Raw genomic sequence first — 60,948 nt, 5'->3', positions numbered from 1 at the left:
CTGCCTGCACTGCCCTTTCGTCCACCCTTTCCTCCCTCACCGTGTGCTACACTCGGCTCTCCCATCATCTCCCTCATCACCTCTACGGTCATCTCTAAACTGTGAGACTTATCATTGACACCTGGAGAACCTGGAGACATATTTAGAGAGAAAATAGATATTCACTACCCTGTGGGTATTCACATAGCACCTGAACCAATTACCTATTGCACTAAGGGAAGGTGAAGCTGAGGAAAGGCTAGCGTTTTACGCACACGTATTCCAAATGCCTTTGCCGTCCACGTCTCCCATATCCTTCTGTGGTGTCTTATCACAAGACGAGGTTGCTCTGTTCAAGTCCAGGTATCAACTTGCTTTTATCTTTGTCAGAAAATACAAAAGGTTTGATGTGCAGATTTATGTGTATGGGCACTGGACTCTTGCTGACAATAGATTTATGTGGGTTCTCAGATGGGGGAAGAACAAAACAAAGAGGCTGAAATATGTGTTTATAGGCAAACAAAACAGAACAACAAAACAAAACAAAAAAAGCCTAAGAAGTAAGAGGAAGAAAATTATGGACAAAAAATTGTGACCTCTGAGCTCTGAGGAAGGCTTGGCTATTTCAGAAGATATACTGTACATTGCAACTAAAAGGAGGGAAAAAATTAACCAGCAGCAGTTTTACGGTATCCTGATAATTAGTAAAAGGTTACAAGCTTATTGTACAAGCCTGGTTCATGTCTGTGCATGCAGGTTTCATCCTTGTTGGATGTCAGATCAAAAACTTCTTTGTGGAACCAGGAAATGCATATGATGGACTGGGTGACAACCTGGTAGCTAAAGAGACAGGCTGGACTTTGCCAGTATAAATATATTTACATTAGTATCTAATCAGCATACCGAGGTCATTTAATGGTGAGTTTTTCCATATCTTTTTACTAACATAAGATCTAGGCACACATTTCCTGGGGCAGTGGAAGATTGGCTTCCTCAGTACTACAGGTTAATATAGTGCGTGCTCCCAGATGATGTGATGTGGCAATACACAATTTTGGATTAAGGCTGCATCTACCTTTGGCAAGGCCCTAGAAGTGCTCGGAAATAGATGAAGGTCAACCATCAAATGAGTATTTCTCCTGATTCCCCAGACCAGTATCAGGTATATACATAAGGCACAGGCCCTCTGAGTAGGTTTTATTAATGCAGCTTTTCCAGTTTCATTATACTAGCAAAATCTAGTATTATTATTATTATACTAGGCAAAATCCTCCAGGGTATATCTATACTACAGTTTAAAGGTGCGCAGGCAGCCAGCATAGGCAATGCCTGCCCCAGTGTTAAGATAGCTGTTCATGTTCAGCATGTCCAATTAGCATGCCTATCCTATGCAAAGCATGGGAGCACAGGACAGAGCTGTCTGAAATGACATCAGCCATCACCAGGACAGCCAGAGGGTGTCATGAAGAACCATCCAGAGATACTAGCTTAGCTCACAAATCAGTGCGGTTTCTTCAGAGTTGTGCTAAACCTGAATTAGTAGATCCTACCTCCTAGCAGAGCTGATAAGTTTGTGTGGAGGTGTTCAAGATACAACTAAACAAATTCCTGAGCAACTTGATCTAATTCAACCTGCTTTGAGCAGGATGTTTGACTAGATGACCTTCACAGGTCTCTTCCAACCTAAATTATTCTGTGAGCTGATGCAGATGCAGCTATACTGCATCCAGTTCCACTATTAGTGCCATCTCCATATTAAGCTCCACTGAAAAATGCTAGGCCTGCCCTTAGGTACAAGAAAAAAAAGGTTGCGTGGCATCCTGTGGCTAGCTAACTAAATACCTAATCTAAGGGAGTGGTACATTTTGCTTTGTGGTCCATGCTGTTTGATTGCAGTTGATTCCTGAGACAGCTACAGTAAAGCTAACTTCATTATGCACATCAGCTGCAATCTCACCTCCAGATACGTAGTGTGTGTGGTCTGAGTAATTCTCTGATACCCAGAGCAAATGGGAAAACTTCAGGCTCTTGGTGTCAAAAAGAAACCATGAGTATTTCATCCTGGTCTGTGAAGAGAACACCTTATTTGCCAGAGCTATGAAAGCGACATTATATTTGCAGATTTGGAACTTACTAGATTCTTTTCATAAAGCTTCATAACTAAGATGATTGCAGTAAAAGGACTATTAATGACTGTCTTCTCAAGTGTGGCTCAGGTCTGTGGATGGAGTCAGCAAGGAACAGTGCTCTGACAAGCAAACAAGCTGACGGTGTTTAGAAACTCCCTTAGAGACACAGGTCCTTTGTTTGGTTTCTCACTCAACAACATGATAAAGAGGAAGAATTTAGGTGGAGCTGATGTAAACTAGGGGAAACATATCGTGATCTTCCTTCAGTTTGCATCCGGGCGACATGAAGGACAGGATCATAAGGACAATGAAGAACATGCCCCTTCTCTTCATTTTGCTGCGAGTAATATCTGGTAAGAACATGATTTCATTACACTGCTAAAATTAGAGCACTGTTGGCTGTTGTAATTTCTCTTGGGAGCTTATAATACATATTTAGGGATCAGACACGGATGGAAAAAATCAAGTAACAATTATTTTCTTACTGAAATAGATTTGAGTTCGGTGGTTACAGCAGTATAATGAAGAAGAGAATTTGCTCCCTCCTTAAGATGCTTTGCTTGATGAGGCACTTCAGTGTGCAATAGTCACTGCTCAGTATGGCAGTGTTGGGAAAGGAGGTCAGTTCTCCAAGAAACCAGATCTAGTATTAATACTCTACCATTCTCCTTTCAAATATTGATAACATTAGTATTTGATGAAGTAAAACAAACAACCACACAGAAAAACATTTGTGGAGAATATTAGTAAGGAAGTACCATTATCTTTGCTCAGTGTAAAAACCTGGAAGGTTAGCCATAAGAAGATGTATATGTTAGTAACTTAAAGTAGATCTTCAAACTGCAGTTTGTGTGTGGCACTTGGAGCACTTCATATTGCTTATAAGGTAACATTGCTTTCAAGGCACTGAAAGAATTCTGCCAACTCTCAGGAACCTCTCAGTATTTGGTGTTATTCCCTGATATCCCCAAACTGTGATCAGGAGACTGCATGTGAATCTCAACTTTCCTGAGAAAATAGTGTGCTTCTAATCTGCACGATTGCAGAGAGAGAAAAGCTTGAAGACATGACTCAAGCATGCTGTAAAGACTAACAAATCACAGCCAAATAAGACTTAAGTATCTACACTTTTCAGAGTCAATCTCATGATTTCTTTATCTTGGGTTCATGGTTTGTTAATGTTTGGGGTTGATAATTCTAATAAAGAGTGTATTAAGTTGCTTTGGGGATGTTTTGTTCTCTGAAGTAGGGAAGTAACCAAGAACTTGTGAATATGGAGAGTGGGCTTTTGTAAAGTCATTTGGAAGAAGAAGTCGTGTAGATGAAGCACCAAAAATTTCAGTTAAAAAATAATGAGCAAGGAGTAAGAATTTATGATTTAGAAAGAAAATCCTGAATAAACAGCCAAAGAAAACTCTAGAGATTTTATGAAAATAGGAACTCTTTTCTTTCTGCAGCCATTTGAAAAATGTTTTAAATTATTTCATTGATTTTTAAATGATTTTTATTAATAAGTTGTGGCTTGCTGAGAGAACTGTATTCATCAGGTACTGTCAATAGGAGATTACATTAAAAGTTCAGATCCTCTTATGGAAATATATCCTCAGCAGCTCCTCTCAGCTCAGTCTGGTCTGCATGGGTGATTTTTGTTGATTATGTTTTCCAAAATCTTTAAGAACATTGATAAAAGCATAGTCCTTCACTAGGTCCTGCTTATACTGGCATAAATCAGTCACGACTCTGCTGAAATCAATCTTACGGAGGTGTCAGTGGGACCCGTTCAGATTTACCTCCCTGTAAAGGAGGTTCCCATCTCACAGTCTCCCACATCCCAGCCTGTACCTCACCCATTGGCTGGCCACCTCCAAAGACTTTTTTTCACACATGCCAGAGTCAATCCATCCAGCTGTGCCTGGAGCATGGTGTCATGGGGGCCCCATGCAGCAGTGGAGGAGCTCCTGGGCAAGGCTGCAGGTCTGCCTGTTACTGAAGATACCAAGAGTTTCCCCGGAGACAAAACCTCCCTCTGCAGCCTAGTATGGCTGGTTACACAACCAGGGCCCCCATGCTCCCCCCTTCTCCTCCCCATATTTGGTGTGTGAAGTCTTACTGGCTGTGAGAGAAGGATCTTGAGGTGTGTGATGGAGTTGCACTGTCATAAGAAGTGCTCCAGGAAACCTTGCAAAGACCAGTGCTTCCTGGGATGGGATGGAGGAAGAAGTGGACCATGGGACTCCATGCTTTGTCTCATTGACTCATCTACTGTTAATTAGTTTTGCTGTCTGATGAAGCAAAGGCACTGGGATCCAAGCTCTTCTGTGATCCTATGGGGAACAATTATTTTGGAATCCACTAATAGGAAGTGTCTGTTATACAAAGACCGTATGTGATCTCTCCCTAAAATGCTCCAAAATTTTGCTAAAGATGCACTACCGGCCATTATTAAAAAAACAACCCCCTCAAAATAAACATCAGAGCAAGCAGAGATTTATTCTCACGGAGTCCAGAGGGCTGACTGAGTAGCAAGGAGCTCATGCAAGGCCACTGGCTGCCCTAGGGCCATGTGCTGCTTCCAGGCACTTTTGAGCCACGCATGGCCTTTGCTGGCCTGCATCTACTCCAAGGAAGGGATTGCTCTTCTTCCAGGCTCACAGCAGAAGACGCAACAGCTCAAACCCAAAAGCTGCTACTAACTCACGCTACTCATGAACCAGGCATGCACATAGCTATGCTGGGAGGATTAAGAGGGAAAATGGAGGAAATAGGCTCTGCGGATGGCATAATTCACAAAAATGATCACTTCTTTAGCCACCCTGACCCATGGGATTCAAGGTGCCTTTTGATGTGACTAGGACATGGAAGCAGTAATTAGCACTGTGGGTGAAACAGAATAATAGAAAAATACTGTGTTTCTTTGTGACTATATGAAGGCATATCCAAAGGCACACAATGCAGTAACAATACTACTTTGGCATCAACCACTGTGGATGACAGTAGTATAGTACAGAATTGGAGAAAAGGTTGATTCCTTTGCCATTGGCACTGGACTTACTAGAGCGTGATGCCACCATTCATAAGCAAAGGGAGAAGCAGGTCAGTTTGTGCTCATTGATGGCAGCTCTTGGCATGAGCTGTGGGCTCCTGCTAGCCTAAGATTCCCAGAGGTAATTTTACATTCATTTTCATCTTGCAGGAAGAAGAATCCAGCTGCTTAGGGGCTTACCTGCAACAACCACCGTGGAAGAAAATACACCAGCTGGTGTTTCAGTTTATGCCTTTAATGTAACTGTTTCTCCATTGTCTTCTGAAGGTGTTACAATATATCCTACCATAATAAATTCAAATCCACTCACAAAAGCTTTTGATATTACACCTGCAGGAGGTCTTGCATACAGGGTGAGTTTTATGTTTACTTTGAGCAATGTTCCGTCATGTACACTGATGTTTCCTGGTTTATTGAGAACTGATGGCACACAGTGACTCATCTTTTAATCAGAAAAGAGTTGCAAAAGCAGACTGTGGTAGTATTTGCACATGCCGTAATAGATATGACAAATGAGTAGCACTAGTGCTTACAATTTTTAATTGCATCTGGGCAAAACCCACTGATCATAATAATTCCATTTGTTCTGTGATAGAAAATGTGATTTTCTAGAAAATCTGAGGAGAAGAAGGACATACGGGACCTGATTCTTCTTTGAAGGCTTGTCCATGCTTTTTTGACTTAATTTATATGAAGTAACTGTGAATTTGAAGTGCATTAGTAAAGCCACACACAGCTCCTGTTTGGCCACTCTCATCTGGAATTGAAGTAGATTTGATTCACTTCCAAAATAGAGTGAGCTGAGTCATATCAAAGCCACCTTTAATTCGGAATCAGGGTTGTGATACACGAGAAAGTGATCATGACATAACAAGTTACCACACCTCCACACACTGCGATCTGTTTCTATCCACTTGTGTGCTCTTCTCCTACAGCAAATGCAAAGCCATTTCTATTAGCTCAGGCTTTTTTCATTGCTTTGAGTGTTCATGTGTGGTAACTTGTCATCCCATTGTAACTCACTCGTATGTCTGAGCCTGAACAGAGACACTGAAGAGAGTCATTAGAAGATACTGCTAGACACTGAGTACTGGCTTAAAAAATTAATTTGAATTAATTTCCCTGGGTGTTCCCAAGGAACTTCTGGTTTTTACAGACCTGCTGCTGGACCCTTCTCGCTCTCTCTTTGCTGATGTTTCAGGAAGAACATTTGAGGGGAGGCAGGACTGTGACACCAGGGGGTTTGTGGCTCATCGGTACAACCTGCCCTGTGGGAGGCAGATGCCCATGCTTCCATGCTCCTGCCTCACAGCAGATTACCAAAGCTCCGCTGTGCCTGTTCAGCTGTTTCTTTAGCTGCTTTCTGAAGCAGATCAATGAAATGACCTTGGTCAGAAAAGTCTCCAAAAAAATGTTTTTCATTTGTCAAGCATAGAAACATGACTGGACAAACACTTGACCTGGCTCAGCTGAGAGGATATAATAGGCAGACTGGGGTGGAGAAGTTGAACCAACTTTGCTGCTAGAAAATTCATAATGTGGAACTCCCTAGGCTGTATTTTGACATTTTGAATTAAAGCTATTCCTTCTGCTGCAAAACACAGCCCTCTACACCACCTTTTCTCTAGCTGCTTGTTCCTCTCCTGTGTTCCTCTCTGGGCTGTGCAACACAAGCGTTCATGTTGCTGCTTGGTGAATGGGACTGAGAAATTAATCTGGAGGAGGAAGAACATGAAAATAGATAGAAAGTGGCTCCTTGATTCTTTTTCAGAAAATGATGCAAGGATGAAAATGAATAGCCAAGAAAGCTGTAGGCTGGAGACAGCTTTTTCCAAAATGCCTGCTTATCTTCATTTCAGACCACAGCCCCATTATCAGAACAGCCTGTGGGGACTTTGCGTGTCTTGCTTGAACTGTGGCTACTCTCAGCATTTCCTAACTCACTCAGAGGACTGGAAGCAAAAGGTCAGCCCAGTGCAGATCTGTCTTGAGAAACTCATAATGAAAGCTACATACAAATTCCGTGAATTAGCAGCTGAGGGAATATATTCAATTCATAAGGCAAGGATAAATCCTCATGAGTGTGCTTAGTTCATTTATTTGATGAGCATTGTTACTTTTAATTATTTATGCTATTTTGTAGCTGATCAGAACTACATTTTGTCAAAGTAATGTGATCCAGTAATGAGATGCCTCAGTTTTATCTATAGCCATTAAATCTTGCTGCAATATAGAAAAAGACAGTTTTTCACATTTGAAATTATGGGATTTGCAGATCAGCAAAGTACCTGTTAGCACAGGTTCTTCTGTGTTTGCTATTTTTTTCCCGTGGCAACAAGCCTAGGAAATATCAGATTTCTTGATGTGTTCTGGGATTTCCGAGAAAGCCACAGTCAGTGAGATCTGAGCCCTGCCCATTCCTCCTCGCCTTACTCTCATTTCAAGAGTCCCATTCAGAGAAGATAGGTTGAATGTGTGACCACTTCCTACTGCCTGAAGCTGCCTTGATGCTGCTACTAATGCAGCCCTCCCTCTGCTGCCTGGGGGCAAAGGCAGGAGCAGGGACTAGCGCGCCTCCAACCTCCAGTGCAGCAGAGCAGACACAGGACCATGGTGACCTGCATATCGGGTGGGATAGATAGTTACGGGGTGACTCTAGACTCCCTTTTACTAAGTCTACAGCTCCTTCAAGTGCATGCAGTGCTGCCTTTATAAGTAAGCGTTGCTCCTGCCTGGAGGTAAGGTAAGCTATGGCCCATTCCCACAGTCTAGAAAAGAGAAAATCTGGAGTCACTTCTTCACTTGCAAGGTCTCTACAAAGGAGGGTGGAAGATGTGATTTAGGCAATCTGGCTGTAGTTACAACACGAGTGAAAATACTTGGCTGTGAATTGGAGGGGTAGTCTCCAGAGTACGTCATTTCTGCTAAGAATCAGACATTCTCATTCTGAATTCATTGCATCTGTTTTCTACATTTACATTTTCTCCAGTAAACATTCATTTTGGAGAGTAACCTCCATCAGTGTTGCAAGCTTTTGCAGGAGGTTTTTCTGAGTTAGAGTCACTTTTATGGGCAACTTCTATTTGCACAGTGTAGGACAGGGAAGTAATAGATTCAGGTAGTAGTGGTTGTCTCAGGGTATTGTAACAGAGAGATCCACAGGGTCCCAGAGATCAGCTATTTCATGCACCAGAAGCCAAAAAAAGTGTGTGACCTGGCTCACTCTCCTCCCGCTGTCTCCATTAACTGGCTCTGTTTTGTCTTCTGTGTTCTAATTCTGCTGACACCACTTTTGCATTTGTCCTCTGGCCATGACATCGCAGCTAAAAATCAAAGATTTATTTCCTCGTTCCCCTTCTATATCCTCTGCAGACTCCTCCATTCTGCACTGTTGTGAATACGCTCACATGCTCCCTGGCACACAGGCTGTTGCGAGCCCCAGTGCTTCCTCTACTCCAGTCCCACAACACCCTGCTACTGGTGTTCAAGCTTCAGAAATTTTTTGCTCACAGCAGTTTTAACAGCCGTTTTTTCCTTTCTTGCCCAAGAATGGGAAGGGCTGATTTCTTTATTAGTTGCAGCAGTGAGGTTCATGGCATGCAACTTCCAGCATCCTGCCATTGCTCTGGACTCATCCTAAATCCCAAATGCCCCTACACTCCTTAGGACAAGTAAAAGGCCTTGTCTCCATGCTCCTAACTCTCCCTGAAGCAGTGAAGCTGTCCTTGCGCCTAGCAGGTCTTTCTCCTGGTTTGCAGTGTCGTGACAGCTCTGCTGGAGCTTGGTGGGGAAAGGTCAGGACTTGGAGCAGGGGAGCACGAGATGTGCCTCTGGCCTTGTGAGCAGAGCCTTGTCTGTGAGGGAGCACAGCTCTTTTTAGGCTTTTTCCTTCCCAAACTATTCCTTACACAAAAGGTCCCTGAGTCAGTCCACAGAGCCACAGTATTTTGGTCTTTCGATTCTCTTTTTCTGCCATTTCTGCCCTTGACAGAACTGTGCCAGCAAATAGAGGATGATCTTCAGTACTGCTCACTGAAGGAAGTTGTCCATTTACATGTACTCACTCATAGAGACTATAACTTATATCTGTTGCACAGTGTGCTAATAATAATTTATTACATTTCAGGTTGTTACCACTGGAAACCCTGTCCTAGATTACGAAACTATGCCAAAGAGCTTTGATTTACAGATTTTTGTTGAAGATACAAGTGGGAGAACTGACCTTAACACACTGACTGTCCAAGTACAAGATAAAAATGAACCTCCTGTATTTCAAGGAAATATGGCAATTCAGAGTAAGATAATGGTATTTGAAAAGAACAACACTTGAAAAGATGATATCAGAGATAAAACGTGACTGTGTACAGTGCCTGTAGTTAAGTGGCCCAAACATTTTCCCTTAGGAAAAAGAGGGAGGGACAGGACATTGTTTTTATCAGAGCATTATTTTCAGCTAAAATTTTGAATACTTGATCTCTGTGAATGCCCTTTTAGTTTTGCTGAAGCTTTGACCAAAAATTATTTAGCCATTTTCAAGCATTTGAAGAGTAAAAAGGAACTGTTATTTATACTAATAAATATTTATGTTCTCTTTTTGATGAGATGAAGTGCCCTAGAGGTATGTATTAGAAACATGAAGATTGGTAGAGATATAACCATCTAAGCATGGGTACATGTTTCAGTAATTTGTTGAAAACTGGACTAATTTGGAGAAGCAAGATAGATTTAAAGTGTATGTTATGCATGTGCAATTATTTTGGGGGGGAAAACAGTAAAAATAATGCTCTGCCAATGTTTTACATCTGTATATTGCATTTGCCCCTGCATATGAGGCATTAAGTGGAAAATCAATTCGAAAAATGAGATCTCATAGGCTGTGATTTATGATGGTGAAAATGGAAAGAATTCAGGGAAGGTGCAGCAGCGACAAGGCTCCAGCAGCGTTAGGAGCGAGGCTGAAGTATCAAACCCTGGCTGGCATCAGTGCCAGGTTTGCAGGCTGTGCGGTAGATAATACAGGGGACTACACTGTCAAGAGAAAGGATAGCAAATAATTGTCTTGCTCTCTGGGCAATCTCATCTTGTTCATTTACTACTGAGAGGGACCTGAAAAAATTGTAGCACAAGGTAACAGAGTATAATGACTTATTTATTGCCTGTTCACATACAGTTCAGGTAGTGAGTAAAAATATACTCTTATTACTTATGAGGTACTGAGACCCTGTTTGAAGTCTTTGCTAATATTCTAACAGCATTGTACAGAATAGCATTCAATAATTCAATGTTCAGAACAAAATCTGTTTTCTATCTGAAAATATTGAACTGTGATGGGTTCATGGTATGTCCTCAGAACTGGCTGCTGACGGCCCCAAATCTGGACTAGCCCCGTATTATTTAGGGCTCTGGCTCATTGCCCTTGGGTAGCGCAGTGCAGCTGCAGGTTTGATCTGGACCCCTGGAGCCCTTTGCGGCTGCTCTGGTTCAGCGCAGCCCCCCTGAAATGCAGCCCGTGTAACCAACGCCTCTTAAGCACATTGATGTTCCTGCTTCCATACTATGGTTCGTTTGTAAAGCAAATTAGCTTCCCCGAGGGAAGAGGCTGTGTCATCTTCTCGGTGTAGCTGGTGTCTTGCGTATCATGGGTGCTGCTGGAATCTAATAATAATTAAATGTGACACTTCAGGGGATTGGCACAGCATGAAACACCCTCTACGTGGGAGCTTGTTACAAATAAATGCATCAGCTTAACTCTCAGCTAGAGCTGCCATAAATTGGTAGGTGCAGATGTCTGATCTGTCTAACTGTATGGCTTTAGTTAACAGCACCAGCTACAATTAAACACTAATTGTGCATTCGCTGGTTATTAAAAAGCATCTCCCTCTCATTAAACTTTATATTCATATTGTTGTCCTCTGGGAATCCTCATTACTCTGCTCTGGGATCCCCACTGCTCGATGAGAAGCAGCACTCAGCAGGGGTCACGCTGGAAATTAATAGTCCAGAAACACAAGGTCCAGTGGACACGAAAGGGCATGAAGTAAATAATGTGATCTAAAGAGCTGACGTTCTGTGAATCGCTGTGCCCAAAGAAAGCTCGCACGTTGCCAGTGACGCAGTGCGGGATAGCCCCGGCGCGGTAAGTCCTGATGTGGAAAGAAATATACTTTGCACTGAATTAGCACCCTTAATAAGGCAACATTTTAAGCTACCGCTGACCATCTACCATTTCTTTTCCTCGCAGGCGTAAGGGAAAAGCAGGACTGAAGAAGAAAGGTGCTGGGCTCTCTTGGCAGGGGAGGGGGTGGACGGGGAAAGGGGGCTGGCGGGGGGCTGCCTTCTCCCCATCCATACAGTAGAGAAGCGTATGTGGGCCATATGCACTGTTTTACTCCATACCCTATGGGCAGCTTGCAGGAGGCTATATGTGACGACCAGTCTTTACCTCTAAGGCATGGTCCGTATTGCAGCTACCAGTGACGGCAACCTGTTTATGCATATGCAGTTGCTTTCTTCTTATCTTTTGAGTATCTGTGCTCTTTCCTGTGGCGATTTTGGAATTACACTTGTGAAGTGAGAACGCACATCAGGCAGTAATACCTCTGGACAGCTTCGGTGTATCAGCACGTTTGCTGCCGCGTTCTTTATTATTATCCAATTATCTGACTATATTTCTGTTCATGCAGCTGTGATGATCTATATCTTGGAAGGAAGCAGAACACCGCCTGGGTTTATTTACCAAGTTGAAGCAGCTGATCCTGAAAATGCCCAACTCAAAGTAAGTTGTATTAAAGAAAAAAAAAGAGATAATGTAATCCATTGTATCTGAAATGCTAATAGCCAGCAGCTTTCAACAATGAACTTCCTTATCAGGAACACAGAAAAAGGTTTAGTCAGTTAGAAAGCAGCATTTTCAATAATAAACTAAGAAAACCAAGCCTCAGCAGTTGGACACGAATTGTATTTTAAGTTCTCATCACCCCAGGATTAAGGGACAGTGAAGGAAGTTTGATATAGCTGATCAGAGATCTAGTCGCAATTGGCTCTCTTTTTTTGAAAATAGCTTCCAAAACATTTTTTGTACATGAGAGTGAAAATGCAATTTTGAATCTCCTGTGTTGCAATGACCATTCTTTCAAATGAGACAGTAGGGAAACTGCTTACAAGGCAACTGAATCTCAGCTTTTTGGCAATCCTAGGGTAAACTGTGACCATCAGTTAAGAAAATGTGTTAATTGATCTGAAAATACTCTTGATAGCAGGAAAAATTTCTGGGAAGTGATAACTTTTTTTGCAGAAAGGGCAAAAGTAACTGCACTTACCTAAGAATTGTTTTGTAGCTTGGCTTTGTGGGCTTTTGTGTTATAAAAGACCTCATGTTCAAGAACAGAATCTGAAAATACTGCTTCAATGTGGAGCTTTATTTGGGAGAGCAACTACCTTGAAGGCCTTACTTAGGTTTTGCCCGCTCAAACCACCAAGCAGCGTGTCCTTGAGCTAGGTAGGAGGGAAGCAGAGGCCCGGGGACTTAGCTCTGCTTCATTACTGAGAGCGAGTTCCACCAGTCTTTCAATCTTTAATGAATCTCAGACATCATAAGAAGCTGAAAATATAGAAATGCTGGACAACAGGTAAAATAATGTTCCGGAGAGGGAATTTAGAGTGATCACATGGCAAAAAATTGTTAAAAGAACCGTGATCACACAGCCTGTGGGTAAAATTCTCATTGCAGAAGAGATTTTCTATGTCTGCATGCTTCATTATGCAACGTTTTGCAACAAATCCTATGCTATAACTTGGCCCATTCTCCAAGGCAAGGATGAATGGGGGGATGTTTAAAGAAAAAGACACAAAAATTAATTCATAGGTCTCTTAATTTCAGTATTCACTGGCCCCTGCATCAGTGCCGTTCTCAGTTTTTGAAAGCGGAGCCATTTTTTCTGAAAGAGAATTTGATTATGAGAAAGATCCACACAGGTGAGAATTTATTTTATGCATTGGTCTTTCTATTTGCTCACTGTAGGCAGAGAAAAGTTTCATTCTGTAGCTACAGAGTGATTCTTGTTTTGTTTTTTATTTAACAGTTACTTTTTAAATATAACAGTGACCGATCCAGAAGGACTCCGCTCTACTAAAACAGTGAATGTAAATATCATTAACACCAATGATGAAAGACCTTACTTTACCATGTGAGTGAAAAACTTCCATTTTATTCCAAATGTAGATGTTTTCCCAGCTTTACTACTTTAGTACCAGTGGCAGGGTGTGATGTAAGGGTAAACTAATATAACAACAAAGTACTACCAAAAACAGTATTTTCATTTTGTTATGATTCCTGGTGTCCTGCTGGAAGGTTTTGCCCTCATTTGCCTTTCTTAATCTCATTTTTATTTGTAATAGTTGTTAGTTTTCCAGGCTGAGCCCTCATGCCAAGAAATGCCAAACAAGCTCATTGTACTTGCTAGCGTTTAGGTAGGTTAAAGCTATGCAAAGACCTTTGGACAAGTTCAGACAAAGAGGTGAATTTTACCCTATATGAATACAATCGTACAGAATTTACCCTTCATGCATATGTGCATTTCACCAAAATGATGTTTATTCATGCAGAAGTGTCTAGACATAAAAAGGTCTCACTTTTGATCTGTCTTTTCCTCTTCTTCCCAGGCACTTAGACTCGTAAACAAACCCAGTCATCTCTGAAACATTCCCACCTCTTACTGTGTCATAAGCAGAAATGGTTGTGTCATAACACACGAGTCAGAAATAGCTTTTGGAGATTAATGGACTTTTAGCTGGAATCAGGAATACAGCTGAAAATTTGCAGAACGGGAAATATGGCTATGCTGCCACACAGGCCATTTTGCATGGGAAAGCACCCCGGGCTGTGGTTTCTAAAGTGGGAGCCCGACAAGCAGAATTCTTAAAGATTTGATCTGATTCTGTTATTGATTCACCTTTGCCACTTTGCATGAGACACTCAATCGGATTCAAGACACTTTCTTAGGTCTCCCGATCCTGAAGATGCCCAAGGGCTTAGCTGGTCCCTTCTGTAAATATTTATGACGGCCTCTCTCTTGTTATCTCTGCAAAGGGGGCAGGAGACAGTGCAGCACCCAGGCTGTGCCTAGAGGCTTCCAGCCACTTGTTTGGAGCAATATTCTGGGGCCTTTGGGGAGCCAGAGCAAGGCACAGCCGCTGCGCTGAGGCCAAGGATCTGGACCTTGCTGGGGAAAGGCCTGGAGAATCTGATGAAACAGGAGAATGAAATATTAGAAAGAGATACAGGGGTTTTTTGCTACTTATTTAATACTTGAACTTCATGGGTGGAATAATCAGTTAGGAAAGGTTAACGACTTGCTCCATGTTACTGTACTGCTACAAGCAGGAGGAATATGCATCGCAGTGCCAACATTTGCACATTGTATTCTAGACTGATTATTTCCTCCAAATGTTGCCATTTCTGTTTATTTATCCTTACGTGTGGAATGCTAAAGGAGCTCTTTTAAATATTTATCTACTTGTTCAATCAGTGAAAGCTGCAGTGACTTCAGCATCCATAACATCTAAGGTGTAAGGCTCAGTTCTTATGTGGCAAAAATAATGCCTGGTATTTGTTTGAATTTTCTCCCTTTTGGGAGCCAGAATTTCTACTGACACTACAGACCAAAAAGAGAAGCTCAAACAGTTTAAAGAGCTTGACATTAAATTATACTTCATGAGCTGTCCTTGCTATGCACATATATCCCCTCTCCCCTGCTAAAATGGGAGCTGCACGCTGGGACTGTGTATTTTCTGACACTAATAATTAGTGCTGTGAGGGGAGTGGGGGAAACTTGACAAGTTAGCAAACCTTCTATATTTTCTCCTGATCAAAGCTTTCAAGACTGAAGTTTTAAGGGGTCTTTTAAATTGTTCCCATAGTATATGCAAGCGCATCTGTTTTTGGTGTTCACACTGCATTGGCATTCAGCCTTTTGAAAGTCTGGCTGTAAAATGAATGGAAAACTTTTGGACTATGGAAAACAAAGGAGAAGACAAAAAAACAAACATATGCTTCCTTCTTCATTACATTACAGTGTCTAAAAGAGCTGCTTGAACAATCTTGTGCAAAGGCAGTGGCAGGCTGCAGATAGATTGACAACAGGACACAGCCCAGACGTGGTTGTATAGGAAGTGGCCCAAACTCCTGTGCAGCTGTGCTAGCACCCGCTGCTATGGGAACGTGCTTGAAAATGTCCTACTTCTTCATAAGAGATGCAGTGGGGACAGGACAAGGGCCCAGGCCGGGCCCGGGGTCCTGGTCCTACCGGGCAGTGAAGGGGGGCTGTTTGCAGGGAGGCTGGCGTGGGGGTTCCCCAGGGGTCTGGGGATGTCCCCCATCTGAATCAAACCCATCAGAGCCATCCCTCCCATATTGCCCTGCAATCAGAGACGGGAGGAATTTTGGGGTGGCATTTTTGGTAGCTGTGAAAGAGACCTGCTGCTACTTGTTTTGTTTCTGAGTGTCTCAGGAAGGAGCAACAGGAAAACAAGGCAGGAAGAGACTCAACAGCAAGAGTGAGACAGAAAATTAATACACTGGCTCCACAAGCTTCAAAGACTCTGTGGTTGCTTCCGGCTGGAAGTTGGGTGTTTTTACTGAGCAAACCCTAGATGATTTCTCTCTTGTATGCCTTCCTCTTGTCATATGAGCTGACACAACAGTTGGAAATATTGTGTCTTCTTAACCATTCTTAAAATTGAAAGTGGAGGCCTGGAGACGTGGGATCTTCTGTTCTGGCTCTACCATTCTCTGCTCCAAACGTTATGAGCCACCCCATTGATGCTGGCTTTCAGAGGGCAATGAAGGCCCCACTGCTTTCCTCAAGCTGGGGACTGCAGACTAGGCCATGAAGTAAGGGATGGCATAGGAAGTTTAAAATGTGCAAAAGGATTCAGTCTTGAAACACATTCATGCTTTTCTGATTGTTGAACACCTACAACTCCCTTTGATTTCTGTGAGCAGAAGATGTGTGTGTGTGCACACGTGTGTGTGTATATTTCAGTAAAATAAATCAGTCTTCACTTGCACAGCTGTTGTGTGCTCACCCATGCCTGCTTTTGCACGTGGTTCAGGTACCATAATTGCATACCTGGGTACCCATGTGAACAGGCAACTGCAATCATTATAGGCAATCCTGCACGATTGCCTGCCAGACTATATCTGATCCATAAACTCACCCACTTCATGAGAAATGTGGGAGTACTGGTGTGCCAAGCAACTGCAGTAATGAACCATTTTCTCTGTGTACAATGAATCAGAGAGTCAGGTGTTGCTGGCAGTGCTGAGCATGTGCACCTGGGGCACAGTGCTCCCTCCTGCCTCCACCTACCGCAGGGGCAACCTGAAACTTTTCATTAATACTGTTGTCCCCCCAAAACCCCTATCATTCATTCCAAAACAATTAATTATATTACAGCTTCTGTTTTTTTTGTTTTTTTTTTTCCTCCTACAAAATGACGGAATTAAAGGAAGTGGCTTTGCAAGCTAGTGGCCCTGTAGGGAGATAGACTGCATGTCTGAACACTTACTACCCCCTTCCATCTTCAGCTTCCATGATTCAGTGAATGTCAAGTCACTTTTACTGTTAAAAAGTTACAGGGAAAGGGAAGGACACTTACTTGTGTGTCTGTAATGCTTTGTGATCACATCCAGCTGGCAGAACCAGTGACTCAGATGTTTACCCTGATGTGTGAATAGCTTTGAAGCCATCTCTGAGCCCAGCGTGGCCACAGCTCTGCTGCTACAACTGGCTGCTCAGCTACATCTGTGACCAGCTGCGCTTGCAAACACAGACATGCCCTTTGCTGAATTTTCTTTTCTCTTGTAGAAAACAAAGAATCTACCAGATTCCAGAGGAGCAAAGCCCGGGGACTGTTGTTGCCAATATAACAGCTAAAGATCCTGATGATGAAGACTTTCCCAGCAGACTTTTCTACAGTATCCAATCTTCCGAAACATATTTCTCCATAAATCCATGTAAGACAAGCAAAAATGTGCCTTCTGACATCTTAAAAACAGGCATACCAGGGCTGGGAAAAGAAAGCTTTTGCCTGAGTTTTAAGCTGGCTTACTTTCTTCTGTGGTCACCCATATAAAGAGAAAATGCTCAGTACATACGTTCCTAGGGTCAAATTCTTCGGTCGGCTGACTAGGATTCAACAAGATATCCTGGAGAGGGTAGACCAAAGGTGACTTACTGGTAAATATTGACTTACTTCTGGATGACAGTGGTCCCTTTGGCAGATGTAAGATCAGCCTTATTCTTTTTAATCTCTGAGGATTGTAGAGACCTTTCTGGGGCTCTTGCAACAGCTACAGATAGTTAGACCACGGGACATTCCCATTGTTTCCCTCCTGCTGGATAAGCACATGTGGCTGTTGGGGGTTCAGAGAGGTGCGGCAGAGAAATCTCTGACACTGGGATCTGCCCTGTGCAGGCAGGCATCTTTGTTACCTTCTGAGGGCAACTCCTGTCTCTCCTGCGCTCTTTAGATTAGCACAAAGTGGTCAGGTCACACCTGGAAGATGCCCTGTGGAGCAAGGCTGAGCTCTGCCCTAGCGCTGAGACACACAGCAAGGGAGATTCGCTACGCAGGTTCACTGTGCTGCTTGAGCTCCTCCACAGGCCAGGTGGTCCAAAAGAGGCAGCGCTAACATGCTGGCCCTGCTCTACTGCTCCCTGGGGTCCCTGGGTTGGCTGCCCCAGTGCCCTGAGCTTTTTACTCTGGGGTGAGCATACAGTGACTGCTCCCCTGATCTGCTCTTGCTTTAGGACTGCTTAGCACCAGCTCTTCTGCATATATGGGAGATATAACCACTTTCCACGCTCTCTGCTGAGGCCCCCAAGGGTCCTCCAGATGGTGAGTGTCTAAATTGCGGTTCCTCTCGGCCTAGTGACTGGCGTGGTGCAGGTGGCCAGGAGAATCGACCGAGAAGCCCTGTCGCTGCGGCTTAACCCCAATATCTCGGTGATCGTGCGTGTGGAGGACAGCCCCAGCGGAGGTCAGGCCAGTGAAATGGAGATCACGATTATTATCGAAGATCTCAATGACAACCCGCCAGAATGCAATCCTTCTACCTTCAGGTACAGCCTTCGAGCAGCCGCGTATACCCAGACCAGCGTCCAGCCCAGGGTGCACTGGTCAGAGTCCCCAGTCCTAGAGCTAGAGGTTCAAAGGGACATTCCTCATGAGCCTTTAAGCTCAGTGCTCACTGTAAGCATCTTAGGGCACAACATTCAAATCTCTGTCTTGTTCAGACTGGAAATTTGGACGGAAAACATTGTATCGTTAGGTACTTTATTTATGTTTCTCTTCAGGTACCACATCCCTTAAGATATCAGAGCCATGTGTTGTGTAGAGTTACTTTTCTGACCCATACGGAACAAGCCTCCTTCTTTCTCACTTTATGCTAAGCTATGGGGAATCATTCCCCTTCAGAAAGCCTTCCAGACAGTTTTGGGGCTGTATTTTAAACTTCCTGAACTTTTTTCTAAATCTCTTCCTGTTTATCTCCATGTTTCTTGTCTAGTGCATTCTGTAAGGTCTTCAGAGCCCAGATATCCTCCTGTCTTCTCTGTGCGTGGTAACTTACTCATGGACTTTGCTATGGCTGTGTGTGCTCTGAGACATTTGGGATGATCAGCTAGTTTATATTTGAAGTTGTATGAGAGGAGGATGTGCCATTATTCCCATTTAACAGATGAAATGTGATGGCATAGAAAGACTGATATCAAAATTGTCCTGTTTGAAGCATTCAGGGTGCCTCACAGACTTCAGGTGCGCTTTTGGTAGTTTGACAGTCCTGCATGTGAGAAACCAGAGTCTCAAGCCGAGGTCTGTATCATAACGCATCAGACCTGTGCAGAGAGGGATTTCCAGTTAGTGGTTGTCTGTTTAAATTGCTTGCTCAGTGGCTAATTTAAATGCCTTGCATTGAAATCACATAATTTTATGGAGCAGCAGTTCTTCAGAGCACTGCTTGGTTACTACATCCATGACACTAAACACAAGAGTCTATTTAATATCCAGTTGTCATTCAGATCATAACTTCAGCTCACATTATGATCTGAATGAAGCAAAGATCTTCAGGGAAAAATGTGATCAGCTAATTAAAGAACTAGTCATACAGAGACTGTACAAGGGAAACAAAATCAGGGCTTAAGGATATTTCAGTTAGTTCTCCTATAGTTTTTCATGTATAATTCTCTAGATTAAAAAATAAAACTGACATCTATCTCCCCCCTCCCCCATCCCCCCGATTCCATCATGTGCATCACAGTGACATTGCCTATGTCAACAGAAGGGCCAGAAATTCTAGTTTCAAAAAATAGCAGAATGGGTCACGTATTAGTTAAGGAGAAAAAAATGAACATCTCAACAAGAAAACATTACAATGTACTGAAGAACTGTTTAAAGGTTTTTAAAAATACGAATTAGTAATTGAACTAGTTTTGAATGTTAAGATCTTGAGGCAGCTTCTGAAGTTAGGATGAGTTCCAAGATTTTGGGTTGGATCTGGCTAAATGTTTATGTCCTTCCCATTATATAGAGCTGTTATCCACCACAGCATATGGGTCAGATTCAAGGTTGCCTCATCAGCTGTTGTCTATTTAGATCTAGGAAATAGATCTGAAAATAAAATGGAAGTCAATGTTTTGGCATGTAATATATAAAGAGCTTAAGAGAAGAAATGTAAAGAACTGATGGGAAACATGTTTCTTTTAAACAGGGAAGAGAGAAATGAAAATACTACTTTTGGGATATTTCTTCTTGATCTTAGAAATTTCTGTAAAGATATTGACGTTGATCCACCAAACAATCTATTTAATTTCACTGGACTATCTGGTTTTGGAAGCAATAAATTCGCTCTGGATTCCATGTCTGGAAGACTTGTGGTCAGTCATTTATAGCTTTATGTTAGATAGATAGTCTTATTTCAGGAGCTAACTTTTGAAATATTATTAAGGGCATTTCTTATTTTGAATTCATTTTCTGTTCAATAAAAAAGAATTAGTGTAATTCATGTCAAAGGAGTATGATGTGGAAAATGACTGCTTTGACAGGATGTGAACTATGTACCTTTTGATAGGATGCTTTGTATGGATTTTGGACAATTTGGTGAACAGAGAGCTGTTTCTCCAGTTCTTAATCTAAGTGCTAGATATGACTGAAAAAAATCCTTTTTAGGGAGTGTGAAGCACCAACTTTGATATCGATAAGCAGAGAAAACTGATGCCATTTCATACCCATTTATTCAGGCAGACCACAGAAGATCCTTGCTATTCAGCATGAAGAACTGAAACACTTGAGAAACCCCAGACTGAGTAACTACTTCCCAGATCGATTGATCAGAATTGTAAAGGCACTTAGAGTGGTAAATTTTCACAAAAGCAGGTGGGATTTGCACCTGTGTGATTTTGCGTGTCAAAATTTGGGTGCCTTATGCTGATAGCTGCTGTCATATTTGCAGTGGCCACAGCTCCCGCCAGCTGTTGGACATGTACAGTGGTGGTTGTTTTGTTGATTTAAAAAGAACAGTGGCCAAATAAAGAAAAAAGGGTGCCGATTACACAAACTAGTGAGTACACAGGCATTCCATCTAAAAGAGGAGAGTGCTATAGGATGAGTAAAATGATTTTGGATGTCTTTAATTTTTGATCTGAGGTATAAATATCAATGACCACTGTCCTTAGCTTCATCTTCCAACATAAAAAACATTTCCGTGGCTGCACAGGATATTATTGTCATTACCATGTCTGTGTAACACAACAGGCTGTCTGAAGCGTCATGTCTCTCCTGGAATTTCCCTATAGAGGATAAGCTGTGGCTGCACATGCTTTAGTCCTGGAAGCCCAGCGTTTATAGGGCTCCTCCAGAGAGCCCAAGGAAGTAGGATTTAAATCTTTGTGTGAGTCACTGTTTCAGTAACAGCTTTTTCCTGGATAAACACTGGTGGCTGAACCTGACACCTTTGAGGCAGGTCTGCAGGCATGATCTCAAGCAGTAACTGCTACTATTTAGCAATAGCAGATCCTTGTTGAGCCAACACAGGGCTCAGTAAACAGCCCGTTTATCACAAATGCTTTGAATTCACCAGGTAAAAGGCCAAGACCTTTTGCTCCAAATGGTACGACTTCCTGCACTCGCGGCACAGATATGTTCTTGGCAGAGGGAGGCAGTTTTGAATTGCCAAGAGACAGCGGAGAGTGAACATGAAATTCAATGTCCTGTAATTGACTATAGCCTATATAACTCCTATATGGCAATTCTATACACCCAAGGGAGATCCCACTCACAGATCATTGAGAAAAACTAATCACCACCATGTGTATTGCGACTTTATGTAAAGAAGTATAAATACAACTGTGTTTCTTTTTAATTTAGATGACGGAAAGTATTGATTTAGAAAACCCAGCTAATCTAGGAGCTGAAATTTTTTCTTTGACTGTCAGGGTGCAAGATATTGCCTGGCCTAACTACTCAAGCAAGTATCCCCTTTACATTTTTGATGTTTTCCTGTGCTGGAACAGCATGGAGAGAGAGGAATGCCATATGTATTTTGAATATATGCATGAGAAAATTTCACAGTCATACATAACTCTGATTTAATCTTCTGTTATATTTCCAGATATCATCTACATTTACATCAGGATAAAGCCAGTGAATGAATTTTTTCCAGTCTTCAGTAGTTTATCATATGAATTTAATGTTTCAGAAATTACTAAAGGTACAGTAAGTAGCACCTACATGATAGAAATAATGATGTCATGTTGATAAGCACATTTTTGCTCCAAATGTATTTTTATTTAATTGAATGAGGAGAATGGCTCAAAGTCCCAGTTTGATTGGGGTTGCACTGTACAGCCACCTTGTACCCCTAAATAGACAGGACTGGCAGCAACTCCAGTGGTACAGATGGAAGCTGAGACACAGACAAATCCAGCAAGTTGCACAAGAAATCTGTGACAGAGCCAGGAACTGAACTCAGATTTCTTGTTTTAGATCATCTTTCTGTTCTTGATAAATTAGCTTTTCAAAAGGATCGCAATGATGTAAAGAAGCCACTATAGATGGTGGTGCAGATGAGAGAGGACCCCCTTGGCTGAGGCCCTTCCCATCTCTCGGTGAGTCCCGCATCTCATGACTTTGCAGAGTGGTGCGGCGGCTTCTCAGCTCCTCAGTGAGTGTCATGTGCCTGGAGGGACTGCCAGCCTGCTCTGTGCTGCGCTGCTTGGTGCTCAGAGGAGCTTGGCACAGGGGGGCATCTTCCTCAGCTTCAGCCTCTTGCTGTGGCCTCTCCCTCATACAATCTAACACAGTAAACACAGACCTTCTGTCCCAGGACCTGACTTACTATTTTTTTTTCTGTTGGCTGAAAAAAAAAAGAGAGATCTTTAGATATGAAAAATGCCAAATAAATCTTGATACTCATTCTGGACTTCCTAAGATCATAGAAAACTGAATGTGGAAGGGACATCTGGAGGTCTCAAATCCAGCACCTGCTCAAAGGGGGGTTAGTCTCAAAGTTAGACCAGGCTGCTTAGAGCCTTGTCCAATTAGTTTTGAAATCTTGAAGGATGGAGACTCCACAGCCTCTCTGAGCTCCTGTCACAGTTCAGCAACCCTCATTCCAGACAATTTTTTCCTTATATCCAGTTGGAAGTTTCCATGTTGCAACTTATTCCTCTCTGTTGCCTGTTGTCCTTTCACTGTCCACTTCTGAGACGAGTCTGTCTTGGTCTTCTCTATTATCACCTTTCAGTGGAGGGCAGCAATGAAATCCCCCCATTTGCCTTCCCTCCTCCGGGCTGAACAGCCCCATTCCAGCAGCCTCTCCTCGTGCAGCCTGTGCCTCCAGCTCCCTGCCATCTCGCTGCTCATCCACTGGCCTTTCTCCAGTTTGTTCATGTCTCTGTCATACTGGGAGGTCCCAAACTGGTCACAGTTTTCCAGATACAGCCTTGTGAGTGCTGAGGAGAGGGGAACAACCACTACCCATGATGTACTGGAAATGCTTTTATTAATACCGCCCAGTATGTGGTCTCCATCACCCAAGGGCACAGTGCTGGTTAATGTGTTGTCCACCAGGACTGCCTGCCTGTTAAGTCACTCCCTTACATGCACTGACATATCCTGAATATCCCCAGGCCATATGGATATAGTCAGGGTTAAATCCATGTCTGCAGAGATGGGTGTGCACAGTCCCATCTTAGTCCTCCCAGTGCACAGCACTATCATTTGTAGCTTACTTTATAAATGTTCCCTATGAAGGTAATTCAAGCTGCCTGTTAAACACCCTGGAAGGAAGAGAGGCAACTGCATTTCAAGGTGGACAAAAAGAAAGCATCTTGTTCCTCCTACCCAAGATAGCATTTGGCCTGCCACAGTATGGTAATTAGTGTGTGTCAATGCAGGGCTCCGGGGGTGGTCCTCACCGTCAAAGCACCTCTGTTGTGGTTCTCTAGACTCCTCACATTTTGGTATTTGTTGCTAACAGGCAAGTCTATACATGGGAGAGCTGTAATAGAGCATGATAACCTAGTATTTCTCACACCTTTGCTTTACATTTTTTGGTGGGAAACACCAGAACAAATGTTTAGTTACAGTTTCATCAAGGTTTGGTATGAACAAATACTCTGTACTTCCTTTTCTTCTAAGTTTAAAATGTTAATAAAATATGGATTTTCTTTATTTCAGCTGGATCCAGCATTGGAAAAGTGAATGCCAGAGACAAAGACTGGCCACCCAGTGTCATCACTTATTCCATTGTAGCTGGAGGGGGCACCAGGGATTACACAAATATATTCTGGATCAACCCAACCGAAGGAGATGTGAAGATCTTAGCTAGATTAGACTATGAAACCACTCAAAGATACCTTCTCACAGTACAGGCCTCAGACCAAGAGAAGACTGCAACAGTATCTGTGAGTAAACCCACTCTGTTTTTCCCCCTTTATCTACATTTTTTTCTCTTCTTCCTGACAAGAACAGTAAGACATTGGGCAAAGCGCTTTGGTGTGTATAAAGCAAGTTCACCCCTGCACAGGGCTCTATATTAATCAGATGAAGGAGGTGGTGTTCATTCAGTCTTGATTTATTTCTTACAAAAGGATTAAAGCAATATTTTTATTTTTTTAACTCTGTGGTATTTGTCTTTCAGACTTTTTTATTTTACCTTGACAGTAAAATTGTTTTCTGTGTCCTAGACAACATAAGGTATTCTCTATGGCTACACATATACCAGAAAATAGAACAGGGACAGGGTCTTGAGGACAAGTAGCACAGCCTAATTGCATCTATGCTTAGCACCAAGTCTTTTCTGGACCTCAGATAGTGCTCCTGTGGCTATTAAGCATACTTATAATTTTGTGTGTGTCCTTTTTTCACATCAAAGTACCTGCAGTAATGTGAGGACTGTGTTGCAGCCCACCAGAAGTGTGTTTTCATGATGTGAGACAGAGGGAATGTGCTGCATACTTGAGGTATGGGCTGAGGGCCTGTGTAGTTTGTTAGAATAATATCTGAGGGGCCCAGATTGGGACAGCCTTGTCGATGATCTCTAATGGGGGTGGACCCTGACACATACCATCTGCTGGCAGAGACCTAGTTTTGTCCCAGACAGTGCTATCTGGCACGAGCCAAGAGTATGCCAGGGACCATGGTATCATTAAACAGTATGGTTGTGTTCAAGCTTGCTCCCTAGAGCTATTCTATTTAGAAAAATAGATGTAGGTGGTGTATCCACAAAGGCATTTGCAATTATTCCTTCCGAAGAATCCCAGGCTTCTTCACATACTTTACTGGTTCACATCTCCTCTGTGAGGACTGCCTTGCATTTGATTTTTGCCAAATAGACATCTGTTGGATGGGATACAGGAATTAGGCCTGCTTTTTTATTCCAGACAACCACCATCCACTGAGAAGCTAGGAGAGAAATACTTTATCTCCTTATCTCCTGTAATGTTTCAAGGTGGTGATTAAGGAAAACGTAGCATCAGGAACTCATAATGATGATGAGTTTATCTGTTGGTATATTAAGGTCAACAAACGTTAGAGGAAAAAGCTTATGAGAGGGGTAGCCTCCTTCTCCCAGGTGGCTAACACCAGCTGGCATTAAGTACAACTGGCTCCAACCAGTGTGCCCCTCGCCTTGCAGAAGGCCATTACCAGCATTTCTTTCTCTCTGGGAAGGGTCAATCTATAGGGAGTGTTCCTTCTTTCCATGGATCACACTCTGAATTATTATTAAATGTGCTAAGAAGCCTAACTAATGACTGTGAAGCAATTTGAGACCTTTGGAAGGAAGCTTAATGAATATGTTCTACTATTATTATTTCTCATTCTTATTATGACACACTTCAGGTAATTCAAATCGTCAGACAAATCAGAAAAAAAAAAGTGGTCTTATAACATGATTCAGGTTAAGGAACCTGTTCCCAAAGGAGTACTGATCACAACATGAAAAGGAAGTCAAACAATCATCAACATTTTCTGGTAGAAACCAGATTGGAAGGGAGTTTCTTTGCTCTTCGACAGCTGTTTGTCAAAAGAATGAAAAGGGCAAAGCCAAACAGCTTCTGAAGCCAATTCAATTCTGTCTTAGCACAGTGAAGGCATTTCAGCTGGTTATTGCTCTTTTCTTTCAGGTAACTGTCAATGTTTTGGAAGTAAATGATGAAGAACCAGTTTGTTCACCCAATTTCTACTCATTTCAAATCCCAGTTAGCTTAGCTGTTGGGACTAATATTAATGGCTTCAGGATTGTATGTCAAGATCGCGATTCTGATCCCAGGTCTTTCCGTTACTTCATTAATGAAGGTACTGTGTCACAGTGTGTGAGCTTGGAGCAGTGCAAAAATTCTTGAATTCTGATGGCTCGCTTGGATTTGTAAATAAAAGTCTAGCACAGTTTATGTGCTACTTTTCATGGAGAGTTCATGATGATCCCCAGTTTTCTCGTATCATTATTTTGTCTCTCCCCAAGTTGGCTACTGGTGCTACCACCCAGAACCATGCCCTTGCAGGTGTGGATTGCCCACCACATTAGTTACTTGATGATGAAGTGTAAAATTGACATGGACTTCTGTGGAATGAGCTGGAATGACATGCAGGGTCAAATTTCGCTTCTAGTTACAGCTGAGTAAATCTGGAGAAATCTGTGGTGATTTCTGTTACTCTGCATCTCTCACCTTTGGATGTTGGTACCCTATTCAAAACTACTGTGTAAACCTGTTTGTCCCCATTCCATGCTGTATGCATTAAAATCCCACTGTAAGAACATGTGTTTCAACCCAGTGATCAACTTCATCCACGCAGAGAAACACTAAGGCAGTGGATGACATTCAGCTTCACAAAAAAGGGAATGTGCTTTCTTGGGGGAATTTCTTTTTTTGTTCCTGAGATGATTACTGAGAAGGAGTGAGCAGATTGTTCAGGTGCCAATAAAGAGCTGTGAGCAAAAAAAGAGAGAACTTCTGTCCTATTCCAGCCCTTTAATGCTGCAGAGGAGCTCTGCCTCAGCATTGCTTACCAGCAAGCCCACAGAAAGGCTTTGTTTAGATCAGTAAATCAGGGTCAGGCCACAGGCCTCAGTATTGGTCCCCACTGCTGAAGTGTTAAGTTTGGTTGCTGGTGTGATTTAGGTCTATGCCAAGCAGCATGTTTCTGAAGAGAGCCTGGGCATTACCGAGGGACCTGGGACTTTGCCTGGCAGCGGCTGTGTGTGGGTCCTCTGGTGCAAAGGCTGAGGGGGTTTGGCTGCACGGACAGGCAGCTGGCCTTTGAGCCAGAGACCAGTCGCTGGCCCCTTTCATGTAGTAGCATAGACATGGCCTTCTAGGTCCCTTCAACTTCAATTCTGGAGCTCTTCAGGGCAACAAGAGCAAAAGCAAAAACACATCCAATGCCTTTACATGGGTATGATCTCTCCTGCGTGTGGTCTGCCCACAGCGTAACAGCCAGGGCTGGCCTACCTACAGTCCAAGCCACTCACAGATCTCCTGAGATCAAGTCAGATAAGTCTTACTTACACCCAACTTAACAATCAGTCATGTGAACAGAAAAAGAGCGGATTGCGGTGCCAGACACACCACGCTCCACTCTGGTCCACACAGCAGCCCACAGTGCAGACAAGTCCTGGTCTGATTTGTAGGTGGATATTCCTACTGCAGAAAATTAACCCCCCTCAGTAATTAGCTATCTTCTGGGGACTTGCCAAAGGCTGTGCAGTGTGCGTTTTGGGCAGAGGAAGAAGCCATGGAGAGATGCTGGAGGTGGACCTGCTGGGAGTGGCCGTGTGACCTGGAGAGCAGCTCCAAGGACACCCCAGCTGTGGGAAAGTCCCTGTGGCACCATAGGGATCTTGTTCTGGCTCAGTGCTGCTGTTTCTTGACTGACCTCCAGGCCGTAAGGCCAGCTCGTGCAGGTGATGTCAGGGTCTCCTGTTGTGAACCCTATAGGACTGAACCATTTCCACAGCCTCATCTTAGCTGTGAGGCCCTGGAGGAGCTCTTACTCCATATTTTAACAGTTTTATGACTGTATTATTTTATATAGTAGTCAAGAAGATCAAGCCATTCTTGTCAATGATACCACACAGGTGTAAAGTGATCCATAACAAGTTGTCAACAGAAATTGATCTTTTTGCTTGTTTCAGGCATTTATTTTAATGTGGAATTGTTTTTCTCTTTTCTTCCTTCTCTTGATGTTACTTTGTTGTTTTGCTACCACTTGCAGGCAACGTGAACAATCATTTCACCTTTTCACCAAGTGCTGGCTCCAACACGTCTCGGTTGATTCTTGCATCTAGGTTTGACTATGACAGTGGTTTTGATACAAACTGGATTTACAGACTGCGTGTCTATATAACAGATGACAATTTGCTGTCTGCCAGGGACAAAACTACAGACTTGATTAAAACTGGAACAGTTACTTTAAGCATCAGAATTATCCCAAACCCAACTACTGTCATTACCACTACAGTAAGTTCACTGAACTTTGTACCTAATCTGCTGTTCTTTCATGGGCTAATCTCCATGGGAGTTGAGAAAGGAAGGTAGATATATGCAAAAGGAAAACAAAAAAACTGTAGTGGGTCCGGTGCTGGGAAGTGCTGAGCCCTATGTTCTTACGCTAAAGCTAATGGTGGTTAATATGTTCCCTGTTGTGAAGGACTGGTCCCAGGTACAGACTTGTAACTTATCTTTTTTATTTTAGTTTTTAAAACAAAAAGGGCAAGTATCTAAAGGACAGGCACTCTGCCATTACCATGTAACCGGAAAGTTAAAGGTTTTGGAAGCTTTATTAATAAGGACAGAGTAGGGGTTAACCTTTGCCTAGAACATTAAAATGAGTTCATGCATTTTGCAGGACCTCTGTTTTATTCTCAGCTAGTCACTACTTTGGCTGCCTTGCACTTCTACATGCTTCTTTAGAGTGGGACACAAATTAATCTGTAGCTACCAAGGTCAAAATAGGCAACAACAAGAACAATAGGAAATCCTCATCACATGGAAGGGACATTTTTCCATCATTGAGGTCACCCTAACATAAAACTTTGACCTGACTGCCAGGAACTGAAGTAGCTCTGCACATCCTCAGTGTGTCGCTGAGGTTTCAGCAGGTTTCAGACAGGTGACATCGCAGGTATGGGACAGGGTCTTTCCTAAGCTCCTGTACCTGTGGTGCTCCACAACTGAGCCAGGGAAGTCTGCAGAGCTTTTGGCAGCCAGAGGGGGCTCCGGCTTTGCACCCTGATCCGGCAGTTGTTGTGGAGCGGGGGGGCCTGAGGCCAAGTGATACCGGCTGCTCATCGGCAGCACTATCCCAGGCAAACTCTGGCTTTACAGTTTCCATTTTGGAGCTGATTTCCATCAGGCTGGTGCAGGTTATGAGGAGAGCCTGTTTTTGTCCTGCCTGCAGAAGCAGCACAACCTGAGGGGTACAGAGCGCACTCTGCCCCCATCCTGGTGCTCTTCCAGGTGCAGATCGCTTCCTGCACCCCTTGCCAGACCGTCTATCTGTTGTCCAGAGTCCCTCTATTTTCTGCCCTGACTGCTGATGGCATTAGCCTTTTCTTCCTCACGCACAGGAATGAAAATACGACAATGCCCATGAAGGGATAAAAGAACTATTAACTGAAAAACTATCTGATCTGCTAAGGCCTACCTGTAACTGAGCCAGAGCCAGGGGATCCTGCACACAGAGCACATGAAAGTCTGAAAGCTTTGTTATGAAAATGCTTAAGTCCAAATTTGCAGACTGATTAATAACCCTATTATTATCTAATGCTCTGTTGGGAAGGAATAAATGGTTTTCTCACAGCCTTCTCCTCCCCCTACTTGATGTGGGAACAAAAAGTTAAGCTAACAAAACTTATTCTGCATTTCTTCCCTGTGCTTTACCACAGCTACAATACAGTCTAGACTGCATACCACAGCCTTAAATCTGCCTCCCTGGAGATATCAGCCTTCCACTTTCAGACTATTTTCCAGAAGAGCACTTTCATTACAGCATCTGCTTATCTCACTACTAGTTATGTGTGTTCAGTGTAGTAACTTGGTGAAACGGATGCTGGAAGGCTTGTGGTGTACAGAAGGATCCCCGTCACCAAAAGTCACTCGTGACTTCGGTCCCAATGAGACTGGAGTGATGGTGGTGACATTAAGATTATTTTAGAGTTTCTTTAATGATATACCCAGCACTACTGACTGACAATAGATCACTCTTTTAACAGTTACTGATAGTATTAGACACAGTCAAACCCTGTCCACCTACTCACCAATTTTTGCTAGAATATACAAGTTAGTTTAAAGTTATCACTAGACAGAGAACAAACAGAAACTCTATTGATTTTTGTATATAATATAACTACAAATGTATTACAGAAAATAAAATAAAAACTTTGGCAGATGATTAAAACTCACAGTGTGAGATATACTACACTAGGTATTGACCGAGGTAGAGTAAAGGAGTCATTTTTGACCTGCATGAGATTACTGTCACGATGGGACCCTAATGAATGAGCTGCTAGCTCCAAGTGATGTGCCAGCTCAGAGCACTGTCTCCTGGCACATGGGACGATCTGGGAGCTCACAGCTGCTCAGAAAGTGTGGTTCTCCCTTCTGGAAGAAGTCACAGGGAAAAAAAAAAAGGAGTTTCATTTATTTTTATACAATAACCCAATTCCTCAGCGTTCAACTCCTCTTACGAAGGGAGCTGAATGATCACTGCAGTGAAGATGACCTACTTCCAGTTTTGCCTTAGGTAACTAGAAACCATTATCTCAGTAATGGCAGTATTCCCTTAACTTCCTTATCCTCAGACTGCTCTCACAGCTTTTGAGGCAACCAGAGGCTTTTAAACACCATCGCAGTGTGCATGTTTTAACATAAGACATTGAAACATGATCAGAAACCTCCTTTTTGCATTGTGGGTGAGCTTCATTTCACCTGCCTGTAATTGCCCCAAGAGCTTGGTGGTCCATCTCATCAGTCATCTGAGCTGCCTCAGCAGTCAGCAGAGCAAGGTGCTTGGGCTGAATCACCATCTCCAGGAGACACTATCTCCCTCTGCTGATTATCCAGGGCGCCCTGGGGGGAAGCTTGGGCCTGGTGCCTCCGTGCAGAAGTTAAGTTAAGCAAGACGAACAGCACTGTCGGTATCAATACCTTACAAGAATGCAGCATCAGGGAATTTTTCCTGTTTTGTTTTAAAAGCCTGGCTTTACTCTTGTGACGAAAAGGGAAAATCTCTATTCGGAATCAGCGTGGTACGTGCCATTCGTCATCACCCTCGGCAGTTTACTGCTCTTTGGACTACTAGGGTATCTGGTGCTGCTGCTGGCAAAATGTGTCTGCGCTCGCTGCCCTCCAGCATGCAAAGCAGACAACGCTCCACTGTGAGTCCTCCCAAATGTCATGCTGGGGTAGTACCTAGAAATACCTGTTAATGACAAAGATAACTGAGGCTTCCGAGAGGTAGTGAAGTCTAGGCTCTGAATATTTTAGAGTGGTATGTCCTTTGCTGTAATAAATGCTATTACTGGCTACAATGATATTCGGTGTTAAAGATATGAAATCAAGGAAAAATGTCGATGGATTTTTTTTTCCTTTTTTTTCCTAATTATAAAGTTTAAGTCTAAGTATAAAGTTTAAGTTTAGCCAAATGCATTAGCTGAAGGTAACTGTGTAATTAATAATTATTACCTGTAAAGACAGCTAAGCCTGTAAAGCCCAGTCAGAGTCAGCACCTGGCTGTGCTGAGCACAAATACAAATGTACGTGGGTGCCCACTCCAAGGGAATTTCCCGTCTCAGGAGTTACCATGTGCATAGTTCTTCCTTTTAGCTAAGGATCTCAGAGTCCTTTTCAAACACTGGTGCTAATCTCAAATTCTTTATTCAGACCAAAATTCTGCAGATTTCTTGGAGTTTTGCCCAAGTGCATTGCAAGGCTCTGGCCCATAAAGCTTCTTGGTAGCTCTAATTACTCTTGCTTGCCAAGGAAGCACCTCGGAATAGCTTTGCTTCCTTCTGGGAAGCTGTAGAGATCCCCAAGGACTGCTTTTTTTATGGGGCTTGAGTCAGAGTGCCTACAATTGACATTTTACTTCACAAAACAAAGGTGAGCAGAACTTTAAGTGAAGCTATTCTTGGGCTTAAAAAAAAGTATTCTGTAAGTATTCTCAGGATTCGGACTGAAATTCAGAAAGTATGGTACATTTTTTAAGAAAAGAGGTAACATATGACTGTGATTATAATTCAAATGGTGTGTGGAAGAAATTTAGCAATTTGTGATAAAATGAAAAATGACTGTAGTAGCATATAGCCTGGCTATTGTTATTATTGATTAATGGGTCAAGTGATTCATTGGCATTTAGGTTTTCCCATTAAAAAGCGATTTTTATATTTTCAGATACACTTTAAATCTTTCAAATATTTTAAAAGGTATTATCTGAGCACAGGAGATCCAACAAATTGACCTTCCTATAGCATGGAACTAGATGAAAATAATGCTTGAAAATATAATTTTCCAGATTATATAAATCCATCATGCTATCACTTTTTTTTAATATTATCACTTTTTGGAGAAGTGTTAGAGCAATACTCAGGGCTGTTTTGCTGTTTGGGAGCAGCATTAAATGTTGCAGGCATTCACTGAAAACAAAAGCATAAACCAAACAAATCAAGCAAATCCCCAAACTCAAGGAAGCAGATCTTTCTTGCCAAGTGAAGAGAACAAATCATGATATTCTTATCTAGGCAAAAGTCTGACATTTATTAACTACACTCTTTTTTTTGTTGTTACAGGATAGATGCTCCAGGTGTGTATCTCTTTTCTATATTTTAATACTTCTCAATAACACCTTGTTTACTAGTCAGAGTAAAATTTGTAAATCCATTTCCAGATAAATAAATTTGGCTTAGTACAAGAGTGCTCTGATTAAATATCCTGGCTGATTATGGGAGGCCAGCCTAACTGATTTCATGATCCTTTTGGTCTTCAAATCTGCTCAACTATTAGGTAAAAACCAAATTCATACTAGCCTGACATTCTGGCATGGATATGCTATTTCACACATATGCTACCTGTTAAAAAAGTAATTCCATTTCTCAACAACTGCCTTCAAGATCCCTCTCCTCTCTAATTCCCTGTTCTCTGATCCCCTTCATGTTCTCCCTTGAGCCCATTACTTTATACACCTGAGAATTTATTTTCCAGTATCAGTGTTTTTAAAGGGGTTATAAAGGGGTATAAGTTACACATAAAAAAATACAGTGTTTTTAAAGCAGCCATGTTTCGTTTAGTCCCATAGGCTTTCCTCTAGCAAGCATGGTTTATATCTTCTTATTAAGAATCTGCTTTTATAACTCCCTCTACTCAGTGACTATCTCCCAGCTTGAAAAAACACAACTAACAAAACTCGGCAAAATTGGCCGTTCTCTTGATTGCCCAGTTTGAGACATCTCAGTGTTGGCTGGTTTCCAAAAAATGGATGCCTGGTGCTTTCTGAAAAACTGGTTCCCAAATTTTGGGCGGCAAAGGCCAGACAGAGCAGGTTTCCCGTGAACGCTCAGGTTCAGGCCCATCTGCCACATTTTGGAGGATCACATACCCAGGTGTGAAGCCTGCTGGTGGACAGACATACTGTTCTCTAAAGGAAGGACATTAAGCAAATTGGCAAGGAGTGAGTGAGAAGAAATCATAGCAACTAGCTGGGTATCATCCACAAATCCATGCTGTCGAGATGCCCGTGGCACTGCTGCTGTATTTGTTTGCATGTGGGATGAGTTAATTGTGTGGTAAATTCACACATAGCCAAACTGTTCTTCAATCTGAATTTTACTTGACTAGATTTGCAGCACTTCCCTGTTTTGTCTCCAGATGAATGTTTGACTGCACATGCTTTGCAAGTACAAACATTCATGGGGGAAAAAAAAAATCTACATTTCTAGTTCAAATATCCCCAAAGGTGAAATTTGCTTCCTGGTAGACAGCCAGTCCGAGGCCCGTGCAGCACAGGAGTCCTCAAAATACAGCTTGAACAGGAGTTATGCAGTGCGCAGACCTGTGCTGGCTGCCTGGTGCCGGGGAGGGGGAGGAATTTCACCCCTGAAGCAAACTTCATTTGTAACATTTTGGAACGAGTGGTAGCCAAAAAAGAATTATTCACTGAACAAATGTGTGAATAAGTTTCCATAAAGACCACATGTGAATTTCTATATCTGTTCATATTATTTAGAAAGGAAAATTTGTTAAAGAAACTATTGTTATTTATTCATTACTGAAGGAATAAGACTTTTCAAGGCTAAACTTTTCATTAGTGATTGGCAAATGTGCTTTCTTAATCCAAAATATTATGAAGGAGTCTGGTTTTCAAATAGTATTAGGGATCATTCTTTGAAAGGAAATAAGGCTCATCTGAGATGTCTCAGATGTTGAGTACCAAACATCTCTATCTGTTTGGGGAAATCATGGCTTTAGTATCTACAGTCACTGTCAGAAAAATCTTCTTCTTTACAATATGCATTTTCTTTCCCATAGAAAAGAAGAAACCTAAGAGAGAAGTGGTATTGGTAAGTACTGCCAGCCTCAAGACTAAAAAAAAAAGTTTTGTCCACCCCGTCACACAATATGACTATAGAACCCTTTAAATGAAAGATGTCTGTTTCCCCAAGAAAATATCAAAATAACAAGGGAAGAAAGGACTGCCCCAAAATGCAGAACTCTGCTGCTCAAACTGGCCTCTCTGGAAGCAACACTGGGGGAGTGCTGCTCACATACGTTTTGGCCCCTTTTCTTCCAAGAGCCAAATTCCCCATCTTCTCTGGTACCCTGTATGTGGGAGGCCAGACAGGCTGTGCCTGGAGCAGTGAGAAAGGAGACCGCTGCAGCCAAAGGGGGAGGAGGACAACACGCCCCAGCTTCACTAATACCAGGGTTACACTGCTGAAATGCCACCGACTTCTGCAGTTACTCCTGAGCTGTGGGAGTGTGAGCAGTAAGTGTACCCAAGTGTACCCAAGCTGCAAAAAGTTTGGATCTGCTAAGCTGTTTGCAGCGAAATGCTGTGTTTACTTCCTGTGTAATAGATGTTTGCTCCCAGATACAGAGCATCTCAGGGCTCCTTCTCTTCTCAAAGGCATAAAGGCTGCAAAGTGCTTTCAAATTGAACTCTCCCTCCCCAGGTTCTTTAGCAAGGGGATTACCAGACCTCTTCAGGGTGGAGATGACCCTCTTGTGGTTACACATGTGGAGGCATTTAGCATGTCAGACTTTATTACTTCACCTTTGAACATCCAGTAGCAACACTCTACACCACAAATGGCTTTTGTTGCCAGTTCTGATTAAACTCAGCCTGCAAGAATGTGATATACAGGTCATACAAATCTGCCTCCATCCATGTAGGTCAGCATTTCCAAGTCACTGCTCCTTCTTGCTTAACTAATTCACAGGATTCATTTCACATATTGTCTCTCTTCACAGAAAATGACAAAGCTAAATACTGTCTTTGATGGAGAAGCCAGAGACCCAGGTAATAAAAAGTAATTAACAGTGGATATGAATATTTGGCTTGAAACAAACTAGATTCATTGACTTAAATATGGTTCGACATTTGCTTTTCATATTTCAGGTTTGCTGTTTTCAAGGAGAATAGGAGCTATATTTCACAGATAGTGAAAATCAAGACAGTGCCCTAATAACGTTTTTAATGGTAAAATATACTTATGTCCCTTGAAAGCATACATCCAATGGCTAGGTTATGCGCTGCTCCTCTGACAAACTGACTGTATGGATCTGGTACTGTGGGGTGGGAAAGGAGGGCAGGAGGGAAGGAGGAATTTGCTCCAAGCCTCCTGCTCTTGTGCTGACACGCTATGTGGTTTCACCCTTCCCCGCCTGGGTAATAGCCAGCAGATTAATGTAGCCGCCAATGTACTGACTCCATCTCCGAAAGCTCTCCCTGGCAGCCCAGCAGGGGGTGAGTTACTTGCTCCTGTTCATCCCTCCTCTCTTGTAGCAACACTGCATTGCTCACATTCATCTGAGGCTTAGACATCACTCGCTAGGGAGGACAGGGAAAACCACTTGCTTTTGGATGCACTTATGGTGGCATCAGCTACCAAGCGTGTCACCCTGGAAAGCAGGAACCCTCCAGCTATGCTAACTCTGAGTTGTGCTTAACCAGCTGGGCAGTTGGGAAGTGCGAAATTGGGGCAAAAACTGGAAACAGCAGGATGGCCCAGGAGGTGCAGTGTTGATCCCCTTCCCCGCACGGAGGCTACCACCCTCTGCAGCAGGGTTCATTGCAGAGAAGTGTTTTTTGTCAGGGTCGATTCCTCTTATCTCAGCCCCCCGAGCAGCATGCCCCGTGGCAAGCCCATACTGCAGGGCTTGCTCTAGCCATGTAGCCTGGCATTAGTGGCCCAGCTCTACACCTAGAGGCTAAGGGCCCCCAGCATAGAGGGGCTGGCAAAATAAGACACTATCAGTTAAAACAGGTCCTCAAGAAACAGTTCTGAAGATAGGCCTGAAACAGTGGGTCTAGAAATTATTCAGAAAAAGGCCGGCTTTTTTCAAGGCTTGGTCTCATCTGGCCAAATTTCCACCCAACTGCCAGCACCTTGTGTTTCTTATTAGCTGTCTCTGGGCTCTCGAGGGCCTTGAGCTAATAGGAAACACTAGGCACAGGGACTTCAGTAGCATTTAGGCAAATAAATAGGACCTACTGTGCATTTAAGTCTATCCACAAGGCTGGTTGAGGCGACTTCAGTCCAGGCCTAAGCCCACTTGCTACTTATAAAGAGAATCTGAAGGGATGGGCTCCAAAGTCCATACATTTTTCCATATGTAATGGCATTTTAAAAATATTAGGCATGGACATTCCCTGGGCCACTTCAGGAGCTGCTTCCCAGCGTTTTGGCAGGACAGTGGATGTTTTTTTTCCTTAGCAAACCTGAGCACACCAGACTTATGGATATCTGGGCCCATCCAAGCTGCACCCCAGTGCAAGGGCATTTGTGTCAAACATGAGCATTAAGTTATAACACAGCATTGTGGTGTCAGCAGAGAAATGTGTGCTCCCCTTTTCTCCCCTGTCCCCTCTAGGGCTCATCCCAAACCCTAAAGGATCAAATGCTTGCGGTTTGGAGATGAGGTTTAATAACTCCCAGGATATTATCTATTGAACATGATTAGGAGGGCTGCTCAGGACCTGCTTCCTGATCTGGGCTGCTTTAACATGCCTGCCTTATAAGTAGTCATAAAAATAATATGCAAAGAGATCCAGTTTCATCTTTAATTGCTCAAATAGTGTTACTGTGTCAGAAAACATTAATTCTCATACAAACTATAACATGTAGTAACATGTAACCTCTGTTTCTTTCCAGGCCTTAATGGTCTTTTGTTTGTCCAACATTAATAATGTTTAATTAGAAGAAGTGCCACTATAGCTTCTGATTCTCTGTCTGTTTAGCAAGAGGCAGTAATTTAGACTATGAGGCAATCACACTGGATACATGGCAATTTTTCTTCCTGTCTCTAGGTAGTAAATGAACTGAAAGAAAAGATACTTGTTTTCAGTGTAGAGGTAGAAATTACTTGCAAAATCTTAAGAGGGCCAGAAATATTTATAATAAGAAAAGGTAGCAATGTATGCTAAACAACCAAAACTTATGAGTATTTTATATATATGAGGGAAGCATGTACTTGCATTAACAGAAAATACACATTATTTCACTGTATTAATGACTTGTCTTTTGAGACAATGTTTACAGCAAGCCTTAAGAAAAGCATTCAGTGCAAATTGTAAACTGATGCATACAGCTAAAATCTGTGGGGTTTCCAGATTGTAGTGCCCTGGGTCACCGTGGACAACCTAACATGGTCCACAGGATGTCTGTAGCATATGGTGCTGCTAGCAGGTGTTGCTCTGCTAAGCAGGTAACACTACTTGAAAAAATAGGCACACATGTATACAATGGCCTTTCCTAGCACAGGCAAAGGCAAAAGTTTGGGGAGAGCTAGTCATAACAACTAAGGATTATGTATGAGTTTGTTATACTGATCATGTAAACCAATATTAGCCCTAATCTGGATACAGGTATAGGATGAGGTCCTATTTTAAATATTCCTTTTCTTCAACTGTAAAGCCAGTTTTGTATTGATGGATGGTGTCTCCCCTGAGAGACTGCTACGGCTCCCAGGTCCCTCACGCCCACTGGAGGAAAGGAGGCTTTCCCTCTCAGGGCTACCTTCCCAAACTGATCTGATTTTCCAGGTGCTTTGCGTTTCCAGTTTCATCCCCATCCTGAGGAGAACTGTCATGTCTTAATCTGCTAAAGCAGGAACGATTTTAATTGCTTGTGTTTTCTCCCTTGCAAGTCACAGGCAAAATGTATGAATTCAATACGCGGTCGGGTGCCCGAAGGTGGAAAGAGACCAAGGAGCCCCTTCAGCTGGCTCCAGTTGTGCAGGTAACATCAAGTGCCACAGAAAATGGCGGTGAAGGGAAAGACAGAGCAGAGACTCCAAGCAAAAAAGAAACTACAGAGAAGAGGAAAGAGCCAACAGCAGAAAGAAAAACGGCTACCAAGCCTTCAGAAGGGCAAACAGAAACACCAAGCAAGGATGGGCAGAAATTAAATAAGCAGAAAGAGGAGTCTGCAAACCAGGGGTTATCCTCACCAAACCGCCAGGACAAACTACTAACTTCCCCTCCCAGAATGAATGTTGTATTACCATTAAGCCACCCTTAAAGAACAGTGCATGAGACTCTGAGGAGCCTCCCAAGCAGACAGCAGCTCCTGCTCTAAAGAGCCAAAGAATCACAGATGCTGACAGATGCTGTTTTCTCTATATGTATCTTAGCTGCAAAACATTAGGTGGCCACTGCTGTGTAAACTGGATCCAAAGGCAGAAACAAGCTGGACTTAACCTTTGCTATGTGCAAATAAGACTGGGAGAGAAGGGAAGGCGTCATGGTAGTTGGTGCAGTGATCTAGGCCTAGGATCTAGAACAAATGCAGTCTCCCTGCTTCTCCGAGTACAAAGACAATTTCTGCATAGAGTGGAGGAGTCAGTAGCTCCTTGAAAAGTGGAGGAAGTGAAAGGGGGAGATGAGGAAATGAAACCACAGTCACAGAAAAAAGTATTAACTGCCCAGTCCCCCCCTGAGGTATAGCAGCCGGCAATTTCCTTTTGGAAGACCTCTCTGGCCCCAGGCTGCCTTTGACCCATGCCAGGGTGGCACGGCTGCATCCTCTGGCTGCGTTTGGAGAGGCGAGAGGGCCAGGGAGCATCCATATGGACACAAATTCTCACCAGCCAATGGGAACCAGGAGCGGGGCTGCTTGGAGAAAGAAAGAACAAATGTGAGATCAAGTTGCTTCTCTTTTCCCTACTGAGTTGGTTGCTAAACAGCAGAAAGGGTGAAAGACACACTGGAATTGAAAAGTTTGGTGGTAATAGCTAAAAATATTTTCTTTTCATTCACTATTTTATTTCAGCCCTTCCTCCCCATCCCTTCTTGCTGTAGAAGCGAACATGGCTTGAAAGCAGTTTTGGATTGGAGAAAACCCACAGCTTGTTATGATATCTCAGGCTGTCACGTTAATGTTTTCAGCTTATTTATCTTTTGTAACACTAGCAGCGTTCAATATCTTTACCTTTGGTATTTCCTCTGGGGTATTTAGAGTTTTGCAGAATCAATTGGAACATACTCAAAAGAATAATTACAGTAAACATATGTGGGTGAAATAATTTTTTTCCAAGTGTGAACCTGTATAATGTAAGTGCTGTCTAAGAACCTGATATAAAACAAGCAAACCCTACAAGATTTCGGAAAATTATTTTAATCTGAAGAAAATTAATTATAAATGATGACTTAATACTCAAAGATATTCTGGTTTCTTTCTTTTCTTTCCTGATCACAAAAATCTTTTTGGTGGCAAGGGACTCATTTCAGCTAGGTGGCAAAAGAAAACATTTGCTTTAAGTTCAGCAGGGCCAGTAAATTATGATTTTATCTAATCTGTCAGACGTATCATTTTTTGTCATTCCATGGGGGATCTGGATGGGGAGACCCAGGGTAATTTCACTGAGGATCCTATGCTTTACTAAGCCATTCTCCATGGTGCTGTGGCTCTTCTGCACACTCCAAGGGAGTGGTTTGGCTCAGGAACAACTTTCCTTAGAAGCACCAAATGTCTTCAGTCAAATGACATTTCATTGAGCAATCAGAAACCCAGCCTGTCAAGAACAACACAATGATAAAGATAGGAGAGAGTGATTTATACTCTCTGAACTTGTTATCAGTTTACTGTACCTGCAATGGTTGTTATAGTGTTGTTTGACCCTTCAGCACCAACAGGGCTAGTCACATATTCAGAGCTCCAACCCACCATTGTTTGCATTGGTTTTCTGTAAATAAAATATATCCAATTTCTATGTAGGTGGCTTTCCAGTGACATAAAGAAGTTCTGTGGTAACTGATAGTACTGTTGTAACTAATCTTTCTATTATTGTGACACTAAGATACCCACAGGCATGCCTGGCACCTACAAACTTTAAATCTTCGTGCCTTGAAGAAGTTATTTGCATTGTTTACATGACAGGAAGACAGCACAGGCTTTTTAATTTATTATGCTGGACATTTCCCTAGTGCTGCCTGCTCCACTTCCTGAATTCCTTTCATTCTACTTTTGTGATTAAGGGATAATTACCCACCTTTTTTTTAAACAGATGGCAAAGGGAGGCAGAAATAGGCTGTAGTTTCAGGTAGAAAACCTGAGAAGAGAGGGATGAAAATGCATCTCCCTTTACTACTGTTCCTACTGCTAACCTACACAAACTTCCTTACTTCCTTCCTTCTCAGGAAAAATAAAAAAAGCATTACATGGTATCACACCATGCCCTGAACATTCATGTAAGCAAACTGCTCTCACTGCCAATAGTGCTGGTACCTTAGTCTCCCACAGCTGGCCAACAGCTGGATGAAAAGCAGCTACCCTAGTAGTGGTGTTGGCAGTACTTGTAAACAGCTGACCATTCTGCATAGGGGCACCACTGACCCAAGAGTTGCCAGATCTAAGAGCTATTGCACTCAGCCTTTTCAGGAGCAGGTTCAGATAAAATGAGCCTTGTCCTTGTGTGTCCCATGAAACTTGCTGTGCTGGGAAACAAGGGAGCTGACCCTAAAGCACAGCCACATGCTTCCTAACTCACCCTGTTGGTTCAACATGTATAATGCTGATCTCTGACTCCAACTAACTCTTCATCCTGGTCTTCACTTTATGAGCTTTTTGTGGCAATGCACAAAACTGCTTTAAAATATTCCTTGCTCAGAAGCCACAATGTCAAGGAACAATAAGGCTTTATCTGAGTGTCAGTTTTACATAAAAGGAGCAGAATTTGCCCATCAGTTGCCCCTAGTGCTATTGTCTTTCCTTCCCGTGAAGGAATCAAGAATGACTATGAGTCTTACCAAGCCGAAGTAAGAAATTAATTTCTTTGGTCTGTCTTTGGTAGAGCAAAAGCTGAGGAGATAGAACTGACTGACCTCAATGTGCACTCACTGTTTCATATAAAATACTCATGCTGTGCAGTACAGCTTTAAACATTTGAAACCTCATCTAATTGTTAGACCAGTTTTTGTGCTTTTTCCATTGAGAAGACTCTCAGATAACACAGATCCAGTATTGAAAACTATCACTAGATGGACTGAGAGCAAGAATTAAGTGCAGGAGCTAAACAATAAAAGCATTTAATTAGTGGAACAATTAACTAGGTGTAAGGAGCTTTTCCATCATTTGAAGACTTCAGAAGTGAAGAATGGCTGCTATATGCTGTTGAAGGTCAGACTAGATGATGCTGACTTGCTCTCTAGTCTTCAAAAACCCTATTAATCTCTGTGCATATGGTTACAAAGGTGCAAATTTTGGTGCCACTTATTTTTGAATGATGGCACTGATGACCTCAGACTACAAGAGAAAGAAAGGGGTCTGATGGTTCAAACAGGGTGGCTGAGGGCCACAGTTCCTGACCTCCAGCTACTGGTTACATGTTATGTGTTGCTTTTATCCAAAGTCTACAAAAATCAGCGTGAATTCTGCCATTGATTTCCATAGCTTTTGATTTCTGCGTCTCCATTTGCTGGATGTCTGTGAAGTGCTTTCAGACTTTGGGTTAAAGTTGCTATGAAAGTTTCAAGAGTGAATATGAGAGAGTGTGGATCACTTTTCCTGACTGGGTCTAGTCTCCCCAAGAGTTTGCCTGTGATCGTCATAGTGGTTTTTTACTGCCTTTCTCCAAAACAAATATATTAAATGCATAAATGCTTTGCTTTCATGTTGGTTTTATAAACAGTATTTGCAATAAGCATCATAAATCTCAGCCTGCTCCTGGCCACGTAACTTTATTTTTATTAAGGAATGTAAAAGTGCTGATACTGTATTTGTTCATGGTTTCTACGAAACACATCTAGCCATATTCATCTGCTCTGAGGTCACCTTTGGGTTTCAAAATGTGTCACTTACTTGCAGGTCATAAAAATCAAAACACAATATTCAAGAAACACAACACAATCAAAAAATCCCTTTCCCACATTAACCACCACCTTTACCTTACATAATCAAAACCAGAGTTATTTTTATGCTGGTTATTCCGAACTGCCTATTAAATCAAAACATGTGGGTCTTTTTGCCAAAAAGCCAGACTTTTTGGCATTTGATATGCAGTAAAATCTTTCAAAGAGCAGGAGACAGAGTGGTTAGAGCACATGCTGGGTTGTTTATACCTGTTCTGTTTCTTGTCCTAGCACTGGCTTTATCATGGTAGTTAAGTCACTGAAGGGTGGATCTGGCAAGGAGGCTACATCTGGTGTGGTAAGGACTCTGGCACCTGGGCGTTAGGAGCTGGAACACTTACTGGAAGGGCTCCTGGAGCAAAAGCCTGTGCTAGGGGCCTGCTCTTTGCCAGGCCTGGGGTGTTAGGTACCCAATAACAACACGCAAACAACCAGCACACTTACCAAAAAGCTTGCAGAGCTTGCATATAGGAGATTAGGCCCTGAAAATTTACCTTCCCACAGAGCTTAGACACCTCACTCTCTGCTATCTTCAGATGCTAGGACTGTGATCCTGACACCAACAAGACTTTTTGAAGAGCTCTCTTATTTTCAGAAAAGAGCTGGAGACCATCTAGTGGGCAGAGCACCCAGCTGAGAAGGTCTGTCAGGTTGTACTGAGTACCTGGAGCAGGGAAATACAGTGTTAGGGGCAGGACTTGGGGTCCGTGACGCTGCTTCTAAGGCAAATGTCACCAGCCACAGGGTTTCAGGACCACATTCTCCCTTGTGTTTTTCTCTCCTAGGATTTGTCAATGCTTTTGTACACATGAGAACAGTTTCAGCTGGGGAGATGGAGAATATCTGCCCAGGAGTCTGCCACTTCACAACTGGTGAGTCATTAGAAGCAGGAGATGGGTCTTTGACTTCCTCAGACAACAGTGGCATTGCTCCTTCTCCTGGGCAAAGAATCTAGCTACTAAGTTAATTTAAGAGCCCCAGGCCTGCCTGTGTTTGTCAGTTGTCTGAGATCCCCAAACAAATTAGGCCCTTTTCAAGGCTCCAGCTGAAAGGGGCTAACATCTGTGACCTTGTCCGGCTGCAGCATGGGCCTGGCACCTGCTGGGCTTCACCTGCACATCCCTGTGTCTGAGCTAGCCACCACAAGCTCCCTGTGTAGTCAGAGGGAGAAAAAGGCTCTTTTGGGGTGACTTATCTCATTGCAAAGCAGACATCTGTTTAGAATAGGTCAGATCAGCTGTGCCCTAAAGTAGTTCCTTCTGGCGGACTAGATCAGATATCAATGCCTATGCACTAGACACATAAAGCGTAAAGTTAGATCAGTGAAATCTCAACCCAGGTTGCTCAGATGAGGGCAGGTCTGTGCTGCTGCACCAGGTGCCTGTGGAAGTTTAAAATTAGCAGGCAGCTGAGTATGGAAGCAAGCCCTGCTCAGCTGCTACTTGTTCAGATCACAGTAAGGCATTCAGGCACCTGTGCTCTGCTGGCCCTCTGAGATCCATAGGCCACTTTCTGGGAACCGCCTTTGCAGTCATTCCGCATCTGGAAAGATGTTATGAAATGTGCTTCAGAGCAGCCAGGTAGAAGAATATGGGCCTGGCTGGGAGATCAAAGAAGACAAATAAGAGCTTCAGTGAGTTTTTGCAGCAAGCTCCATATTGCTGAGTGAAAGATGCACTTGAAAACAAAATAGATCTTATTCTCAATATTATTCAAGAATGCCACTGCTCTGTAGTTCTCAGATGCCAAAATTCAGCTGCTGCAGGTTAACAGACCCACTGGGAACTGACTTTGAGTCAAGGTCCTCAGTTAACTTTCTGGGTGTGAAGAACACAGGGAATGATATGGTGAAAGCAAGGCTCAGTCCAGATACAGAGTCTTGCCAGACTTTCAATTCCTTCCAATAGATACTAGCTGGGGATACTCAGACAGTTGTTACATATGCTGTGCCACCACTGCCTGCTCTCCAGCTTCCAGAGTGGGTGGGTCTGGGACAACCCAGATAAAGTAAAACCATGGACACTGCTGCTGTTTCTATGCTGCCACCAGCCACAGGAACAGCAGAGCTGTGTTTGTGCAGGACTTCGTTGATGAGCCCGGCTGGGCCCAGCACAGCCTGCGCTCGAAAGCGCCGCACGCTCGTTGTTCTCCATAGCAGCACGGTGCTATGTGACCCGCACGGGCCAGGGAGGCTTTGTGGGCTGATGCCCCACAACACATGTGGCACAGCTGGCGGGCCCGCCAGCTGCCAGGGCCCGCACACTTCGCAGGCCTCTGGGCACAGCATCCTGCGAGGGCCAGGCAGGCTGCCTGGACAACGTATGCACACCCTAGCCACAGAAGCCTTGTGGAAAGGAGAAGTATTAGCATCACCTTTCCTGGCCTGATCCCTGCTTGCTCTATCCATCTCTCTCATTCTGTAATTACTAAAATCAGTTGCAAAGAAGGGGTTTCTGCCCATCTGGTCAGTGACTAGCAGGCTCAAGTTCCTCACCAGGGCCTCTGGGCACTGCTGACAGACAAATATAGCATGATAGAAGAGAGGCAGGTTAGTGCTATCAACTGCTTTTCAGATAGAGAAACTTGGGCACAGGGTTCCTCTGCAGAAGCATAACTGCAGTGCATCAAGATGCACCAGGCTCAGCTTTACTCTTACTAGTGTGTGTCACTATCAGCAGAGTTGTGGCGGCCCAGGACTACTTCCCAGTGCTTTGCCAGTGTTCAGCCCGAGTTTCATGCCGCCATAGCATCGCTGTGACTGGAACCGGGCAGGCGCCTTACAGCAAGCCGAGGTACAGCCGCACAGGGCTGCAGCCACACCTGAAAAGACGCTTGCTGGGGAGATGACTGTCTTTCACAGCTCACATCTCTTCCCTCACTGCCCTCTTTCCTCCTGTGACATTGGCCTCCCAGAATATGTTTTGCTCTTACAGATAAACAGTTCTGTAACTTCGAGGAACCGTTTTCCTCCATTGGTTTTTCATTCAGCAGCTGCGTGAAGCCTTAGCCATATCCTGACCAGTGCTCAGAACCATCAGGCCAGGGGATTGGTAGTAGCATCCTGATGACAGGACTGGGCCCTCCAGCACCATCTCACCACTCACTTCCCCACACATTTTGAAGCCTCTGTATCAGGTTGAGACTGCAAGAGACTGACAGCTCTGCACCAGCCCTAAGCGGAAAAGCTTGTTATCTAAAAAGCTAGAGCAGGGCAACTGTGGGGAGCACGGGCAGCCTGTAAGTGCTACAGTGGCATCACCCTGTGAGTTGCCACATCAGGCTCCATCACCTTCATGGCCACGAGAACGGAGCTGGCAAGAGCCTAGAAGGGATCGATGTTCCTGCCCATGGCTGCAGCGTCGCAGTGCTTGGGACCTGCAGTGGCCACCCCAGCAGTAAACCCCTTGCCTTCAAGCCACTTGAAACCGCAGAAAGCACCGTAGAAGGCCAGGCCACTGGGGAATCTGCAAGGCTGGGACTAGGGATCTGCTGGGTGGGAATGGAAAGAGCCCCGGTGTCCTGAGGGCAGCAGGCCCTGGGGCTGGGGGAGCCCCACGCAGGGGTGGGGGAGACTGCCCGGCCTCCCGGGGCAGCTCCTGCTGCCTCAGATTTTCATGGAACAACACTGACCCCCGGTGGTTTGACAGACTGGTGAGGTAGGAAACTGGGCCAAGAGATTTTTTCCATATGGAAAAAACCTGTAAAAATGCAAAATTATATATAGAGCAGTTGCGTGCATCATGACGCTTCCTCTGAAAGGCAGCCAGCCAAAAGAGAAGGGGGCATATGTATACTGGGGCTTGGGAAAGAGGACAAAGAAAGAAAGAACAAGTAAATTTGATAAAAATAGGATGAGAGAAGGACTTAGGCACCAAAACAGTGTAGACTTCTCCGTAAAGAGCTGATCCCATTACATGATTTTCTTTTTGTGGAGCACACTGAGTCATTTCTGGAACAATAAAAAGGTCTGTTTTCTGTTGAGCTTTTACCTTCGCTAGACTTAAGTGAACCCCTTCCATAACGTTCATATATGCCACAGGATGGATACTCCTGTACTTCATCAACTGTTCTTTTATATCTGTGCAGACTAGGTGCAAATATCAGGCTGGCAAGGAAGCTCCCACGTTTCTCTACACAGGCATGGACAGCAAAGTGAGAAAACAGGAATGAAGAATCAGACCTGATCTACTTTCACCCCGAATTCCTTGAACACTCCTCCCTGCAATATCCAACCTGATCATGTCTTCCCATTTCATGCAGGCAGTATAACCACACTGATATCTACAGAGGAGGCTGGGCTTTCTCCATTTCTCCACTGACCATCAGCAACCAGCACCAACTATATCATGTACTTGCTTAGGAACTGCCTTAAAGATTTAAGAGCATGCAGCCTGTGGCAGAAGCACATGTGAAATCAGATATACCCCAAAATTCCAGGAAAAAACAGCAGTTCAGCATTTCAGAAGCTCAGAAAAATGAAAGAGTTCAAAGAGATCAAAATGGATTCCAGTTTCTGACAGTGATCTTCTGTCAGACAAGCTGTTTTCTATTCCCTACACCAACAGACTGCGGTACTTACCTGTCATCGAAGATTAAAAGGCCAGGACTAAAACTTAGATATGCAACATCACTTAGTCAGCTGCTACACAGCTCTGAAAGCATCTGAAGACTTTTGAGGCCCAGATTTGTCAATCAGCCCCTCCCAAAAGTTCCCCAGATATCTAAATATCCACTTCCAAACCTGCCCAGAAAGATCAGAGTCCTGACAGTGTAGAATAGCAGTATGTCAAGCTGACACCTCAGCCCCAGTGAGGAATTTCCCCAGCTACTTTGCTGGAAGCCAAGAGGTATTTTTAGGTTATACCTACATACTGGCTCTGGAGGGTGACAAGAGTGAAGGGGAAAGCGAGCAGAGCGTTGGTGTCATAATCTCTGGCTATCTGCACTGGGTGGATGGTCTCTGGGACAGCTGATAGCTAATCCGCTTTAGCATACCCTCTAAACTACCTAGAACGTAAAAACAGAAAAGCTGCAGCTGGTACCTTGATACCCTTTCACCCCCTCTCCCCATCACTGTCATGCTTGGCTTGAGGAAGCCAGCTCAGTAAATCAACAAGGAACTAAAGTGACAGAAGTTTCAGTCCACTATTTCAGTACTGCTCTGATGGATAAGTCAGGACAAAGATGGATGCACCCAGGGATTTCCCCATGCACAGCCAGGGCTGAATCAACACCATGCTGTTACTCGCTCCTGAAAGATCCTGCCCCATCACTGAACTGCAAGCTTTTTTCAGAATTAAAAGAGTATGAACTTACCTACTTAGCAAAATAAAGCAGCACACAGGGTGTCTGCAGCAAGAACTTGGAGGTAATCACTTCTGTAGGCTCTCCTTGCATGGAAGATTGTCTATCCTTTCTGCTTGGCCAGCTGTAGGTCATGACATACAGTCTCAGCTGAATGGTTTTCCAGGGGCTTGATCCTCCGGGGCTTCATCTTTCACAGTCCTGCCTGTTCTGGGGGCACCAACACTGATGCATAGCAGGTGTAAAGTCTCACTCCAGACTAAAGGCCTACTGCACTTGCTGTTCACAGCACATGGGAGAAGAGGTTCATGGCCTCTGGAAGAAGAAACCAGAAATGTGTCATGTTTCCAGCAGCCCTGCTCTATTTTGAACAAGGTTGCAAGCTCTGAAGTGCCCACATTGACCACTCCAACAACACCAACAAAGAACTCAAGGCAGTTGCAATGAATTTGTGCATTGGTTTTAACAATCAAGATTAACACATAAACCCCAAATCTTGGCTCATATTTGTGTTTCTCCTAAGAGATAAAAGGAAATAACTTGGCAGGGGTGTCAATGGCAACCACTTTTCCAGTGGATTTCTTTCTGGAGCTCTCATTGCCTTGTCAACGGCTTCAAGAGGTTGGAGCAAAGGACATGGGATCACCAGGACTCTGGTTAGGCCAGAGCCTGCTGTGCAGAGGAGTAAAATGTTCCTCTCTGCCTTCTCATGCTTTGCCTTGAACCCACCCTCTCGGGGAAGCTAGGGAAAAGTCAAAAAATGGGGATATTGGACTCACCTAGTGTAATCTAGCCAGGAACTGTGCTGGCATTTAATGATTAAAATTCAAAATGAAATCATTTCATTGACAAGAGCTTCCGGGGCTGAGGAAAAGATCAGAATACGGGTCCTTTGGCTTTTTTGATTTGGCAATGCATTTCTCAAACTTATGTCCTGATTTAGCTTCATTTTACAGATGCTCTTCATGGAACCAAGTGCAAACCTCAAAGGCTCCTGAGCCCCCCAGTCATTTCTCATTACTTGTGATGCACAGTTTCTGTGGAAACTAATGCTAAAAATAACCACACTGATCTAGTCTGGCACATGCCATATTCTTCTCTAACTGTAACCATTTGGTCTACTTGTGCTTACGAACTTCTGGAAACAGAACCTACCAGTACCATGCCCATTTCTGCAGCCTCTGAGTCCTAGCCAGGGGTACTCTTAGTATCATGACTGGGTTTACTGCTTGAACTCCGTCTTGAAAATGCCCTGTACATCATAGTCACTATTGGGAACATATGATAACTTCATGTTCAGCTCTGAATTTTTGCTATTTGAAGGACCTTCTCTCTGTTCTTCTGCTTTGGATCCATTATTACACAGTGCTACCTTTTCTCCCCTCCTCTGTTTTCTGTCAGGGATCTCTTCTTTGCTGGTTAGTTCAACTAACACCACAGTGAAACATTCAGTTTAATTGCAGGCTGTTTCTATAGTGTAAACGTGACTTGTTCCAGAAACGCTGCAGAGAGCTCTGTGCTGCTACAGAGCTCAAAGACAATGCCGGCCCCTTTGAACTAGCGGGAAGGGATCTTGAGGTACAATTTTCCAAGAAGCCTGTATGTGAGAATTGTACAATTCTGATCTGAAGACTTTATAGCCTGTTTTTGCTGTGTTCAGGCTAGAACGTTGCATGGCACCAGACAAAATGGTTTTTCTTTAGCTAGCTGTTGTGTGCCCTTTACAGCTTGCCCGCTCTTGTTTTTTTGCTTGACACAGAAGCTTTAGGTCCTCCCCTGCAGGCAGTGATCTCAACAGGCCATTAATGCCACCAAATCCAGCTAACTGATCCAGCTGAAGATCTGGTCCAGGTAGGAGAATCAGCAAACACCCCCCACCCCCCAAACATCTTTCAGGTTTTAGACACCTCTCCATGGAAGGAAGGATGTGTCATTTCAGCCCATAGGACAATGGGTGATATAGAATAAATGTTCTCTAGTTAGCGTAAAGCTTACGAACTGAAACTTGAGGATAAACTTCCTGTATTAGTGGCACTGTTCTGGGAAGCAGATAAAACATTTTGTGCTCATAGAGCCAGTGTAAAAGCAGAACATCAACTGCTTTGATCTGAAAATTGTGTTCTAGAAGAAATTACTATGGAACTTGAAGCAAGCTTGTGCTTAGAAAAGGAGTACCATCTAGTGTCTCAAAAATGTAATAAGGAAATACAACTTTTTCACTTCATAACAAGAGAAAGAAAAACTGCAGAAGCAGAAAATTGCAGAAGCACGTACCAGGATTAACATGCATAGTGCAGTGATTCATCCTAGAGCAAGGGAGACCTCCAAAGGAACCTGATCATATTAAATGTGAAGCTAAAATTAGATGCTTGCAAAAGCAAATCAGAATGCAAAAATTAAAAATAGCTGTTGTATCTGCAGAAAGTGAGGGAGAATTAGATTGGAAGCCACCAGAGGAAGATGATTTGAGGGATGATATGTATGAATGGGAAAAGAAAAAGGAGTTGGGAACAGCAGCATACACAAAACTAGTAGATTACCATCCCAAGGGTAGGCAGATGTGGCAGGTCAAACAATTGTTGCTGTTATAATACAAGAAATGACCCCAGGGGATTTGAGATAGATAGCTTGGATCTTGGGCCACTGAAAGAAAGCACAATTGTGCATTGTAATGTGGTACTTTTAGAAATTACTTCAAACTTTGAATTAAGTTGAAATGAAATAGGTAAATTGATTAGACCTTGTGCTACACCAGTTTTTACTCAGATTGTGAATCAGGCCCTAAGAGATCAATCTACAGCCTCCTCAATGAGTGCATTATGTCAAACTGTCTAGCAGATAGATAAGAAAAAAATGCAGCTGGTAGCACTAACATTAATCCATAAACTGAGAGAAGATATAGAGTATTCTGTGAACAAATAGAGAGTTGCTCATACATTAGCAGGATGTAATATCAAGTACCAACCACCCATTCCTGGTGGAGCACAGCTAGCTGTGGCTCTCCTGGCAGCAACAGCAATGAATCAGGTTCCTTGGATGGGGGATGAATTATGAGAACTAGCTGCCCAAATGCATGCCCGCTATTCACAATGCACGCTGATACGGCAGAATGAAGTGGAACCCACCTGGAATCAACTAGTAAAATAGTATGAAATATTACTGAGTATTATGGAGTGAGTCCAGGAAAAAAGAGAGAAAAGGGAAAAAGTTCCTGTGTGGGCAAAGCAGGACCAGTGACTTACAGTAACTAAGGACATGGGTAGCAGAAGAGACTAGAAAGTGGCTGAGGTAGAGGAATAAGGGGAAGGGGAAAGGGAAGAGGTGCAGGAAATAGTAGCAATAGTTAGTAAATCAGAAGAAATGGACCAAACCCATATAAGGGCATGGAGAGTGTTAAAAGATTTAGGAGAAGATATGACAAAATGGGATGGAAAGAAAACAAAGGATGTGCTAGTGTGATAGGACAGCTGACAGGAGGAGCAGTAGCTGCAGTGCTGCTTTATCCTTCGGCTCCACCACACCCTCCCCCATCCCAGCTGGTGAAAAATCAACAATACAGGGATCTGCTTTGGGCCTAGGATAGGTGCCTCTGTACTAAATACATCGGGGTCCTAGGGAGCAATCCCAGTTCTTAGCACAAAGCAGAGAAAAGGCATGTATTGTCCTCCTGGACACAGGAGCATCAATCAGCGTGTCTACAGATTTTCTTAAGAAAAGAATATAAGAAAAATCAGTTAGGGTTAGCACCAAATTCTCTGGGACCCAGAGCGCTTGGCCTGAAACGGAGAGTAAAGCATTTGATTGTGTCTGCAAGGGTGCAAATCTTAAGCATAGAATGACCCAGCTGTAACTAGTGCCTTCCTGAATCAAGATGAAGAACAAAATATCTAGACAAGAAGAGTGCTCCTGAGTGCAGGCAAGTCCCTGTAAGTTGCATATCAGCTGAAAAATATAAAGAAGCCTTCTAAGAACAGAAGTCAGAAATTTTGATTTCTTATTCCCTTCTCTAAACATGGAGTATCTGTAGGATGGCAGTGGAATTAAAGGCACCCCTGGATTCACTTGGTACGCCAGAAGAGAAGGGCACTCCGCATTTGAATATGGTTTAAAACATGAGCCTGAATATCTGTTGCTAGCTTATCTGGATTTAGTTTTAATCTTGAGAGAAACCGCACGTCCATTTGCCAGTATTTAAGAGTGGGGATGCAATCCTGTCATGTAGCTTTCCCAAAAATCATTTCATTATTCAGGTTAATATTTAATGATAACCGAGTAGCAAAAACTGGCCTCTGATTTTGTGACAACTTTGCTTTAGATCATACAACAAATCTGCTAGGAATGAATACATCCTAAATATTGCCACAAGAAACAGACTAGATGATCCAGAATATCTCACATGCAGTTATGACTTGCTTGAATGTCAGTCATTTGTGGAAGCATTGGGGATTATCTTAAGACAACTTCCAAGGATACCCTAGATACCCTACCAGCTTCTCAAGAGTTTGCAGCAGGGCAGGTAGCCAGACCAGTGTGGTGCAGCACAGCATGACCAAGTTCCCAAGCTTTATGCTCTACTCAGTTCTAGGGGCAAGGGAAAAAATCAAAAGGTTGTAGCTACCCAGTGTCCTTGAGCAGGTGATGAAACCACAGTCTTACAGCTGTTCATGTCAAGAAGGCACTCATCCTCTTTCTTGTCTTCAGCAAAAGCCACACATCTATATCTTCCACTGCTAGCAGTAGGAGGAGTGCAAGCAGACAGAGCTCTTACGATTTCATCGCACACCACAAAATACCACTCAGCTCTAGATAAATATGAGCTACTAATACTGCCAGCCTGCCAGCTTGCATTTCAGCAGCCTGGCTCTGGTTTGTGTTTGAGAAGGGGCTAGGTTTGCTAGTTGCAGTGATAGTGGCTGTAGGGATGCAGATCCAATAACTCCATTCAGCACTTTTTGCACTGGCTACCAGAGATCTGACAGTGCCAAGTCTCACTTGGACTTCAGCTCCTGGGGCTTTTCTTGCAGTGTGGTGGTAAAGTTCTTTGCCAGCAGTTCACAGACACCACGCTAGCTCTGCATTACATCAAGCCCCAGGGACTCTTCTGGGAATTAACACATGCAATAAGTACATTTCTCAGCCAGGCCCAACTCTCAGATCACTGGTCATGGCATTCTAAACAAGTGATTCAGATCCTTAAACATTACCAAGTGCTGATGAGATTCTACTCTGCAAAGGGGTTCCCTACTGGTATCCCATACTGACCACTCAGCTTTTTTCCTTCTTTGCCACCATCCAGTTGATGGTCCAGTCTTTCATCCTGCCATAGGTTTCAGAGCGCAGTCCCCCTCTCTAACATCACCCTGTGCATCATTCCTCATTTCCCTTGCTGAAGCTGCATAATTATAGTTCCTTACTAGGAAGACTCATGCAGGAAAGTTGGAGAGGGGTGAAGAATGAGAGGATTTTTATGAGCTTGCTCCACTGATGGCTGCAAGAGAGACTGTTGCCAGCTGAGGATGCCTTACCAGTAGAGATCTGGCAGATTTCCAGGCCCTTTGTTCCCTCAGTGGTCAAGCACACTGCATCTTCTTTTAACCATGGTGATTCTTGTGCAGTCAAGATAAATGATAAAACAGTCAGCAGAGAGTCTTTTTTTTCCTTCCCCCATGAGCAAGAAGGACACTGAGCATCTCGGTACTGCCAGCATGAATGTGATGTCAATTCAAAGGCAAAGATTTCCCAGTGCTTTGTGGGTGTCCAGTGTAAACGAGAGCGGCTACTTGCTCCTGCAGCATGATGCTTTCCATTTCATCTCAGCTGCAGGACTCTAGCAGACATCTAAGCCGGCAGCATTCTGCATCAGTCCCTCCCCCTTGCGAAAGGAAACAAGTCTTATCCTAGTGAATCAGAAAGGGACACATGGCTATTTTTCCTTTTTAAAATCTTGCTCGCTGAGGACTACATGTCACATTCACCTTAGCCTGCAGAGCCAGGATGCTATTAATATTCAGCTGTGTGGAACTTTCCACATACTGCAGCCAACTTGAATTTCTTCAAAACATAGATCTCTATCTGTTAATTGTTGTATCCTTCCTCTGACTAGCAACAATTAAACATCATCCATTGCTTTAGAAAAATGTGCATTTTACAATGGTTGCACCTTAGTTTGAGAGCAAGATGTAAGCAAATACCACCAGGCCTTATGCTAATTGGTAATAGGGTGTTCTTGATAAGGTCGGTCTGTTAGCTGAAGTCTGAAGCTGCCTTTTTTCCCTAGCCCATACATTTATGGTAGGATTGTATGCATTTCAGAAACAATCTCTGTATTTTGCCAGCTGTAGCCCTGTCTGCCACATTTTCTTTCCTTGCCTTCTGAATGGAAATGCTCTAGGAATGGCGCAGGCTTATTTTATCCATCAAAAAAATGCATGAGAAATTCCCATTCTCAGCAGGACTGAAACTGTCTCTTTACAAAAGCATTATAGAATGAGTGCATGTTAAGTTTATTTAAGTTTTTGTTGAAAGAAGCTATTGCAGTATGCTAAGCCTTTCAGTTTACTTTCACTTGTGGCTAGTCCTAAAACATCAGTGACGCTTATATTGATCTAATCTATTCCTGCTTTCATGTGTGCAAAGGGGCACACAATTACCATTTTATAACTGCAAGCCATCCCAATGACTAACAGGGCTACCTGTGATAATAAAGTCAGTGTGTTGTAGAACTGGAGCTTCAGTTGGTAAATATGCATATACTAGATATACAGGAACATAGCTGTGTTAAAAACACTATAGGTTAATAAAAATGCTTTATGTCCATCATGCACAACCTTCAATTTCAAAGAATTACAGGGCTGAAGAGTTTAATTTATAATTAGCAGGATTTTTTCTTAGGCAGTAAGAAAATTCATAGAGATTTTAGATTTGGGATGAAGTATGTATTTTAAAAAAGTATGCACGATGATACAAACAGAAAGCCTCTGGCTTAAAGACAAAAACCAGGGGGCAAACAACCACACATTCAGTATTAGAAAAGAGAATATTATAGAGAAGGGATTTCTACAAGGTCATATGGTTCAACCCCTTGCTTAAAGCATGATAAAGTTTGATCAGGTGACAAAGATTCATTTGCTACAGGCCTAGTTTTAAAAGTTAACCTAATAGAATTACCAAAAGGCCAAAATATTGGTCTTTATGATAACCTTGTGCAAATGCTGGTATCTTGGATCACCAAGATCAAAGAGCATATACTATTTTATCTCGGGTGCCTATCATTCCATTAGGAAAATAACATTTGAGAAGGTTGAGTAGTTTTGACCCCCTTCCCTCACCCCCCCCCCCAAAAGAACTGAGAGCCCTATATGCAATTACAGAGTAATCAAACTTTTTTCTATCTGTCTTTTCTCAACTATATACAGTGGTACAGATATAAAAATTACAAAACAAGTCATTAGTGACAACTACCAGTCCAGGGCAGTGTTAGATAATAAATAAATGCTGTTCAAGAATGGATGAAGATTTAAATGTTTAAAGCTAGTACTTGGAACATGGAATTCATGCAATTGATGAGGTGACAAAGGACCTCACAAGAGTCATAGCTGGCAGGAGGTCTTGAGAGTCAGCAGAACAGCTAATGTAAGAACACTTCAAAATAATGCCTTCTTAATAATCAAGTATCTGCCTCAGTACTTGAGATCTTGATAAAAGCTTCAGTCTCTACATTAGCCAACACCAAAGCACTTTAATTGCCATATACACTGCCTTTCCAGAAGATTCATGCTATATCTGTAGTTCACTGCAATTCTGCTGAGTATGGCCACAGCAGTGGAGATTAAAGAAGAAAAAGATCAGGCTCATCTTTTTATCATGAAAATCCCCAGTAAGACTTCAAAACCCAATTCAGATGGCTGAAGCAACAGAAAACAAACCCAGCTAAAAATAGTTTCCTGATGGTTTAAGACAAAAGTGCCAACAGCATGGGGCTACTGGCAGAATGCACACATCCTGGCCAATTTACATCCAAAACCCACCCAAGTGAGGTTGCAGAGATTGCTGGGTCAATCAGTGCGTTAACAGCAATCACCAAGAGCTTGAAGACCACTGAGGGTGAAGCTAAGACAGACTTTATATTCTAAATGGCTGATGAGAGAGCCAAAGCCTTATGCTTTTGACTACAGTTTCTGCAGAACAGTTTGCACTGGACTTGGTCCTAAACACCAGCCCTGGAGACACGGCAGCCAAGGGCCTTCAGCTAACATCAGGGTTGCAGAAACAAGGCAGACTCTCCAAAACAGGAGAGGCCATTGTTACTATCTAAGAAAAACTTAAGTGATTTGTTCAGCATCTCACCTCTGAAAACAGGGCATTTGCAATGAAAGTGGTGGTGTCCTCCCAAAATCTTATGTTCCAGTCTGTCCTTTAAGAATTGCTTCTTGCCCAAATGAAGGGGTAGTAGGCAGCTTCTCTCTCAGCACTACCCGAAGCAGGATGCAGTGGAAAGGTCCTGAGAATTATGATTTTGAACCCCATGCTTTTGATGCAAGAGTAACAATCGAGTATTACTTTGGTCCTACCTTCCCTTAAAAGAGGCCTTTGTAAGGTGGGATAACACCGATATTAAGTTACCATCAAGAAAATGCAAGCCAGTTTTCTCATGGCCGCAACATAGCTAGTAGTTGCTAACCAGGAAAGGGTAAAGCTCATCTGCTTTCAAGTCTCATATCCTGGAACTGGAAGGAAACAGAAGGCAGTATTCATGCACCCTTCTCTAAAAAGATGCCATTTCTCACCTCTTCTGAAAGGAGGTTCAAATGAAAGTTTGGACAATTTTAAGCAGTAAAAGCCCTCCCCACTGTGGGCTATCAGAAGGAAGCACTAGGCAGTATTGAGCAGCTGTAGTCTGCAAGAGTGATAGATGGCCCTCTCTACAAAAAACCCAAGGCATCAGTGTAAAAATCCTTCTGCTGCACACATAGCTTCTGGGACATAACTCATTCAGCTAGCGAGGTCAGCCATAGCTAAAGCTATAAAGCCAACAAATTTGCTTCTGTTACAGCAATCAGTACTTAAGGCACATTCTTTCAGCAACAGTCATTTTATTATGCTCTTTGGACTGGAAGCTCACTATCAGAAAGTCAGTATCTGGCACACTGAACAATTAGGATGCATTATATGCACACTACTGTGCCTATTTTTAAATCACAGACAGTTTAAGAATCTGAAACTGACTGAACAGCAGCTTGTTTATTAGATTTGTCAAAACAAACATTCTTTCTGGACAATTCACATTAAGTTGGATATCTTAGTAGAGACCCACATGAGAAGAACCAAGTATTGCTCCCAATAAATATTAACAAGCTGAACAGCATCAATTAAGACTTAGTCCTGTTCAGACATCTCCAGTTATGTCCCTTCATATACAACCATTGTCCATGCACCTCAGAGGAATTTACAGAAACCCAAACGTTAGCACTTAGAGTATATTAGCTTTGGTTTCTACAGTATTTGAAAGTATTGTCCCAAATTCACACAGTCATTTATTGCACACATATACACTCTCTCATCTTTATTAAATCATGAGCTTATAGTTAAGCTGTAAGCTGTTTTCTTGTTTGGGGATTGTCCCAAGCCATTAACTAGTAACAATACATTAAACATGGAAATAATGCCCTTCCAGACTTGTCAGTAGATTTTTGCTACAGCAATATGAATGAGAGTTCTACAAACATATGATAGCTGCAACCCTGACAGAGCTACAAGTTTTACTCAGGCGGCTTTCAGAAGGTATCAGTCATAGGAAGAAGCCAAACAACTGCATTTTCATTGGAATTTCACATGTCCTAGTTGCGTTTACATATCAGTTTTCAATCGAGGCTTGTCAGAACTAAGTAAGCTGGAATAACAACCCAATGCAGTTGCTCTCCTAACCCATCCCTCCTATGACACTAACCTAAGAACCCTCTTGAAGGTGTCAGCATATAGATAATCTAAACATTTTGCTCTTCAAGAACTGTAATAAAAAGCTGCACAACTTTGAAAGGCTTAATATCTTGCAAGATAATAAATGCTTCAATTGGGATAGCCAAGATCTTATGTCAAACCATAATACAAAGAAGTTTGTCCAAAACGTTATCAATTATTACTGAAATAAATCATAATGGATCCAAGCCGTTGGCAGTGTGATGCAGAAGTGGAAGCACTTCAGAGTGTCACCTTGTTCTATATTCCTCTTGGAGTTGGATATATTCCTGAACTTTGAGAAGTTTTGTTTGGTTGGTTGTGCAAGTTGGTGTCCTTGTATACAAACCAAACATTTCCTCCCCACAGAACCATATTAAGCAAACCAAACACCTGCAGGTTAAGGAAAAAAAGTAGTGAGAAGTTTGAAGACTACTTCAAAACAAGCCAGAAGCAGCAGCTGTCTTTGGCATCCCTTTGGTTTTGGTACAAGACACTTAGAATATTCTAAAGCATGTTACAAACTATTTTAGCAGACTTCTTTGGAAGTCAGATAATCAACTTATTCTGTCCTTTGCATGGAATTAGAAAAATTCAGTCACCTAGTCAGCTCTTCATATGCACATCCAGACCACATGACTGATCACTACTGGGCTGATGAGCAACAGTAAGTTTTGAGAAGTATGATTTACTGGGAGGATCATACAATAAGCCTCATTTGTCCTGCTCTGGAGAAGAGAGTTCTTTCTATGAACGTAAGCAGCCTATACCAATCATGGCATTATAAGGAAGCTCTGTTTAAGGTGTGGAAAATTCTCACAACTGATAAAAAGCCAAGTTTGACACCAACAGGCAGAAAAGGGAATATAGTTTTTCCTCCTTACTTGCACCACTCAATAAGCCACTTCAGTGGATTTATCCAGTAACATATTACACAGAACTCTTGACTCCAGACAGAAGTGATATGGAAACTTCAGCATGTCTGTAAATACCATCTCTAACAGCTCTAGAAACAGATACTAGAAGTTTTTTTTCCTTCAAGGAAATGAACATTCTCTTAAAAAAAAAATATATGTATATATATATATATTTTTTAGTTTTGGTCAATGATCTGCCACAGTAATACTGTGCCTGAATGGCTAGTAACCCATAAAGCAATCAATAAGAAGCAACGCGTGACCAATAATGAACAGGAATCTCAGTTGCCATAGACTATTTTACACCATATGGGTACAGTAGATGCATCATAAGACATACATACCACTGACACATTCAGAGTTCCCATGCTGGTTACAGAAACAAAAAGACAAGTTGTTCCTGGGGCTTTACAAGATTCAGCTTCCAAAATAATGCTTGCACCAGTGGATGTTTTGATGTCAGTAAGTGCCTTTGCCCAAGCAGAAGTACTGACCAGCCACAGAAAGGCTGTTATGACAGTGATAGCCAAGTCCTACAGAATAGAAGTATTTGTTATTAGGTTAAAAAAATCTGCATGAATGCACACAAGAGGCAGAGACAGTACCAATTACATGATCAAAATAACCACATCAGTGCTAATAAGCACAAGCACATTTTAGACACTGACATTATTGTAATTACAACCCAAGTTATAATCTGTGTTGATAATCAACTACAGAAGATTGTCTGCCTTTTGTATCTATCAAGCATAAGGAATCTTATTCTTGAGAAGAAATTCCATTGTAAATCAGATATCTAACACTTATGGTAGAAACTTTAAGTCAAAGTTTGGCAAAGCAGGGATAGCAGGGGAGGAAGAACGCAGAGGATTTAAAACTGGTTGGCTGGTATGCTCAAATTTGGTATCAAAGGTCCCTAGGTCTGTTTCTCAGCATGCTCAAGAATGTCTCACTCTTGGGCATGCTGGTCAGGGCTTTGGTATTTAAGATGACTAAGATTCACAAGACAGTTATTTCCCTTTGCTCATTGCATCTGCACAGCAGGTGCTCTACACAGGGGGCATTCCCAGAGCCTAACAGATGAGGCTCCCCATATGGAATTGTGGTATATTCAAATGCATGATACAAGAAGTTGTAGAGAGGACACTGTTCACCCAGGAAGGTAGAACCTCATTCCACTCTTTGCTTCAAGAACTGCCTAAGATAAGATGCTATGGATGTTCAAGAACTTAAGATCCCCTTTTCTACTCAAGGGCCATAGCCACTAGTCTCAAAGACTTGTGCTCGTGTTCCTTCTAGCATTTCATGAGTTAGTTCAGATACTCATATTAACAGTATTTCTCATCTCTGTGGTTTTAAAAGGCAAGTCATTAACATATTTTAGTATTACTTACAGTCAGTGGAAACTTGCTGTTGCACTGATACACATGCTTATATCCAATATATATCACAAGGGCAGCAGTGCAGTAGAGGAATACCAACACTGCAAGCGTAACAAAGAACTGTGTAGAAGAGGCGAAGTTGCCCACAAGATAGAAGTCAGTCCAGGTACCACCACAGCGTTTTGGATCTGGTGCACTAAACACAACAGTATTCAACCTGGAAAGATTATATTCCTCATGCAGTTAGAGTTTGCTACACAGTGGAAGCTTCAAATAGTCATGCTTTTGAGAACAGTGTTTCAGCATTCTGGTTGTGTGAAGTTACTCTATAAAACTATATTTGAATCACACAGTAGTCATATAATACTAAGTGTGTGAAGATCTCTGAAGATTGTTGTGCCTCCTACATCAAAATATGTAACAGCAACTTCAAGAGAGATCTTGATCTTATGTCTAGAATAACTGAAGAAAGAAACCCCGATTTGGAAACAGACCTAATTATACTATTAAGTTCAGTCAGAGACTGGCAGTTAAACAAGCAGATTAGGGCTTATAAGGCAGAGTTGCATCATTAATTATAAGCAAATGCAAGCACTGAACCTCCAAGTACAGTAAGTTCAACCCAATCCTGCTGGTCACTGAGCAGGCAGCACAGAAGTACTTCAGATTCCCACTCTCCTCTCAAAGTGCTGCTACAATGCTTAACTTCATGTCCAGGTTCTGTACTTCCGTAGCAGCCTTTACTAGTTGGCATTTGAATCCATTTCTGTTGTTACAGCTATGCTTACTGAAAGCTTATTGAATGCAAAGCCTGAGCTTGTTTCAACTGTGCAGCTGCTAGATTAAAGAGGCAGCCTTCCTCTTAGTGCTCAGGGAAGAAAACATGGGTCCATTTTACATCTCTAGACCTTTCTACCTGCAAGAGCACTACAAAGGCAGAAGATTATTTGGTTACTGTGTACCCAGCACCCTTGCAAACATCATAGTGGAATAATCTGAAAAAGCAAGTTTTTCCATTCAGCCTTTAAACAAAGCTATCATACCAATGGCTCATACATAATCTTATCTGGGCCACCAATGCAACTACAGTTTGATGAATAAAGCAGCTGTTAAGA

At 42.8% G+C, this 60,948-nt stretch overlaps 2 protein-coding genes across 2 annotated transcripts in view; one reads left to right on the top strand and one right to left on the bottom strand.

The window, feature by feature from the left end:
• The first annotated feature begins 703 nt into the window (after positions 1-703).
• CDHR3 (cadherin related family member 3) lies at positions 704-39,568 on the top strand. Its single transcript, XM_067289978.1, has 19 exons — positions 704-2,461; positions 5,302-5,504; positions 9,278-9,446; positions 11,835-11,926; positions 13,031-13,125; positions 13,233-13,337; positions 17,019-17,167; positions 18,086-18,275; positions 19,922-20,087; positions 21,577-21,676; positions 21,821-21,919; positions 23,890-24,116; positions 25,839-26,010; positions 27,928-28,172; positions 30,909-31,090; positions 32,501-32,514; positions 34,236-34,267; positions 35,178-35,226; positions 38,076-39,568. Exons 1-19 carry the CDS (start codon positions 2,392-2,394, stop codon positions 38,447-38,449), a joined length of 2,733 nt encoding a protein of 910 aa, XP_067146079.1. The 5' UTR covers positions 704-2,391; the 3' UTR covers positions 38,450-39,568.
• Positions 39,569-57,795: 18,227 nt separating this feature from the next.
• SYPL1 (synaptophysin like 1) overlaps positions 57,796-60,948 on the bottom strand; it is a 4,840-nt gene continuing 1,687 nt past the window's right edge. Inside the window, exons 3-5 of the mRNA XM_013943601.2 lie at positions 59,846-60,050; positions 58,796-58,984; positions 57,796-57,927 (exon numbers count right to left, since the gene is read on the bottom strand). Coding sequence (XP_013799055.1) covers positions 57,796-57,927; positions 58,796-58,984; positions 59,846-60,050 — 526 coding nt within the window. The remainder of the gene's footprint in view (positions 57,928-58,795; positions 58,985-59,845; positions 60,051-60,948) is intronic.

Source organism: Apteryx mantelli, chromosome 1 (genome assembly GCF_036417845.1).
Source record: "Apteryx mantelli isolate bAptMan1 chromosome 1, bAptMan1.hap1, whole genome shotgun sequence".
NCBI classification, from domain to species: Eukaryota; Metazoa; Chordata; class Aves; order Apterygiformes; family Apterygidae; genus Apteryx; species Apteryx mantelli.
Note: the sequence above shows the minus strand (reverse complement) of the source record. Positions and strands in the feature narration are given on the sequence as shown.

What these genes read in the sequence shown, in the direction of transcription:
- CDHR3 (XM_067289978.1), top strand. Translation starts at nt 2,392, where the DNA reads ATGAAGGACAGGATCATAAGGACAATGAAGAACATGCCCCTTCTCTTC. An exon ending in TATGAGAAAGATCCACACAG is followed by an intron (nt 13,126 to 13,232) that starts GTGAGAATTTAT and finishes TTTATTTAACAG; the next exon opens with TTACTTTTTAAATATAACAG. An exon ending in TGTTTCAGAAATTACTAAAG is followed by an intron (nt 21,920 to 23,889) that starts GTACAGTAAGTA and finishes TCTTTATTTCAG; the next exon opens with CTGGATCCAGCATTGGAAAA.